The 72,089-nt window shown below is 38.7% G+C and overlaps 3 protein-coding genes across 6 annotated transcripts in view; 1 reads left to right on the top strand and 2 right to left on the bottom strand.

The window, feature by feature from the left end:
* The window catches only part of LOC119779932 (verrucotoxin subunit beta-like), an 8,729-nt gene extending 5,794 nt beyond the window's left edge, over positions 1–2,935 (bottom strand). The window contains exons 1-2 of the mRNA XM_038279790.1: positions 2,864–2,935; positions 2,284–2,385 (exon numbers count right to left, since the gene is read on the bottom strand). Of these exons, the coding sequence (XP_038135718.1) occupies positions 2,284–2,377 (94 nt within the window). The 5' untranslated portion in view covers positions 2,378–2,385; positions 2,864–2,935. The remainder of the gene's footprint in view (positions 1–2,283; positions 2,386–2,863) is intronic.
* Positions 2,936–5,604: 2,669 nt separating this feature from the next.
* Positions 5,605–11,982, top strand: LOC119779919. 2 transcript variants are annotated; one of them, XM_038279772.1, is made up of 3 exons: positions 5,605–5,673; positions 5,748–5,809; positions 9,252–11,982. In XM_038279772.1, the coding sequence occupies exon 3, from the start codon at positions 9,333–9,335 to the stop codon at positions 10,998–11,000; it is 1,668 nt and encodes a 555-aa protein (XP_038135700.1). In that variant the 5' UTR covers positions 5,605–5,673; positions 5,748–5,809; positions 9,252–9,332; the 3' UTR covers positions 11,001–11,982. The 2 variants fall into 2 exon arrangements, with proteins under 2 accessions (XP_038135700.1, XP_038135706.1); XM_038279778.1 differs by lacking the exons at positions 5,605–5,673; positions 5,748–5,809 and adding an exon at positions 5,892–5,943.
* Positions 11,983–20,949: 8,967 nt separating this feature from the next.
* On the bottom strand, positions 20,950–66,970 carry LOC119779898. 3 transcript variants are annotated; one of them, XM_038279747.1, is made up of 49 exons: positions 66,867–66,969; positions 59,615–59,667; positions 58,641–58,667; positions 58,440–58,508; positions 57,503–57,556; positions 54,897–54,977; positions 54,749–54,787; positions 54,603–54,656; positions 54,460–54,516; positions 50,895–50,972; positions 49,426–49,515; positions 48,572–48,643; positions 46,114–46,197; positions 44,927–44,995; positions 44,749–44,808; positions 44,517–44,579; positions 44,331–44,390; positions 44,181–44,249; positions 43,225–43,287; positions 42,635–42,706; positions 42,226–42,285; positions 42,038–42,091; positions 40,947–41,015; positions 40,255–40,317; positions 40,012–40,083; positions 39,623–39,682; positions 39,476–39,541; positions 39,334–39,393; positions 38,887–38,958; positions 36,382–36,441; positions 36,238–36,303; positions 36,096–36,155; positions 35,951–36,022; positions 35,807–35,872; positions 34,852–34,917; positions 34,682–34,735; positions 34,530–34,604; positions 34,361–34,432; positions 32,777–32,839; positions 32,450–32,515; positions 31,396–31,455; positions 28,964–29,035; positions 28,800–28,847; positions 28,618–28,680; positions 26,406–26,480; positions 25,507–25,546; positions 25,365–25,416; positions 24,741–25,155; positions 20,950–23,323 (listed from the first exon to the last, which is right to left on the bottom strand). In XM_038279747.1, exons 2-49 carry the CDS (start codon positions 59,660–59,662, stop codon positions 21,845–21,847), a joined length of 4,809 nt encoding a protein of 1,602 aa, XP_038135675.1. In that variant the 5' UTR covers positions 59,663–59,667; positions 66,867–66,969; the 3' UTR covers positions 20,950–21,844. The 3 variants fall into 3 exon arrangements, with proteins under 3 accessions (XP_038135675.1, XP_038135680.1, XP_038135687.1); XM_038279752.1 differs by lacking the exon at positions 57,503–57,556; XM_038279759.1 differs by lacking the exons at positions 36,096–36,155; positions 36,238–36,303; positions 36,382–36,441; positions 38,887–38,958 and having other exon boundaries at positions 66,867–66,970.
* Between the last annotated feature and the right edge of the window lie 5,119 nt (positions 66,971–72,089).

The following is a 72,089-nucleotide window of genomic DNA, read 5'->3' as shown; positions in this document are numbered from 1 at the left end:
AGCGAGGTGCGTGAGAACGCTAGGACCCTTTTTCCACCTGGATCCCCGTTCTTTTTCACCCTCATGTCCCTCCATTGTCATGTGTCAAGATCAAAATTGAGCATAAATCAAAAATACGATAAGCTGCGACCCAATGCTGTGGGAGTATAACCAGCCCTTTAAGCCCTGTTTACACTACACTCTGAAAACCAATCCGTGCTGAGCTTGGATCAGTTAACCATGCTGAGCTCGGTTCCTTAGGACCATTTACACACCACGCTAGCACGGTTCCTCGCCTCCTATTGGCAATATACGGTACTACTGCTCTCTAGAGTAAACAAGCAAACCTGGAAGTTGTTTTGTTATCATTGTGATATTTCATTGTTTGCGCAGAGTCAGGTGACAAATTGGTCCTTCGGAACTACAGACCCATCTCAGACTTCCCCTTCATCAGTAAGAGTATTAAAAAAGTTGTGTTTCATCAGTTAAATGCCTTCTTAACAATGACAAACTGCTTTGATGGCTTCCAATCAAGTTTCCGTGCCAACCACTGTTCAGAGACTGTCCTGATTAAGATGTTCAATGATATCTGTATAGATTCAGATGGTGGACAAACCACTGTGTTGATATTATTGGATCTCAGTGCAGGGTTTGATGATGCTGATCACTCGATTTTATTGAACATCTGGAAACCTGGATTGGCATTTCTGGTACAGCACTGGACTGGTTTAAATCCTATATGAAGGATAGGGAAATCTTTTGAACCTTGTTAATCAGTCTCTTTCCTCTGAAGGCGATCTAGAAAGCAGAATGCTGAAACTCCTGTAATATTGTGCTGAACATTTTGGACTCTGTCCTCTTGACATATCTTTTGTAGAATGGTAGATGTATCTTCTTAGCTTTATCTGTTCTCGTGCATGATTGTGCATGTGGGTTAGGAAATTATTACCCAACATGACATTATCACACTTTGTCACTAAAGCCTTACATATGGCCTATTTTAGAGAAACACAAAATTCACACTCTGTATATAGGAAACAGAAATTGGACCAGGAATAAAATCAAATGTGTCAAGAACTCAGCACTGATGCTGGTCTGATTCCTCACAAAGCACACATGCTCAGCTCCGCCTCATTCTCATTTCTATTCATCTAATCCACCTACACCTATGAGTATATAACCAGCCCTCAGACATCCGTGCCAGATTATTTTGAGCCATTGGTGAATGTATTCCAGCATTTTGATTCCTGACTTTTTGTCGGCTTGCCTGACCTGACCTGTCCCTGTTTCTGAGCCTGCCTGATCCCTGTCTAATGTGAGTGTCTGACTGTTCTGCCTGACCCTGATCTGTTTGTCTGCCTGCCCGTTGCCTAACCTGGAACTGTTTCTCGACCTTATCCTGGATTTCCCTCTGGTGCTTCATTAGACTTCTAACCACCTGGCTCAGAACCTGGACTTTGCTCCTGATTACGGATTTTGGTTTGTCCTCCTGTTCCTCCTGCCTACTATTGCTTCTGCGGTTCTGATCCTCTGCCTGACAGCAGAGTTATTCTCTGGAACTTCCTAACCAGTGAAACCAACATCAGCGCTACTGTCAAACTTAACTTAGTGGTTCTTCCCAAGACTGGAAATTAGAAAAAGTTAAGGACTACTATATTTGTGATTGATGCACATTGTAAAGCTAACTTGGTCACTAATCTTCTGTCTCCATATCCAGAGGTTCCTGCCCTAGTCACTAACAATGTTTTAAGCTTTTACACTGGTTGTCTGGTTTGAACACTGGGTCGATCTGGTCTTATCAATACAAAATGCACAGCAAAGTGCCCAAATCATGTCTGAATATATAAGACCAAGACTATGTTCACACAGCAGGCAAATGCAAAACAAATCTAAGCAATATACCCATATGCAACTCATATCTGTTTTTATTTTCTATTTTTTGCAAGTCTGACTCATCCAATTTATGGACAATTTGGACTTCAGCTACTTTACTTTCACATGTTTCTTAATAAATCAGAAACGTATCCAATAGTTTTGCAATCATAACAGGTATGAGGTCTACTCACTTCCATGCAGGATAGGCAGTCAATGACTGCTCAAATAAAAGGAATATTTGTGTACATTTTTCTTACCTGCCCCCATTCTGTGTTTATAATGTAGTCATGATAGCCCCAACTGCTAAACATTTCAGTAATAACGAAGATGCTGGCACCAACTATTACATTTATTTTTCAGCTTCTTAAAGATTTATTTGTTCCACTTTGATGTCAAACCTCATGGAAACAAAATAATGTTATTCTTTACCAGGAATAGGTATGTCTTGGCGGCGGTCATACAGCATCCCAAGGCTAAACGGTCTGCCAAGTGTGGCCATCTCTAACATCTTCTCAGAGCCCATCTTGTTATCTGGGTCAAAAAAGGTTCAGAGAAGAGTCAGAAAAAATCTGGAAACTACAAACTTTTAGGAATATCAAACAAAGCAGTATTACCACCACTACTACTAATAATAATAGTAATAATAATAATCATAAAGATAGATAACATTAAAAACACCATTAAGGAAGCGAGAAAAGAAGAAAAGAAATTATGAGGGTGGAAAGAACCAATGACATCAAAATAAGGTTGTCACTGTAAAAATCTATAAGAAAGAAAAATAGTTTTTATTACTGAACATATTTTTCATAATTTTTTGGCAACAATATGTACATGACATTAAAAGAAATATATATATATATGTGTGTTGTTTTTTTACAATTTTAAATTTAAATGTAATCTTTAAAACTACAAATCTGTCATTCTTCTCAAGAAGAAGAATAATAACTTGCAGCTGTATTTATCTTCTGTAGGGAAAAAATACAGAGTAAAAAAGTCTAGGTATACTTACTGCAGAAATGTTTCTGAGGTCTAAAAGAGCAGTTTCATTCTCATACTTATATTCTCAGTGAGGGAGACACACCTCCTCATGTTTATTCAGTTCTTGAAGGCAGATCTAAAGAAGAAACAGACCATTTCCCAGAAATGGTGTGACCATCAGGAGGATCTGAACAACAACCTACCAGTAATCTTTCATTATTATTACAATAAATGATGGATGTCTGTTATAAACTTAGTAAAATATGGACCAAAATGATGGTCTGGATAAATTTAAAATGTACTAACTAACACTAAGAGACAAAATACTTTTTCTTTGTAAATTCTGCCTTCGCCTGGATGGATTTGGCCAAAACGCTTTCCTTAAATATTAATATCACAAAAGTCTTTTGTCTAGCAGAGGATATATGGCAGATTTCATTGAGTAGGCAGCATAAAACTAATGAAAAATAAGCATAACATTGCAAAGAGCAAAGCATATAAAAAAGTAAAAAACAGCAAAGACATACTGAGATAAAAAGAATCAGTGAAAATAAAGTAAACTTTTTGGGTCACAGATATGAGTTTGCAGTTATTTTTATAGCATTATTGTGGTGATTTTATAATATGTGATGCTTATAAAATGCTTAACTTGCAGAATGAGGTTTACTTTAAAGGCTTTACAGTCACTGCTGATAACAGATAAGGCACCCACTCAGCACTTAGTAATCACACCCTGATTCATTTAAACATTTATGTTGTTCTGATAGTTTCTGTTATAGTAGATTAATCAAAGTACAGAGATCTTGGAAATGTAATTCATTGTGCCAGGGTGGGGAAATTCAGAAAAACTATACAATCTTTTAAAATTGCAAAAACCGGAGCATCTTAAGGTAGCAGGAAGTGAAAAATTGGTGTCTTGGCCAAACTACACAGCTATGAGAGAAAAACTACAACTTATTCACACCTGTTTGTGTTTGCAATAAATTTCACCAGTTTGTTTTTGGCCGCAGGTGGAGAAGAACATGTGCTGGCTAATGAAGTGAAGCAGCCATCAACTCTTTAGGGACACTAGGTTTGCATACCTCAGGGAAGAGGCCAGCAGTGCCAAAATATCTCTCTGAGAGCATGAAAGCATCCCTGGGATGAAGGAACAAACAGGCTGCCACAGAGAGCAGCTTGCATTTCCTCCATGATAGTTGCTGTAATGTGGATTCTCAGAAAAAGATCCTGCTTGTTTGGCTGTACAGCCTGCTCTGTGGCCTCTGCATGGGAAGTTAGCTAAATGTACGGTACCAGCTCCTTATTGTCCCCAATCTCACCTTGGATGTCAGCCTCTTTCAGAGTTTAAGACTCTTCTTAAAAACACATTTGCTGAGGCATTTTGTACATCCTGAGAGCTTCACCCTATTCTTGTGTTTTCAGTTTCTTTTCTGATTACTTTTAATCCTAATTACTTTAAAGGGAACGTTCGGTCAGCAAGGAATAATCAATGGGTCATTATCCATACCTAAAACTAATATATACCCAGTGATTTAATAAATTCAGCTTTAATTAGTAAAAAAAATAAAGACAATAATTTTCGTTGCAATCATATTTTGCCCAAATATAGTGACATCTCACTCCTGACATCTTCCGGCAGTGACGTCACGGTGCGGTAAGCCTTACTTTACTTGCAAAATCAATAGGAGCTACTAGACACATTGCAATCAACAACAATTAGTTTAGATTTCCAAGAGAAATATCAGCTGTGCTGCTGCCATCAACACCCTTGTTTATAGATGTTGGAGATCGGCCTGTTTTCCAGTGTAGTCCTGTTTCTCTGACTGTGACTAACTGGATGTGCTCTCTTCATCCTCTGACATGGGAGCTGGCTCGGAGCTCGTCTGCCTGGCTGTGTGTTTCCTGGATGGGGCCGCCTTTTACAGCTGCTTTTTGTGTCTCTGCTTCTGTCTCCTTGAACCCCAGTCGGCCTCGGCAGATGGCCGCTCACACTGAGCCTGGTTCTGCTGGAGGTTTCTTCCTGTTAAAAGGGAATTTTCCCTCTCCACTGTCACTACATGCATGCTTAGTGTGAGGGATTGCTTTCGAGTCAATGAGTCAATGCAATTAACTGGTTTTCCTTAGATAGAAACTGAATTAATTTGACTGCATGATCTGGTTGAACTGTAAAGTGCATTGAGATGACATGTGCTGTGAATTGGCGCTATATAAATAAACTTAATTGAATTGAATTTTCCTGTTCAATTATAATTCTATAAAATTTCTACAAAAGTCCAGAACTTCCTGTCTGAATCAATGTTGTTTGTATTCACAGGCTGAACCTTTGCCTGAGCAGATAGTGCAAGCATGCAGTAAATTTAAAGCAGAGCATTTTCATAGATATAAAAAATAGCTGAATGTGTATTAGAGTAGCAGTTTTTATTAATTAATGTAAGACACCAATGAATCAATGTTCTAAAAAGTAATTTCAATGAAAATCTTTCTATAGATTTCATGAGTTCTTAGTAGTGCTACAGGTTTTTTATGCCTTTTTAACATAATTACTACTAGCTTACAGTTCATGTGGTAATAAAACATGCAAAAAGCCCTTACTGTACAAGTTGATTGTTCACTAATTGTGGGCAATCTCAACGCTGTATGATATTCCAGAGTCCATGGACCCAGTTAAGTTGCCCCATAGTGAAAGTTTTAATCTGGTGCAATCTCCAACTTGGTCTCATTACTATTTAACCCTTTTTCCATATATGGACCCTTCTCCATATACGTATGTATATAAAATGAAGGCATGTTCTGCAAGCTCTATTTGAACTCCTCACTTTCTGTTGCACAGCAATCTGAGTGGTAGGTATCTTTACTGTGTTGAACATATTTGATTTATTTCTCTTGTTGAATCACGTCTCCACTAATGTTTTTAGAGAACTTATCCAGAGCCAAAAAAGAGAAATTAAACTAACGGACTAAGCTGCGCCAGGAAAAGGTTTGTACCAGTTTATCTTCATTTTCCCTTTATCAGCATTGTGAAAACATGTGCACAGTTGTCCATTTTCTTCCCTAAATATGTCCTGTGTAATGCCACTCAACCAGCCTTGATACTCTTACTTAAACTCTAAGTTAAAACAAAGCTGCTAACAAGCTGCTGAGATTTTTTCCCCTGTCCTTTACAATGAGACAGTCACTGTAATCATTTGGAAAGGTTTAAACCATGCTTAAATAGTATTTTATTTTCAGTTAATTGCTAGGTCCAACAGCTCAAATTTATAATTATATCTGCTATTTTGTTTCATAAAACGTCCCAAAAAACAGATTGAGGTATTTGAAGAGTAACACTTATGTGATCTCATTAAGACTGTAACTGGTCATTTGTTTTGGCAGATTTGAATGCTTTAATGCTATATTTCTCCACCATGAAAATACTGTACCTTACCAGGTGTCTTGATAAGTCCAGACAATATTTATTTAGACTATCCTGGAAAAAATACAGAAAACTGAGTGCATTGACATAAGAAATGAAAGGGTTTGCCCTTACCTGGAAGTCTTAACTGATTGTTTTTATTTGAAACTGTTCATATTATGTCATTCAAAAGATTCTTGTCCCAATAAAAACTGGAGGAATAACCAGAATACCTCTTAAAGTCGTAGGGAAGTCATATTTAAATGTCATATCATTCTGGCTTAAAGATGTATATCAATGTACTCTTTATCAGATTTTTTTTTTGTCCGAAAAGTTACAAAATTTAAAAAAAAAAAAAAAAAAACCTGTCTTAACATCTGTGGGGTTTTTTTGTTATCTTATGCAGGCCAGTTAGTTATACATCAGCCTGTACACCTAAATTCGGCCAATCATATATCAATGGTCATCTGTCAATTAATTGGTCATAGCTCTTGATTCATATGTGGCAGATAATATACGCAACGGTTGAAATAAGAAATAAGAATAATTTCCTTTCCCATTGAGTTCTGTCCCAGTGTTCACAGGTATGGACATCTGTGTCAGGCATAGAGCTAACAGAACTGGCAGCATTGCGAGGCAAGGGCTCAAACATGTATAGCTGTAAGCAAATGGCCTAACGACACAACAATAGGCCCGTAAGCAAAATTATCTGGGTGGGACCCATATGAAGTACAACACCCCCTGCCGCCACTGTCGCCTTCGCCGCTGCCATAGACAGCCGACCCAAAATGTGCCCCATACATACACACTTCATCATTTCATCATTCTTCACCTTCACTAGACATGGATATACTTTAGTATATTCTGCTGTAAAATTAGTCTTATCAGACTACCTTGAGTTTCATAGCTCACCTCCTAACCTACACCCCCTCCATTCATCACCTGGTAACAATCTTTACTCACTGCAGCAGCAGCAACGTCCTCCTCTCTCTCTCTTTGGTTCTTTGTAAGAACGTGTTTATCTTGGGAAGTATTTTCCGTTCTTCCAGCAGCTCTTCTATGCTTTTTCTTTTCCGGAATCCGCTTAAGTACCTCATTTTGGTATCCATTGTCGCTAACACATTGTACGTAACGGTTATGGTTTTAATCTACGCTCTGGATTACCCATAATTCCAAGTAGTATTGTAAAAATAAAATACTCAAATACATCGCTCTTTTAAAGGAATACTACACCCAAAACATGATTAGCCTTCATTTTCTACTCACCCCCATGCTGAACAACACTCTGGAGTACTTTTTTGATATCTCAAATGCATCTGTAGATCTGGGAGGCTTCTTGCTGTCTGCTGACATTCAAATAATGGAGGTCTATGGTGCCCGAGGCAGAAAGGTCCATAAAAGTCCACAAAAAACGTGTCAATATTCCTCCGTACTGCTCGTCCAATGTATTCCAAGTGTCCTGAGCGGGTAGCGTCCATAATTTACTCAAAACAAAGTCATTTAGAATGTTTTTAGAGCATAAACAGTAGTGTATAGGATTTCCTAAAAGCGCTTTCACGAGTCTACGGAAACCGCGGCAGACCAAACCAGATGAAAGTGCGCATTCAGCGTCTGCTCTGCCGAAAATGCAAGCGTAGAAGAAGAAATGTGCTGTTTACCTGTGCAAAGAAAGAAACAACGAAAGAAAAATGTCTGAGGACTTCAGTGTTGAGGAAGAGCATGAGTTCTTTGCCGAGCTGAATGCGCACTTTCATCTGGTTTGGTCTGCCGCGGTCTCCGTAGACTCGTGAACGCGCTTTTAGGAAATCCTATACACTACTGTTTATGCTCTAAAAACATTCTAAATGACTTTGTGTCGAGTAAATTATGGATGCTACCCACTCAGGACACTTGGAATACATTGGACGAGCAATATGGAGGAATATTGACACGTTTTTTGTGGACTTTTATGGACCTTTCTGCCTCGGGCACCATAGACCTCCATTATTTGAATGTCAGCAGACAGCAAGAAGCCTCCCAGATCTCCAGATGCATTTGAGATATCAAAAAAGTACTCCAGAGTGTTGTTCAGCATGGGGGTGAGTAGAAAATGAAGGCTAATCATGTTTTGGGTGTACTATTCCTTTAAGATCTTTATTGCAGTTTGAAACATATTATATGAGTGTATTTTTTTACCAACCGTCTAATGAACTATCCACAGTTATTAATATAGTAATTAAAAATACCACTGTCTGTTTTGCTATTGGTGTCGTGTCTAAACTGCTCACCATCATGTTGAAACCTGCCATGTGTTGGGGTATAAATAAGGTCCGGTGCGGTCAGTCACTTTAGTATCAGGTGGGTTTAAGAGGAATTTTTCACACCATTACATCTGCAAAGAGACGTCGTAGTCCACAATTGCGTAGGGGTCCAACTAGGTTTCAGTGACGGGGCCCCTAAGCAACTGCAGTCTCTGCTTACCGATAACTACGCCATTGGCTACGAAGCTTCAGCCTCTTCCAAGACTTTGTCCCCGCTTTCCACCTCTAAATAAAAAATGTATGACTTAGGAGACTCATCCACAACCTCCGACACAAAACTCTTCTCCTCTTGCATGTTTCCGCTGTCCATAGCGTTCCTTGACAGTGTCGTTTCTAAGTCACCAATTTAGTGCTACTTGGTCCCAATGGAATTTCCCACTGGGAACCTACTAGCACTAAGTTGCTAACTGGTTAGCAAGATGCTTCCGAGACACCAGCCAAAACCAAACTTACTTGCGAACTTTCCGCCACGACAATCCAGCCCCTTCATAAATGACCAATCTCATTCACTTTATTCACTCGCGTAAACTCGGGCACCACTCAGGAGAATTCGGAAATGCAACGGAACAGCCACTTCCCTACTACTTTAAAAATTATTATGCCATGTTAGAAAAAGTAGCATTGCTTTATGACTGTCTACTTTAAGAATGTTTGTAGCACTACATTTATATGCATGTATGTATTGAACTGTTAGAGTTTTAATTGTCTCTCTCTGGTTCTTCTTGCAGTATTGGCTGTGGAAAACAGCCCCACACTGAAAAACCTGTTTCCGTATTGTCTTCTTCTTGAAACTTTATCTGCAGCCCACCATGAACGACATTTATTCTGGAAAGCCCGAGAGCCCAAAAAGGCTTTCTGATGAACTAAAATCTGAGAGCAAATTAATAGAACATGCTGGACAAATGCAAGTTTATAGCATTCCTCTGAAAGAGCAGGAAGTCAAAATAAATGGGTGCAAGTTCTTCAGTTTTGGAGAACTCAGCAAAGTTGGTGGCATAAAGCAAAGTCGTACCATCCTGGTCCTTGGAGCCACGGGTGCTGGGAAGTCCACCCTCATCAATGGGATGATCAATCACATTCTAGGTGTGAAATGGGAAGACTCATATCGGTTTAAGTTGGTGGATGAAGATGACACGAAATCCCAAGCTCACAGTCAGACATCTGAGGTGGTTGTGTACAAACTAAACCACAGGGAGGGATTTGAGGTTCCCTTCTCTCTGACCATTATAGACACACCAGGCTTTGGAGACACCAGAGGCATAGACAGAGACAGGGAGATCACAGAGCAGCTGCATAACCTCTTTTCTGATAAGGATGGCGTCAGTGAAATTAATGCCGTGTGTTTTGTAGCTCAGGCGGCTTTAGCCCGTCTCACATCAACACAGAAATACGTCTTTGACTCCATCCTGTCAATCTTTGGTAAAGATGTAGCAGAAAACATCAGGGTCCTAGTGACCTTTGCAGATGGTCAGAAGCCACCAGTTCTATCTGGTATAACAGAATCAGGCGTCCCGTGTCCCAAAAGTAAAGATGGCCTGCCTGTTCACTTCAAGTTCAACAACTCTGCTCTGTTTGCTAACAATACAACCTCTGAAGCAGATGCTCAAAGTGAGGATGATGAAGAAAACTTTAATCAGATGTTTTGGAACATGGGAACGAAAAGCATGAAAAGGTTTTTTGCTGCTCTGAATCAGATAGAAACCAAAAGTTTGATTCTGACAAATGAGGTCCTGATAGAAAGAAAAGAGCTGGAGATTTCAGTTGAGAATCTGCAGGTTCAGGTTAACCTTGGTTTGGCCAAAATGGAGATGATCAGGGAGACAAGACACAAAATTAAAGACCACGAAGCAGACATAAGTAGGAATCAAAACTTTGAGGTAACCATACCCGTGAAAAGATATAAAAAGGTTGATATCTCTGGTTCTGGGAACTGCAGCACCAACTGTGGGAACTGTAATGTCACCTGTCATTCTCCTTGTACGATGAAGTCTGACAGAAAACGATGTTTTGTGATGGACAGGAGTGAAAAATGTACCACGTGTCCAATGAAATGCCACTACACACAACATTTGTATGAAGAGTACATCTGGAAATTAGTTGATGATTTCGAAACACAGACAGTAAAAGAGATGTTGGAAAACTACAACAAAGCCACTGGAGAGAAGATGACTGTTGAAGGTCTGCTGTCGGAACTAAAGGCTGAATACAATCTCATGCAGAAAGAAGTAGAAAACTTGATTGAAAAGTCAGCAACGTGTCTGAACAGACTGAAAGAGATAGCCCTGAAGCCCAATCCTCTCTCCACTCCAGAGTACATTGAGATGCTCATTGAAGGAGAGAAACAGGAGGCCAAACCAGGCTGGAAGCAACGGGTCGATTCACTGATGAAAATGAAGGATAAAGCAGAGTTCATGGCTAAAGTGGAGAAAGGAGAAAAACGTCTTCTTCAACAAGTGTCGCTTGACGTGACGTCTTAATTCAACAAACACGCCAGTACAGCCAGTAGAGTCCAACTACAGCTTGGATAACTTTGTTAATTATTCTGTCTGAAAACAGCATTGAAATCCTGTATTTAATCTTCCAACCTCAGTGTTGTATAAACACATTTTATGAAGCCAGAAATAATTTCAACAAAGAAATCTGTTTTAAATAACAATATGCAAAATGTCTCTGACTGAATGCTTAAAACTTATCTTTGCATTAAACTATTTTTAGCAGCACAGCAGCACCACAGGGGACGGTACTGTCTCCATTCCTTTCTACTCTGTACTCTCTGACTTCCAGTACCAGACAGATTCCTGTCATCTGCAGAAATACTCAGATGACACTGTAGTCATTGTGTGATTTAAAGATGGACAAGAAGCTGAGAAGTAGGGACAGAGCAGACTAGACTGTACCTTCTAAGGAAACTTAGGTCCTTCATCATTTGCAGTAAGATGCTGCATATCTTCTATAGGTCTGTTCTGGAGAATTTGATCTCTTCTTCCATCCAACAGTATTAGAGCTAATGACAGGAACCTCGAACAGGAACAAGAAACTAAATAACCTACTTTCTGAGCATTCCTGCTTGCTCTACTTGTAGTCACTGGCTTTTAGATATTCTGTCATCTTTCTGTTTCTCTGTTCAATAGGAAACTCATAAATTTAATCCTAACTGGCTTCCTCTTAATTGTTTGCATAGATCACTTTTTTATAACTCCATTTCTTTTTTCTGGCTAGCCTTTCATTTACACTGTTATGATGTTCTATCAAGGTGCTATATGATCAAAGGATCTATGGTATTTTTATCAATTATACGGAGAAGCAGCTTATAAAATATTTCTTGAATTTCAGTGTGAAGTTTCATGTATTTATGTCTTTTTTTTCTTTATCTTCCCCTGGTGTTTGTTGATGATTTCTTACTTGATTGAGGTGTTTTATTTTTGTTTTCATTCTATTTCTGCTATTCAATCAGTTAGTTTAAACCTCATATTGATTTGTAAATATATATATATATATATATATATATATATATATTGATGCAATATGTACAAAAGGGTTTTTGTGTCACATGATTCCCTTTTTTTAACTCCTGTTGTATGATAGAAGCAGCTCAGTTTTTATTGGCTGAACAAAATTAAGCAGTTAAATAAACATCTTTAAGACATATAACCGAGAAATGTTTTTTGTTTTAAACTGGGTGTTTATAGCTCTCTGGAACAGAGTTTTCATGTTCTCCCTGTGTATGTGTGAGTTCTCTCTGGGTACTCAGGCTTCCTGCCATAGTCCAAAAAAACAATTTGATTGATTGGTGGCTGTAAATAGCTTTGGAAATGTTAAGGTAAAATAGCCTTGGCTGGATTCGGCACATTTGGTAAAAGGTATTCCAAACTTGAAAAGTTGCAAACTTAACAAAGAAGACCTTTAAATTTCAAATAAGGAGTTGTATTTTTGGCAGACTGGGGTGGTGGTTCCCCTCCACAAGAAGGGGGACCGGAGGGTGTGTTCCAACTATCGGGGAATCACACTTCTCAGCCTCCCGGGAAAGGCCTATGCCAGGGTGCTGGAGAGGAGAGTCCGGCTGATTGTCGAACCTCGGCTGCAGGAGGAGCAGTGTGGTTTTCGTCCTGGCCGTGGAACGGTGGATCAGCTCTACACCCTCTGCAGGGTGCTTGAGGGTTCATGGGAGTTTGCCCAACATGTGTTTTGTGGACTTGGAGAAGGCATTCGACCGTGTCCCTCGTGCTGCCCTGTGGGGGGTGCTCCAGGAGTATGGAGTCGGGGGCCCTTTATTAGGGGCCATCCGTTCTCTGTACAAGCGGAGCAGGAGTCTGGTTCGCATTGCCGGCATTAAGTCGGACCTGTTCCCGGTGCATGTTGGACTCCGACAGGGCTGCCCTCTGTCACCGGTCCTGTTCATAACTTTTATGGACAGGATTTCTAGGTGCAGCCAAGGACCAGAGGGGGTCTGGTTCGGGGACCAGCGGATCTCGTCCCTGCTTTTTGCGGATGACGTAGTTCTGCTGGCTCCCTCCTGCCAAGACCTACAGTGTGCGCTGGGGCGGTTCGCAGCCGAGTGTGAAGCGGCCGGGATGAGAATCAGCTCCTCCAAATCCGAGGCCATGGTTCTCGACCGGAAAAAGGTGGCATGTCCCCTTCGGGTTGGAGGGGAGTCCTTGCCTCAAGTGGAGGAGTTCAAGTATCTTGGGGTCCTGTTCACGAGTGAGGGAAGAATGGAGCGGGAGATCGATAGACGGATCGGTGCGGCTGCTGCAATAATGCGGACGCTGCACCGGTCTGTCGTGGTGAAGAGAGAGCTGAGCGAAAAGGCAAAGCTCTCAATTTACCGTTCGGTCTACGTTCCACCTCACCTATGGTCATGAAATTTGGATCATGACAGAAAGAACGAGATCCCGGATACAAGCGGCTGAAATGAGCTTCCTCCGCAGGGTGGCTGGGCTCTCCCTTAGAGATAGGGTGAGGAGCTCGGTCATTCGGGAGAGGCTCAGTGTAGAGCCGGTTCTCCTCCACATCAAGAGGAGTCAGTTGAGGTGGCTCGGACATCTTCTTCGGATGCCCCTTGGACGCCTCCCTCGGGAGGTGTTCCAGGCATGTCCCACCGGGAGGAGGCCCAGGGGACGACCCAGGACACGCTGGAGAGACTATGTCTCTCGGCTGGCCTGGGAGCGCCTAGGGCTTCCCCCAACAGAGCTGGAGGAGGTGTCTGCGGAGAGGGAAGTCTGGGAGTCTCTGCTTAGTCTGCTGCCCCCGCGACCCGGTTCCGGATAAAGCGGGAGACGACGACGAGTACGAGTACGAGTTGTATTTTTTTTTTTTTTTTTTCTAGGATGAAAAAATAAGTTGTATAAAAATAAATATTTATATCAACCATTTAAATATGATACAAGAGCCTCTAAAAAAAGTAAAATCAAAATTCATGCAGTCTGGAAAAGTGTGGAATTTTTTTTAGTTTTTTTTTTTTTATACCTCCTTCAGCATGAAAACTATTATATTCAGATATATTAGACTTTTGGGTAATATTGATTTACTTTTTGTTGGGAGGTTGTGTTAGTCTGTCTGTTGATCTTTCATTGATTCATTGATTCATTGATTCATTCATTCATTCATTCATTTATTCAATCATTTATTCAATCATTTATTCATTCATGCATTCATTAATTTATTCATCCATCCATTCATCCATCCAGATATTTGTGGGGGGAAAAAAACAGAAAAGGGAAAAAAAGAACTGACAAAGCTTGAAAGTAAACCTTTGTTAATAATTTCTAAAACTGTAAAGATATAACCAGGAACCTGAGTAGGCCGCTTGAAATTGTTCTGTTGCAGGTAAGCCAGAAGCAGCTAACTAAACTGTATTTATATCGCTCCAATTCACAACACATTTTATCTCAAGCACTTTAGAGACAATTCAATCAGATCATAAAGTCAGATTGGTTCAAAGTTTCTTTTTCAGGAAAACCATCTGATTGCATCGATATAGTGCCTTAACAGAAATCCCTAATACTGAACATGCATGCAGCGACAGTGGAGAGGAAATACTCTCTTTTAACACTATTTTCAACAGAGCATATCTATCTATCCATCTATCTATCTATCTATCTATCTATCTATCTATTCATCCATCCATGCATCCATCCATTTTCCTTCGTGCTTATCCCAGATGGGTTTGTGAGGGGGGGTGGTGTTATCTCTAGGTGTCAATGGGCGAGAGGCTGGGTAAACCTTGGACAGGTTGCCTTGGCAACACAGAGGCAAATAAGACAAACAACCGGTCACAACTAAGGAGAATTTAGAGAAGCCAATTAACCTAACAGTCATGTTTTTGGACTGTGGGAGGAAGCAGTACTAGGAGGTAACCCACGCATGCACACAGGGAACACAACAAAAAAAACCTTCTTCCTGCAAGGCAGTAGTGCTACCCACTGCTCCACTGTGCAGCCCAACAGTGCCAGTAAGGGCATAATCCTGCAAGGCCTTCAAATGAGAATTTAAATCTATACTAAATAAGAAATTAATCAGACAACAAATCAGATAAAATAATATATGTTCAATTTCACAACTCATCATTTCACTCTCTCTCTCTCTCTCTCTCTCTGTACATCAGAATACAGAATTTAACCGGTAACCAGTTTATATTGGCCGTTTCTCAATATGCGTTCTCGTGTGCTCCTGTACTCGTGACACGTCATCAGCCTCAGCCCGAGTACCGTTCCAATTCTCAAGAACGCCAGATCGAGAACGCATCAAATCCCCGGATGTTGTTCTCACCCCGCCCTCTTTATCGAGCATGCATCAGAGCAGACTTGTGCGTTCTTCAGACTGACCGCTTCCCCAGAATGCCCCGCGGCCGCAGCTTGATTCCAGACAGCGCTCACAGTGTTAAGTTAAACATTCCCTTTTCTGCTGCTGTTGTTCTTCAAAAGTACGTTTTGAAATCGTTTGAGGCGATAACATTATACATTGAAGCCTCCCTGTGTGGCCTGTTTACAGAGTTAGTGCGAAATAAAAAAAAAAGTCCGACATTGAGCGGAGTGACCAGCAGACCTCCGAGGGTAACCGCAGCCAGGGCTAATGTTACCCCGTCTGTAGTGCACTTCTCTCGGTCTAGTTATGTGTGAACTACTGCTCGTTCAGATGGCGGTTTTTTGCGGTTCGGTTATTTTTTTAAATGTTTTTAAGCTTTAGAAATTAAAATTATTGTTTTCAAAATGTTTTGTGTAGGGAATAAATAGTTTTGACTGTTAAAGAAATGCTAAATAACGTTGCCTGTGATGACGTCACGAGTACGCTTCTGCTCCAATACACATACTTGCTTGCGTGCTCGTGTTCTCGTCAAGTCCGATCTTCCTGCGTTCTCGCCAAGAACGGACTTGACGAGAACGCGAGTACGTACTCGCGTTCTCGTGAATTGAGAAACGCCCATTGTGTCCACAGGATGGCAGCACATTTAACAAATCAAATCTAAAATGCAGATTGTTGCTCACTTAACTTTAAAATGTAAACATTTTTGCTGTAACTGACCAATCAGAGGACAGAAAATGCTGAGGTTAGGTTGGGCCTGCTAGCTGGCCATGTGGGGTAAATCTGAAATCTGATTGGTTGAAGAAAGCATTCCTCATTAATATTGTTATGGTAACATCAGCCAGCACTGCTGCTTCTGAAGGCCCTGGGCCGATTGGATTGACATAGCAACACACTGGTGTCAGGGCAAAAGATGTCTGACAAAACGTGTGAGGAACCAATCGTGTCAACTAAGAGTGAAACACCAACAACGCACCAACAAACCCAAGATAATGATGACACAAAAATGTTCTTTTTCATCACAACCTGTCCCTTTTGATAAAACAAAATAATAATACATAAAGAAGACAATAAAAAATAATAAAAATATATAAAAACAAGTAAAAAAAATAAAATAAATAATAAAAATACAAAAAACAAGAAAAAAAATAAACATTAAAAACGATTTTAAAAAAATCAAATAGAAATGTAGTAATAGATTAATTAATCAAAATTGGTAGTTCATTTAAAAAAGCGTGTGCATAGTTGCTGGCATCACTGCAGTCTAGTGTTCCAAACTCACCTGCTTCATTTCTCTGTGGTGTTGGTATGCTATAACTGTGCATCTGTGGGTTCTCTCCAGGTGCTCTGGCTTCCCCACAAAATTTTAAAACCTCCATGATAGGGTAGGATAGGTAAAGTTCCTTTTATAAATTTCCCTATGGTGCTAATGTCTTACTCTGAACCAATAACTCAGCTGCACAATATAAATCACAGTTCTATTAGAAGAGGGTGTCTGTGGATTAGTCTTTTGTTGTGTTATATTGTCAGGCATTACCTGGAAAAATGTGGGTTCTCTCCGGGTGCTCCGGCTTACCCTTAAGGCAAAAAGCTCTTTAAACTCCAAATGTTAATGATAGTATGATTTGGGAAAGGTAAGACAAGACAAGTAAGGCAAGGCTGTCATGAACTTGGCGCTGATGTCTGGACTGATTACTCATTTCCCACACTTGCTTGTCTCCGCTCAGTTCTCATTACTGCTTATCTGATCCTCCTGTTTCAGTCTCTACCTAACCAGCCTTGAGACCATTCATCGGTGCCATATTATTTGAGCCTATGGTGAGAGTTCTCTAGCGTACCTTTGTTTTCTGATTGCCTAATCCTTCCCTCCTACAACTGGACCTCTGAGTCTGCCTGTCCATGTTCTCAACTGTTTGCATGACCTGTCCTCGGACTCCTGCAGGATCTCTGCCTCTCTGAACCAAACCTAGAACTTTTTTCAGACTCTTCGTTCTGGATTTCCCTTTCGCACCTCTTCGGAACTCTGACCGATGGACTATTGTAATTCTTTACTATCAGAAAGTCCACAGACTGTAGTTATCCAAAATGCTGCAGCCAGAGTTCTGATGAAAATTAAACAGAGAGATCATATCTCTCCTATCCTGGCTTCTCTTCATTGGCTTCCTGTTAAACCCAGAATAGCATTTAAAATCCTCCTTCTCACATATAAAGCCTTAAATGGCCAAGCTCCATCTGATATCAGAGATATGATTGTTTCCTTATGTTCGCAACAGAGAACTTCGCTCTCAATCTGCAGGTTTACTAGTGGTTCCTAGAATTTCTAAAAGTAAAATGGGAGGCAGATCTTTTAGTTATCAGGCTCCTCTCCTGTGGAACCAACTACCAGTTTTAGTCCGTGAGGCAGACACCCTGTCTACTTTTAAGACTAGGCTTAAAACTTTCCTTTTTGATAAAGCTTATAGTTAGAGTGGCTCAGGTTATCCTGTGGTATATCTATAGTTATGCTGCTATAGGCTTAGACTGCTGGAGGATAAATGACCCATTTTTCATCATTCTGCTTCATTCTATCTCTATTCTCCCACTCTGCAGAATCTGTTAGTTCAATCTCTAAAGTTCTGCTCTCTCTACTTTTCCTCAGAGTAGCTTTGCCTCGTCTGTTCCTGTTTGGCTGTGACGCCATCCTAGAGGAGAAATATCAGCTGTGCTGCTTCCATCAACACCCTTGTTTATAGATGTTGGAGATCGGCCTGTTTTCCAGTGTGGTCCTGTTTCTCTGACCGTGACTGGATGTGCTCTCTTCGTCCTCTGACATGGGAGCTGGCTTGGAGCTCGTCTGCCTGGCTGTGTGTGTCCTGGACGGGGCCGCCTTTTACAGTTGCTTTTTGTATCTCTGCTTCTGTCTCCTTGAACCCCAGTCGGCCTCAGCAGATGGCCGCTCACACTGAGCCTGGTTCTGCTGGAGGTTTCTTCCTGTTAAAAGGGAGTTTTTCCTTTCCACTGTCGCTACAAGCATGCTTAGTGTGAGGGATTGTTGAAGAGTCAATGAGTCGATGCAATCAACTGGTTTTCCTTAGATAGAAAACTTTGAATCAATTTGACTGTATGATCTGGTTGAACTGTAAAGTGCCTTGAGATGACATGTGTTGTGAATTTGGCGCTATATAAATAAACTGAATTGAAATTGAACTTTGACACACACTTGCTGTTTCATAGCATCAGTAGCTTACTATGATTTCTAATAGATTACTGTCATTTATGGTAAAAAAAAAAAAATAGGAACGTCACATTGCATAGTCAGTATGACGTCCATGAAGTCTATAATAATGTAACATATTATACAAATCCATCAAAATAAAATTTGTGTTAATGGAGAATAATAGTACTTAAGCCATATATTACCCCGCACAAACACACACACACACACACTATCTCAGGATGTGTTAAAAGTGCTAAATTCATGATGTACTGTACATGTAATATACATGTATTGATTACATTGTGATGTAATTACTTTACAGGCAAGTTCATGCTGCTACTCCATAAAAGTGGGGAGTACCAAGATGGGAACAGGTGACAGTTTCCATTTTTTTGGTCTATCAGCAATCCAGTGAATAAAAAGAGATAAGTGGGTGTATCTATAGACGTTATATACTACTTATAAGACGCTGTCAGCAGCAAGGCTGACGTGCCCAAAGGGCGGCTATCTTAGATCGAACCACATTCATTCTGAGAGTTGCTGTCAGGGTGAACGGGAGGCACCTTAGCTCTCATTTTAATGACATGAAAGAAGAGTCAGATATAATATTATAATAATCTCTTATATGTTACAACCAGTTGAAATACCAAAACAAATTCTAAAATTAACTTTGAGTTAGATTACACATATTTATTCAGATTAAAAACTACTTAAGCTGAAGTCAAACTGAATGCAGTAAATATCGCAATAAATATTAATATGATAAACACAAAGTTTTATATTAATATAAGATTATGTATTACAAATATTTTATATTTATATAGTATATTATTATTATTCCGTATTTAAAAGAATTGCCCTTTGATAAATAGTATTATGATCTATAGTGGAAAATCTGAAAATCTGTACATATATGTATACATATAGTATATATATATATATATATATATATATATATATATATATATATATATATATATATATATATATATATATATATATATATACACATATTATTGGGATCTGGAGTTCTGCCACTTGTCTCCAGCAGAGGGCGTCCTGGGTCTCCTGAGCTGAGCCACCTGCACACCTGAGCCTCATCCTCTCATCAGGAGACCAACTACTTAAGCAGCGGCCAGACCTGTCTTCAGTGCCAGAGTGTTGCCAGTTATGGTTAGCAGAATCTGAGTCAAGCCTGCTGATCTGATACTCTGAAGAGTAATCTGATCCTAACCTGTTTTTGTCTTTTCTGCTTCCTAGACCTGCCTACCTGCCCTGACAGCCAAACCTGAAGAATCTCAAGCTGAGCCTGTTCCAGTTCTCAGGAGAGAACCTTGGCTGACCATTCAAAGTCTGAGCTCAAGTATGAAGTCAAACTCTGCCGCTGCTAGCTCTCTGCTGAACCCTCAAGCTCTGGACCCAACTGGTTCCCTCTCTCACTGCGTCAATCTGAATCTCTCCAGGTACAGATCAGTATCTGACTGTGTCAAGATTCCCCAGACCTCTGGCTAACCTAACTATCCCCTCTCTACAGAGAAACCCTTGTGAAGTCATCCCGGACCAGAATCAGTATCTGTGATGTATTCTGTGTGATTCATAATAAACTGTTGAACTTTTACCCCTGTCTCCGTGGTGTGTTCTGCATTTGGGTTTGACCCCCATACCCAACATGACACATATACATACACATATATATATATATATATATATATATATATATATATATATATATATATATATATATACACACACATATATGAATGACACACATTCACTAATTAAAGAACAAATGTTCACATAGGGATAAGTAATGATAAAAACAAAACATTGTTTGAAAAATTGTCTTGGAGGAAGATAGGACAAAAAGCCTTTAGTTAGAGACGATTACAACAAATTTTCCACTATAGATCATAATACTCATTATCAAAGAGCAATCCTTTAAAATACTGAATAATATACTATACAAATATATATTAGTGAAACAATTGTATAATATATTGTGTTTATCATATTAATATTGATTGCAAAATACATAAATCCATATTTCTCATCCAGTTTGACTCCAGTTTATATAGTAATTTAATCTGAATACATCTGTGTGATCTACCTGAAAGGTAATTTTAGAATTTGTTTTGGTCTTTCAACTTGTTGTGACACATAAAGAGATTATTTTGATATTATCTAACTGGTCTTTCATGTTATTGCCTCCCAATCATTCTGAGAGCAACTGTTTGAACTGTGGCCCTCTAGGCACGTCGGACAGCGCCCAATGAGACGTCTACGTATATTCTGTCTCTGGGTGTATCCATAATATCAGATATCAGAACCAGCAGTGAAGCCACTTTATTCAAGCCTATATTAATCATTCTGGCTCCCCCCAGTGGTAGTTAGGTGTCACAACAAGACAAAAAGTAAGAAAAATATAATTTTTTTTTTTATATTTTATTTGTTCAATAAGAAACCAGCGTCATAGAAAACCAAAACATTAAATACACAATCAACATAAAAAAGAAGAGATTGGCCATGATGCATGCATGGAGGAAATGATGCCTTGTTAAAGTGCACTGAGTGAAGAAAATTTGTAACATAGTTTTATCCACATGGGAGCTTTTTGTAGTACCTGGAAATAAAACAGCCGACAGTGAAATTATAAATATATACATAACAAAAAAAAAAACAAACTTCTAAGCATTATTTTTCAAACAAAAAGGCACTTAAATATTTCTGCCAGCTTTACCCCTATAGCAGCACCGAAGTCAAACAGTATCAGACACCATATTTTCCCCACAAATGTAAAAAGTTCTAAACATGGAATAATTAAAGAAATTATTATTTTTAGATTTGAAGCAGATTCTGTAACAGAACAATTAAATTACTATCTCTCTATATTATGAATTATGTATAAAAAAGTTTGGATATGAATAGTAGTTAAAATATAAAGTCCAGTTACTTCATTGTTTATAAAGGTCTATTTGCCACTTTTGTGTCTAAAGAGAGAAAACATGGAGAAAGTCTTTAGTTTTTGGCAAAAACTTCCATAGAAAATGATCTTAATTATTATAAGTTGTATTCATTATACTCGGTCAGCACAGTATTAACGGTAGTTTCTGTTGGGCAGTTTGGAGCTTTAGAGTTTACACTTTGGACGAAGGACGTCTTTAGAACCTTTTCTTGGTCTTTGAGCTGATTTTAAAACATATTTGGTCCCAAAGGTAGATTGTTTTTGCTCTTCCCCTCCAGACGACACTGTTTGCAGGATTTAACAGAGTGAAGCGGGATGTTTGATCATATCTGAGGAGAACTCTGAAGATTAACTGCTCAGTCTCAGATATTCAGCCCGTCGTGCTTTAGAGCATCGTATTTGGAGCGGGATCCTCTCCGGCTCTGGCCCTGCTCCCTTCCACCTGCCCTCCTCCTCTGACTCCCTCTCTCTTCTTGCTGCTCTCCTGCTGCGCTCTCAAACATTTTCCTGGCGCTCTCCACCCGGCTGCTGCTTTTCTCCTCTCCTCTCTCCCTGCGCTCGTCGTTTTCTCCTCTGTAGTGGCTCTTCTTGTCCTCCCCCACTGACTCCCCCTTGTGGCTCCGATGGGAGCCTTTCCTCTGGGAATGATCCCCTCGTTCCCCCTCATATTTCTCCTCTCCTCTCCTGCTCTTTTCCATCTCTGCTCTCCAGTCTTTCACTCCTCTCTCCTCCTCCCCTCTCCTCCTCCAGCTCTCCCTGTCTCCGTGGTGACTTCCTGTCTCCTCCTTCCTTTCTCCTTTCTCGCTCCTGTTGCTGTGCCTCCTTCCAGACTCAGACTTCCTCTCTTCCTCCTCCTCGCTATTCCTTCTCCTCTCAGTTTTCTTCTGGGATGTCTCCCGCTCTGCATGCGGAGTTTGGGAAGTTTTCTCTTTTTCTGAATGACTTGCTTTGATCTTTGCTTCTTTCTCCTTTTCAGGCCGTTTCTTGTTTTCCGGCATCTCATTTGTTTCTTTAGACTTTTTCTCTGCTTTTTTTTCTTTCCCAGCTGTAGTCTGATTCTCTGCCTCTTTCTCTTTCTTGCTTCCTTTCTCAAATTGTTCTTTTATAGCTTCTTTCACCGTTTTCAAACCGGACTCATTACCCTTTTTCTTCTCTGATTTGGACTCTGACATTTTCTCATCTTTTTCCTTTTCCTCCATTTCTCCTGTTTCCTTCATGTTCTTCTCCTCCTTTTTCTCCTTCTTTATTTTAAAGATGTCCAACGCCGTCTCTTTGCTCTTCTTCGGCTCCACCTCCTCCTTCTTGTCCTCCTTCTTGTTCAGCTTCTCCTCCAGGAAGTCGATCTCCTGCTCCAGCTCTGCCAGCTTCTTCGGGTCGGACTCCAACTCGTCCTCCACCTCTACCTCCACCTCCTCGATCTCCTCGTACTCCTCCACTTCGATGCCGTCCATGGTCTTCTGCAGCTGCGTCTTCACCTTGTTCAGCTCCAGCAGGCCATCCTGAAGGTCCTTGCACACCTGCCTGATCTTACCAGCGAACTTTGTTTTGGCGCCCTTGCGGAGCTCGTGGGAGTCTTTGGCGAGGAAGAAAACGTCCAGAGCCAGGAAGAGGGCGGACATGACCCCCGTGGTGACGCTGATGGCCTGGGCGGCTTTAGCGGCGCCGCCGGCGGCGCCTAGAACCTGCACAGTGCTGATGAGCTTATCGGTGTTGATCATCAGGGCTTTTCCGGCTCGGCCTCCCTCTTTCATCACGTGCTTAATGTTGTGGTTCAGGGCCTTTTTGGCGGCGCTTTCAGAGTATTTCTCAAAATCCCACTCCTCCAGGGTGTTCATCCCTTCCTGTAATCAATGGGAACAAAACCAGACTATCAGTGATGGAAAGTTTTATTCAACTTCTACTGCTGAATGTTTGGGTAGATCATGCGCTATTCTGTAAATATCTATACATCATTTTATGCTTGGTTGGATGCAGTATACATTTTATGAACGTTTTAGTTACAATACAGTTTAATCCAATTTAAAAGGATGTTATGTTATCCGTTTTTAGGACGCCGAGTCGCGTAACCATCAGCCATCATGACCATAATTTGATTAATCCAATTTTTTCTGCCTCAAGTTTCATGATAAAAATGACAAATGAGAGACATTAGTTTTAAAAACTAGCTTTGTCTTCAACCTTCTGCTCTTAATTTAAAGTAAAATGAAATTCAAGTGATGAGAAATAAAGAAATATAACCACCTTTCACAAGAAAACAAAAAAGTTAACAAAGTAAATGTTTTCAGCTGGTGGCATCCAGGGGGGGGATTTACCATTAGGCAGTTGCCTAGGGCCCCATAAGACTCTGTTTAAATGTATAGTTAATAAAACTATTCCTTATTTGTGCATATTAATTATGTTTTTGATAAAAAATCCTTTGGCTAAAATGCCATCAGAACGCTTATAATATTAAGTGTGTCTCAGCCCCCCCCCTTCAGTGTCCTCCATATTGGATCAGTCCATTTGCTGCACATGTTCAGAAAAGTCCAAACAGACAGCAGCAAACCATTTGAAAACAGTGACTTTTCAGACCCCTCTAGTACTTTTATTTTTAAAAAGTGCCTAGCGCGAAATCTAGAGACTTTTTTCTGCTGCTGGAGACTTTGGCAACAACATATAAAAGCAGCGAACTCTGCTCTCCAGAGCAAGTAGATTGGTAACTCCCCCTCCCGTCAGCTATTAGACATCTAAAAAGCAAAAAGGGATGAAATGATGTCACTCTGAGCAGTGGAAGGAAAAAGAGAGCATTGATGGAAAAATCCAATATTTATAAAAAAAATGAAATCTTCATAAAGACAAAATCCTATGAATCAATAAAAAAATCAACCAATGGTCCTGAGCAGTGGGATAAAGGGTAGATGGGGTTTTTCATTTACGGAGGTTGTCGCTCCTAAGCGCAGCTATTCCTAAACTCAGACTTTTTACTCTGCTTCTTTACTGTCTGGTAATTGTAAATAACATTATTTTTTAATAAAAAAACAGCTAAAAATGAGAGGATCCAATAAAGTGATCAGTTTGGTAACCATGGAGATCTGTGGTATATGCTGGTTCATAGCAACAACTGCTGTGAACTAATTTCCCTTTAAATCAGATGGATTTCCTGGTGAACATCTAAAATGTTCTCGATCTTTTCTCTGAACGTCTTTTAGCAGCTTTCAGAACAGAACCCGTTCTTCCGTATAGAAATAGTTTCTGTTGCTCCTGGTGTTACTTCCTCACCTGAACAAACTCCATGCACTTCCTGATGTCCTGTATCTCCTCCTGGTAGCCCTGGATCATCTTCTCCACCTTCTTACGGTCCATGTTGGAATGCACCGTGTCGGTGATGTTGGCGGTGGCCGACGTGATGCTTCCGGCCGTCGCCACGCCGATCCCCACGGCTGTGACGATGATGGAGGCCCCGAACGTGAACGGCGCCAGAATGAGCCCAGTAATGGTGGCCACGCTGCCCGCCACGCTGGCCACGCCTCCACCCACAGCTGCCGACACCGTCTTCTTGTGGAACTCGTCTGCGGCGTCGGCCACGGCGAGTAGTTCCAGGATGCGCTGCTGCAAGGACGCCCCCCGCTGGTTGAACAGATATACGAAGACCCGAGCTGCCATGTAGACTCGGTCCGCTGCCTGCTCCATCGCCCTGCAGAGAAACACAGAAGACAGTTAAACAGGATTTATGGCTAACAGAGTTTAGACATCAAGCCTGCTCAATAAAAAACTAAAAGATGGATGGGACAACAAATAACTCACAAAACAACTGAAAGGAACTAGAACTCTCAGGAGATTAAACCATCTACCAGTTCCTGCTATGAGTTCCCTTTGGGAAAGTCCTTTAAATTAATTCCTTACATTTGCTCATCCTCCTCCTGGAAGTTTGATGTCTCGTTCCACTCAGTCCAACCTGGAAAAACCAGCAGCACAAAATTAAACGCTCAGAAAGTATATTTCTATTTAGTTAAAGATTTAAATCAACAACTGTTTGAAAAGCGACCTTTCACTGAGTTCCACCACTCCATCAACTCGTTGTTCTCCTGAAAACACATCATTCATTTAATCAAGAGACAAATGCTAATTAAACTTTCCTTTTTCTAAAGTCGTAGGGAAGTCATATTTAAATGTCAAATCATTCTGGCTTAAAAAATGTTTATATAATTGTACTGTTTATCAGACTATATTGTCCCAAATGTGAGAAAAGTTCTATGTAAAGGGGTCATAGAATGCAAAACCGAATTTACATTGTTGTAGATAATTAACGATAGTCGACCAAAATCCTGAACGGTTTTGAAATTCCCCAAGGATATTTTATTTAGGTATGAAAAGTAGGACATGTCCGAGAAAAAGAGGATGTCTGGTCACCCTACCATATCAACAATACGATGTTTCAGTGACTGAGTGCTTGTTGCTATGATGCGTCTTTGCTCAGCAGCTTCGCTTGTTGTAAACCAACCAATCAGCGCACAGCTCATCTTAATATTCATGATCATACCATAAAAGGAAGAAAACCTGTCATTTCATTCTGGGGCTTTTAACCAGGCTTGCATTGGGGCTCATAGAACAGCAAATATGCCATGTTCAGCTCAGCCAATGTTACACACCCTATTCAGAGACCTTAAGAACCAGCAACAAATATCCTATATGATTATTCTATGATGTCTTTAAAAAAAAAAATCCTGTCTTAAAAAAAATATTTCCGTTGCTTTTTTTTCCGTTGCAAGGCGCTTCCAAGACACCAGCCACGATCAAACTTGCTTGCGAACCTTCAGCCACAACAATCCCGCCCCCTTGATAATACACACTCATGTAAAGTCGGAACCACTAAGGAGAATTCGGATCTGCAACGGTTGGAACAGCCGCTTCCCTACAACTTTAACAATCTTATTTCAAACCCACCTGCTCCTCCTGGGCTTGAGTTTCTTCAGCTGGATAAGCGGCCATCTCCACAGGCTCCATCAACACCGTGCTCTCCTGAAACCAAACAGAAAAAGCAGCTGTTTGATTCTCTTCTCTTAATCAGAAAGCATGGTTAATTTTCAGTGCTTAAAATGAGAGAATTTTAGTAACAAATGGTGCGATAATATGATTTTATTCTTGTAAAGGTGACATCATTTACAGATGACTGCAGGGCTGATCAGCTCCTTACTGGATCCATTCAGATTTCTTACTTTGAACCTGAGATAGACTAAAGCTTCTGTAGCTTCTGGCAAAAACAAAATGCTGCAGGAAATGAAAACCAGCAAAAAACTGTTAAAGGTTTTCAGTCCTCTAACCTGCATTCTGTAGCCAGAACATTTCTAATGAAATCTCTGTGGAAAAGCGGCCTCTTTAAAGGAAAGGTCCGGTCGGTTCAGAATACAAACTTCTGAATCACATTATTACATACTGTTCAATAAATGATAAGTGTTTTTGATCAAGAGTAATTTAATATGACTGTGCTTTTAGTGAAAGCATCCATGTTTGTCAAAGAACACTACTGCCACCTTGTCACGTCACAGTGCGGTATCGGCCGTATCTGGTGTTTGTCACAACACGCTATTATCCAAGTCATCTTGAAAACATTCTTCTTTGAAATATTGGCTTCATATTACGTGTTTTTTCTCTGGCCAGAAGTTTGAAGGAAAATCCTGCCTCTTCAAGTTGGCAACTTGAGGAGGATCAGGAATCGGGAAGGTTGTTTTCTTTCCACTTTTACCCGATTTATTCCAACATCCAACTGCCATAAATGTGGGCATTGTCAGTTTCACTATAGCTCTGGTGAATTGCAATGGTGAGGTCCTCTGGAAATCTTCAATAATTGTTGTTGCAGATGTTTCTAGTAGTTCCCATTGATTTTGCTTGTAAAGCGGGTAGAATGGCGCTAGACTTACCGCACCGTGACGTCACTGCTGGAAGATGTCAGGAGTGAGGCGTACTTTTTTTCATTTATTAATGACTTAGACTTCTTTATTTGTCATTTTGTATGCACAGAGTGCATATAGAACGAAATTGCGTTGCATACAGCTTATGAACATTGCATTGATATTTCAAATGAGATGGAATACATTTCCGGATTGTTACACACGAGTTATACAAATAGTGCAGCAGTGGTCAAAGTGTAAACAGTGCAGTGGATAAAAACAGTGTGCAAATTGCAATGGTTCAGTGCAAAAGCAATGGTTCAGTGCAAATGGAATAATAACTAACACAATCAGATAAACACAAATCAAAAGAACATTTTACCAAATAAAAAAAAAATAAAAAATCGCCATCAGAGCCAGCGGTTCTTCACGCACAGCTATGGAGAGAGAGGGCTGTTGCAGACGGGTTAACGTTAGACCTGGCTACCGTTAGCCTCGAAAGTCCTCTGAAAATTTTTTGTTTAATTACGCATTAAATTGGTAAATTGTCCCTATAGTGATGCTTAAAAGTATAATGTTCTCACCTCAAATGATCTTAAAACATACTTTTATTGAATAACGGCAACAGAGGAGAGAACTTTAAAATTAATACTCTGAGCTCTGTGGGCGCTCCATTGAAAGCTGACGCAGTGCATGCTGGGACAGCTGTCAATCTCAAGAACGGAAAAGTCTGCTCTGATGCATGTTGGGTAAAGATGGAGGGGCGAGAACAACATCCAGGGAGTTTGTCCGTTCTCTGTCTGCTGTTCTTGTGAATTGGAACGATAGTAGGGCTCAGGCTGATTGATGACGTTTCACGAGCACACGAGAATGCACAGGTACACAGATTGAGAAACGGCCATTGAATGCGCCCAATTTTTTTTTTTTTTTTTTTTACTGATTAACGCAAAATTCATTAAATCACTGCGAACACATTAGTTTTAGGTTTAGATAATGATCCATTGATTATTCCTTGCTGACCAGACTTTCCTTTAAAGTAACTGTAACTCCTTCTGCATCAGAAGGAAGCTTATTAAAACCATAACAAGGATCAAGGAGTCTATATACCAGTTTAAAAACTTCTTAATTCGAATTCCTTGAATTATTTTAAAATGTTGTTCATTTAACATTTTATTAAAAGAAGGTTTAGAGATTCTGAATCCAGGTTTAATCCCCAGAAAAATAACAAGATAAATGATTTATTAGTAAATGTAGAAACTCTTTCTAACCTGCGAGGTGTTCAGCTCCTCCAACTCAACGCTCTCCTCAATCAAAGGCATCTTACTGGAGTTCTGTACAGTTAGAAATGCGACATGTTCAGTCATGCAGTCAGATGTTCTGTGTTTCTGTTTGTTTCTTATGAAAACTCTCATATATCAACGGCATAAATCTCCCACAAAGCAGCAAATACCTCTTTGGACATTTTGGGAAGAGTTTTCTTGATTCGGAAAGACACAACCTGACAAACGTAAAGAAGAAAACAGAGATTACACGATAAACCCTGAACCAAAGCACACTAAGGATGAACTTTTAACGCCATTTGTAATCGTTAAAGGTAATGTTTGCAGAACTTGCCCTTCTTTTCTTCTTTATGGTTCTTTTGCGACTCAGCCCACGTCCTGTAGGTGGCGCAGTGTCTTCGCCATCCTGCAAAACAATATATTTAAAAAAAGCTTCATTAGGAAAAGTTTAGCAACTTGCTCACATTACTGTTCCTTTTTGATTAATTAAAGGTCTTTATTTACGTAGTTCAAAATAATTTTTAATCACTTAAATAATGTTCATAATGATTGTAGGTTTAGAAATACTTATAGTTGTTTATAGAACCAGACAGAAAACCATCTTTACAGTTGAAGGTAAAGAACCATTTTATTCTGACTCCAGTTTTAAAAACTCTTTGTTTTCATTTCTAACATGAAATCCCAAGCTAGGTTTCTACTGACCATCAAATGGTGGAAATGGCAATTATGAAAAATAAACTTGCGTCATTTTTGTTTTGTTTTTTAGCTAAATTGAACTTGGGTTTTTTTCCGCTTCGCTTCTTTTTCCGCATAACATCACATAATCAACAATCAGATGTAACTATCGACAATAAAGATGAAGATGACAGGTTATATCAATGGGAGAATGATGCCAGCATGTTTTTTATGTTGTTGTTTTATTTACACGATGTTCACAACTTTCTTCTGGAAAAGAAAAGTTGGAGCCTGATTTTCAAAGAAAGGACCAACAGAGTCAGTGAAAACAGTTTAGAAACAATCAGATAAATACGCATGTGAAGCTAATTTTTTTTATTTATTATTTTTTTCAAGCAAATCTCTCACAGCAGAGCACCAATAAACCATTATTATTCTCTTGCAGCTGCAAACTTGTCTGTTATAGTTATAGTGTATTATAGTCACAGGAAAACACTGCTCCATTATGGCTCCGCCTACTGTTCTGTGATTGGTTCAGTCTGTTTTAGACTGGAGAGCCTTCCAGGTCTGATTTCCTGCACCTTTTAGACTAAGTTCACACTGAAGTGATCCAGCCTGAAATGATCCAAATCCAATTTTTTTGCCCTTATCTGATCTTTCATGACAGTCTGAACAACACAGATCTAATTATTTCCAATGCGACCCAGGTCACTTGGCTATGTGGTCCTGAATCCGATAAGTATCTGATCTTTTCAAATGTGAAAAGATTAGATATGTATCAGATCAGAATGTGGACGCATTCATCCAACCCGAACGTCATCAATACTCAAAGGTCACTATTCTGCATCTTCAGACCTAAAAGCATGAAAAAAAAACAATGGTGGATGATAATGTGGGGATCAGTCTTTCTTTTTGAACTTCTTGAAAATACTCAATTGTCAACGAACTGAAAAGAAGCCAGAACAAAAAACAAAATAAAAAAGATTGCAAGATGCTCTCCAGCACGACCATCCATGTATACTTCCCTAAAATACAGAGCACGCCCCCTACTTATGATGTCATTGCATGCTCTAATGCACATGCTCAACAGTTAAGATGTATGAATGCGGTTCACACGGCAGATCACATACAAGCTGCGTATATTTGGAAATGTGAACAACCACGCAAAATTGAATTTCATTATTTAAAAAAAATAAAATCTGAATTGCTCCCTTAATGCATCTCTGCCAAACAGTGATGCAGCCAATTGATTCAGGTGAGGAAGCAGAGACATTTCTAAAATGTGCAGAAGATCAGAGCTAGACGGCCACATTTAGGGAAGAAACACAGATACTATCTACCTTCATAGTTCACTATTTAAAAACATATTCTAAGTTAACTAACCTATAAATGAACTAGTTCAAGTTCATTTGGTAAATTAAGCCACAATCCTTCAATAGAACCTCATATTTCACCCTTTAAATGTGTGATCATAATATATAGAAAGAAATGGAAAATATTTAGCCAAATCACACAAACTTCAGAAACATTCAGGAACATTCAGTTTCTGCTGAAAAGATCTGGATCAAAATAATTTCCTCCGTTCCTCATTCAGTAGCTGATATTTCCCCAGATAGCATGGATGCTTTCACTCGATGTGTCGCTTTAAATTTGAAGTGGACGTGGCTGACGTACAAACTTGTTAGTTAAGTCCCAGTGAGCACAGTTTGCACAAAATTGGAGGGGTTTTTTTGTCCCAGTCTTCCTCTGTTAGTTCATAACAAAGCGCTCTGCTAAACTGGCATCAGAAACACCAGCAGATGAGTCTGAATCACACAAACTAGTACTAGCAGTAGACACGCCGCTCTGTCATGCTGCTTGCCTTGATTAGTGCCATAAAACCTGATGTTATCCAATGAATGATGTCCTTTCAATAGAACGCGAATGTGAGCTGTGTGTGTGTTAATCATTATTCCCTCGTTCACGTTCAGTACTTCCAAACTGATCTGATTAGTTCACCGTTCACCAAAAATATGAACTATTCATTAAAGGCATCCATGCACAGTACTGGATGTGGTAGATGTGCATCAGAGGCGTTTTCAATGTTTGTACCTGCTGCTCCAGATTTTTGGGCGTCCGTCTGAACATCCCAGAAAACCCGCCTCTTTTCTCCTGTTTAAAAAAAACAACAAAACACATGAAGCATTGAATTTGAATTATAAGACCGAAGAAATTAAAGGAATAGTACACCCAAAACATGATTAGCCTTCATTTTCTACTCACCCCCATGCTGAACAACACTCTGGAGTACTTTTTTGATATCTCAAATGCATCTGGAGATCTGGGAGGCTTCTTGCTGTCTGCTGACATTCAAATAATGGAGGTCTATGGCGCCCGAGGCAGAAAGGTCCATAAAAGTCCACAAAAAACGTGTCAATATTCCTCCATACTGCTCGTCCAATGTATTCCAAGTGTCCTGAGTGGGTAGCATCCAGAATTTACTCGAAACGAAGTCATTTAGAATGTTTTTAGAGCATAAACAGTAGTGTATAGTATTTCCTGAAAGCGCGTTCACGGCGCTACGGAAGCCGGCAGACCAAACCAGCGCATTCAGCTCGGCAAAGAACTCATGCTCTTCCTCAACACTGAAGTCCTCAGACATTTTTCTTTCGTTGTTTCTTTCTTTGCACAGGTAAACAGCACATTTCTTCTTCTACGCTTGCATTATCGGAAGAGCAGACGCTGAATGCGCACTTTCATCTGGTTTGGTCTGCCGACTTCCGTAGCGTCGTGAACGCGCATGTGCGCGCTTTCAGGAAATCCTATACACTACTGTTTGGGCTCTAAAAACATTCTAAATGACTTCGTTTCGAGTAAATTCTGGATGCTACCCACTCAGGACACTTGGAATACATTGGACGAGCAGTACGGAGGAATATTGACACGTTTTTTGTGGACTTTTCTGTCTCGGGCGCCATAGACCTCCATTATTTGAATGTCAGCAGACAGCAAGAAGCCTCCCAGATCTCCAGATGCATTTGAGATATCAAAAAAGTACTCCAGAGTGTTGTTCAGCATGGGGGTGAGAAGAAAATGAAGGCTAATCATGTTTTGGGTGTACTATTCCTTTAAGACACTAAACTATAGTAAAATCTATGGGACATACCTTAGTGGAGGTTTCAGAAAGATTATCTGTACTGGCTGACAGATCATTCAGAGAGGAGGCGTCCTCCTTTGAAAACAGATTTAATGCAACCATTTAAAATGATTAATAGGCAGCAACATTAAAGACAAACATAAAGTTTATACCTTAACATTTTGGATTATACAGTTAAGGAACTATTATAAAATATACTTTTCATTAAAAAAAGGACGAAAAACAGGTGGATTCAGGTTTAAATAGATCAAATCTGTGTTTTGCTTCAAGAATTGATCAGACATGTTTGCTATCGGCATATTATGGAAGGTTTCAGTCCATTAGGGTGGATCTCACCTTCCCTGCCTCTGTGAGGCTGTCCCAGCTCGCTGACAGCTCCTTAGAGTCACTCAGGGGATCCTGAGAAAAAAAACAAAAAAGAATTTCAACAGTGATTCTTCACACCTCCACACTTTTATAGTCGCCATACTAACTACAATTTGGATAGACTTTTTCTCTCAAAGGTCAGTAGAAACAGTCACAGAAAAAAGGACGACAAAACAGCCAAATAAACCTGATGATAACAGTAAAGATGTTAGTTTTAGCTTTTTACAACAAAAATTGGCAGAAATTTGCTGACTGATGAGATTCTTCAAAGAAACACCAGAAAGGATAAACTATATAAATTTGCTGGATCTATTTTCTTTTTCAGCTTAAGGCAACATTTCTGCAGAACAGAGGATCTATGTAGAAGAAGACAGCAGGCGATGAAAGAGGAAAGAATCAGAAATGAATACGTTGAATATCAGACTTAAACTGCTCCTAAATGTTTTCACAGTATTTTGAGTGAAAAATAAAGTAAATAATCTTAGAGTGTGATCTTCAGATGACGTCTTAAAACAGGTGCAAAGCAGAGCAGATCTTCATAGAAGGTACAAAGTGATTAGCAGACAGCATGTATGAACCTTCTCTTTTTTTTGCATGTGTGCAGATCTTCATTTAATGAGCAAAACACGCAAACGATTGGGTGGAGGATACGCACATGGAAACATCCAGGTGCAAAGCGACTTTCCAAATCGGAAGTTAAAAATTTTTAGTACTTCTGAAAGTGAAGCAAACATTTCTGCAGTCATGTTGCCACAAAGGAGGTTTTTTTGTAGAATGTCAGACAATGAAAGAGATTTTATGCACATGTAAAGTCAGTTGGAATGTCAAAAATAATATTATGGTAGACCATCATTATGTGAATAAACCAAAACAAACAAAAAGAGAAATAATGAATGTTAAAATACTGTAGCTAACTTATTTAATAAATAGTTTAAAAGACACAGAGGTGCATCTCTTTCAACTCAACAAAGCACGAAGCGTGTTTATGTTTTATCTGTTGCTCCTGCTGTAGCTCACATTAAACCTGATAGGGTTTTATGATGCTTCCTTTTTTATATTTAACTTTATTTTATGTTTTTCCTTTGTTTCCATGTAAAGTGCTCAGTAGATATCAATATTTATCATTATTATTTTTGGGGGGATGTCTGGCCTAGTGGTTAGAGCAGTGCGCTTGTGCTCTGGGAAGGTTGCAGTTCCCAGTTAGATCCCAACAGCCTCCACTCTGGGTCCCTGAGCAAGACCCCCACACTGCTCCCTGGGCGCCGCACAATGGCAGCTAACTGCTCCCCATAGGGATGGGTTAAATGCAGAGAGTTAATTTTTCCAGTGTGAGATCAATAAAGTTCAATTACCATTACTTTATTTGATGGCTTCTATGAAACTGCCTGTTTATTTTAATGAGCAGAACCAAACTGGTTTTAAAGTCTTAACCTCTGTGCAGGAGTCTTTGTAAATCACCTACTTATCACAGATGATAAAAACACTTCATATTGAATTTAGCGCCCCCTATTCTGATTCTTTGGAGCTCTTCAGTGTATTTAGTGCTTTTCTGACCTGAGTCACAGCAGAGCGTGGAGAAGGTTTGGGCGACTTCTTAAAGATCCCTGCAAATCCTCCAGTTTTCTCCTGCAAAAAAATAATCCAATCAATAATACGTCACATCTTTATGTAAAAATAAAACACAAACAAAGGAGCCCATCTCTAAATGGAACACAATATGCACCTTTGTTGCGTTTGCCTGCAGCAGATCTTCAGAGCTGCCAGATAATGTCATGTCGTCGCCAGTGGCATGTGACCCCTAAAGACAAAACAGACGATAGAAGCTGAACAAAATGAGCAGAAACAGAAAAATATTCCATAAAGCTTTTACTCTACCTCATCTGCAGACTTTGGAGTTTTCTTAAACATACCACTGAAGATGTTTTTATCCTAAAAAAAGAAACGGAAGCTATTTTTTTTTCTTTAAAAAGAAATAAGCAGTAGACCTTAAGTAAGTGTACATTAAGAGCAGGTGGTCGTCTGGGTGGATTTACAAAACTACTGACCTCATCCAACAGGTTGTCAAAGCTCGAAGATCTTTTAAATATTCCAGCCAGGCCTCCTTTTTTTTCCTGAAAACACAAATATGATTTCCTTCGATTCATTTGATGAAAACAGAAACATTATAAATGTTTATTACTCGATTCTAAATCCTGTTGTGTAAAAACACTTCTGTAGAAGTTAAGAGTATCAACGTTTTACTCAAGTAAAAGTGTAAAAGTACCATTTTTAAAAAAAAACTAAAGTATAAAATCAATGCAGGAAAAAATGGAAAGCTGCTTCACTGCTCTATCCTATTAAAGGAATCTTTTTTTCTATATTTCTGGATGATAACTTCCTTAATTTTCTTAGTTTTATAATTAATGGTAACATTGTGAAATTTAACTTTCATCTTGTAACGACTATTTATTTGTAACGTAGCAAACAAGAGTCCATCCACAAAGAAATTAATTTTCTGGAGGATTTGGATGTTTTTATTTTTTCAAAGACCAACAGCCCATAATGAAAACGAGCTAATCTAGGACAAGACCTTATCACCTTTGTAACATTCAAAGAATATGTGTATTTTGATGAGAAAATTTCATTTCAATATATTAACAAGAATCGCCCACTTAAACTAACATATTAATAAATATAACAAAAGTGTTTCTAAAATAAATTCACTGAAAACACTCACTGAGTTAAAAACACAATTTTTTTTTGTCACAGCATAACCTAAAACACATTGATGCTGATTTAGGTTAAACCCCCAACTAAATGTACAGAATGACTAATTCATATATGTCATTAGTCGGGGTTGTGACAAAGCTGCACGCATTGTTTTCTTATTATCTGATTGTGAAAATAGTTTGCAGCTCATTTGTGGGAAGAGATTTCAGTTCAGGTTTCTATGATAAAAATCAACCACTGCTCAGATGGTAACTCAGAGGAGAAGTAGGGTTTTTTATGCAATAAAGAAACCTTTGAGCTGGTGGTTTCGGTCAGGTTCTCACTGCTGGCAGATAACGGTCTTTCAGTGTCGGCTTCCTGCATTTAGAGGCAAAAAGAGTTAAAATAAAAGAAAGCAAAGGAAACAGGACTTTAACTCTGATGCAGCAACGGTACCGTGTCTCCTTTAGCCTCCTCTGATGCTGGTTTGGGGGTTTTCTTAAACATGTTGCTGAAAATATTTTTCTCCTGCAAATATGGAGATAATGTCAGAAAATTTTGCTGATATGAGTGAAGTAAAGCTTTCCTCCATCATACAGACCTTGTTATTCTCAGCCAGGTCTTCCCTGCTGGCTGACAGCTCTGTCTGAGCCTCTCTGTCCTGAAACAGAAAGTCAGCTTTACATCTGAAAGCTGCGGTAAAATGTGAAGATGTGTCTACATGCTGGGCAGCAGCTGCTTACTGGGGTCTCAGTCTTCTCTCCTTTGGGCGTCTTTTTGAGGAATCCACTAAACAAACCTCCTTTCTCCTATGGAAATGTCAAAGGAAGGAGTTGAAGATAAACCGAGAGGAAATTTTGGAACATTTGGGGTTTTTCCTCACTGACCGGTTTGTTGTCACATAAATTCTCATTGCTGGCAGAGACATCAGGATCAGAGCCTACATCCTGGAAACACACCAACCACTGTTAGACTTTTAGCCACAAGGAAGGAAGGAAGGAAGGAAGGAAGGAAGGAAGGAAGGAAGGAAGGAAGGAAGGAAGGAAGGAAGGAAGGAAGGAAGGAAGGAAGGAAGGAAGGAAGGAAGGAAGGAAGGAAGGAAGGAAGGAGACAAAAAGAAAAAAATCAGAAAGAGTAAGAAAAATGAATAAAAGTCTAAAAATGTTCATTACAAACCCACTGCTAACATTCCTGAGAAGGTCTGAGCTAAAATATGATTCCTGGAGGGAAGGAAGGAAAGAGCAACAGATGGAGGAATAGAAAACTGATGGATAAATGGAGAGATGGAGGGAAATTGGTAACAGAATATAGAAAATTGACAAACAGGGAGTTAGATAAACAGATCGGTTCACTTTGAAATGATGGATACACATAAGGATGCATAGTGGAAATCTAAAATTGTAGAGAATAGAATGATAAGTGGTTGTCAGAGAATTAATAGAAGAGGAAAGGTAGAAGGTTACATTTCAGACGGGGTGTTGAGTTTGCTGACAAAGCTTTTTTTCGTGGCGATAATGAGACAGTAACGAAATAAACGTGGCTTCTAGGCGACCAGATAATGACTAGCTGTGCCTGAAATTTCTTTATTGAGATGAAGACTAAACAAAAATGTTGATGATGATTCTTTGGGCGAACAGAATCAATGACATTGTAGCCGCATCCTGTGCTGATCTGGCCCCGCCCTCCACCACCTGATAGTGGCCCCAGCTTGATAAAAGACTGGGTGATCAGACATCATGGAGGTTCCTGTGGATGTACTTTAAATATGATCCAACCAAAAGAAATTAAAATGTATTTTAAAGACACACAATGTTTTTTTTTTTATGTCAGTGGGAAATGACTATAAGTTTGGACATATGAGGAAAACGTAACGAGAATGAGAGAAGGAGACTGAAAGAGGCAGAACTGCATGAATGGAGAATGATGATGTTGATGATGAGGAGGAGGAGGAGGCGGAGATGATCTGATTAAATGATCAATTGGTAAATGGCCTGTACTTATATAGCGCTTTTTCATGTCAGGAGTCTTAACCAAAGCTCTTTACGCTACATTCAGTCATTCACCCGTTCACTCACACACTGATGGTGGTAAGCTTCATTATAGCTACAGCTGCCCTGGGGCTCACTGACAGAAGCGGGTCTGCCGTACACTGGCGCCACCGGGCCCTCTGACCACCATCAGTAGACAGTGGAGGTGAAATGTCTTGCCCAAGGACACAACGACACTGAAAGCTGGAACCGGGGCTTGAACCAACAACCCTTGAATTTCAGAGCAAACTCCTACAACCAACGTCACCGTCGCCCCTTCATTAATTCTTCTGCTCTATCAGACTGTAGCTCCATAGAATTTTATTCTATATTTTCTAATACATAAAGTACTTTTTGGTATTTTATTAGATGAGGAAACAAGTCAAATCATTAAAAAAACAAATGACATCGATGCTTAAGAAATATATTCATATGCATGTTTTTTTTAATATGATGCGCATATTTGTTTTGTATTCACTTGTTGGCATGTATAGGAATGGAACTATATAAGTAGACAGAAAATATAAGCCAACAATTATAAATAGGACTAAAACCTTTTTGAGTTTTCAGCAACTAAAACTTGAAAAATATCTTCATATATGGAATGACAAAACTGTGAGAAAAACTATTGAGCATTTTCATCCAAAAGGCTAAAATGAAAACGCAGAAGGCCTCAAAAATCAACAGTGGAAGGATGTCGTCTGGCCAGACTGACTTAGACATATCGGCCTGGAAAGGAGCTGATAGGATCAGGGCGGCACTAACAGACTCATTGGAAACAGATTAGAACCAATTAGTTATCTAAGCATTTGATGCAACAATAAGAGAAGCTTTCATAGCAGCCAGTTGTTTAGATTTTAAAGATTTACCCCAATAATTGGGAATATAATAAAGGCCATCATTAAAAAAAATAAACCTCCATTGCAGCTCTATTCCTGCAGAGAAGCGCTGTGTATCGAATAAACATGGTCTAAGTCAGTGTGGCGGGAAGAATTGATGGATGGATGGACAAAGGGAAAGACGGATAAAAGAATGAGCCAATAGAAAAGAGACAACTGCTCATACTTTTTCAGACCTGTATTATTCATAAATGTTAACGTTTAACTTTTCTACACCCAGCAATGAGCTACAACCAAGCACAAAGGTGGCTTTTTAGTTATTTTATTTAAAAAAGGCTAAAATGTCAAAAGGAAAATGTTACAAATAGGTTGAAAAGGTCCTTCAATTATTCTGTAAATATCCTTTAATTGTTTCTTTTTTATATAATTGATTTATGTTAGTTTGAAAAATGAAAAACTGACACTTTTGTAAAATTTAAGACTTAAACAACCTAAAGATCTATATGTGGATATTTTTTTATATTACCTCCTCAGACTGAGCAGATTCTTCAAATTTAGGGGTTTTCCTGAATATTCCGCTGAATATTCCTCCTTTTTCCTAATAACAACAAAAAATAATAATTAAACAAAACTTGCAATAGGAGGCTGTTTCAATGGAAACCATTCCTCCTTCATTCACCTGCAGATGATACAGATACAATATTCATATAAAGATCTATTAGGGTTTGCTGCACAGAATCGGGAAGACCAAATATTGGGAAAACTTTGCACACCTTTAAAATTCCCAAAAGCCCTTAATGAGTGATGTGAAGATAAAAACATTCCTAACAACAACTTTAACAATTAAATGAAGAGAATAGAAAACTATGGAGCCTTTAATGTTTGGTCTAGGATGAGGATATTAATTTCAAAAACAACTGCAGGTAAAAGTTGCTGATATGTGTGAAGTAAAACTTTCCTCCATCATACAGACCTTGTTATTCTCAGCCAGGTCTTCCCTGCTGGCTGACAGCTCTGTCTGAGCCTCTCTGTCCTGAAACAGAAAGTCAGCTTTACATCTGAAAGCTGCGGTAAAATGTGAAGATGTGTCTACATGCTGGGCAGCAGCTGCTTACTGGGGTCTCAGTCTTCTCTCCTTTGGGCGTCTTTTTGAGGAATCCACTAAACAAACCTCCTTTCTCCTATGGAAATGTCAAAATAAGGAGTTGAAGATAAACCGAGAGGAAATTTTGGAACATTTGGGGAAGTTTTTCCTCACTGACCGGTTTGTTGTCACATAAATTCTCATTGCTGGCAGAGACATCAGGATCAGAGCCTACATCCTGGAAACACACCAACCACTGTTAGACTTTTAGCCACAAGGAAGGAAGGAAGGAAGGAAGGAAGGAAGGAAGGAAGGAAGGAAGGAAGGAAGGAAGGAAGGAAGGAAGGAAGGAAGGAAGGAAGGAAGGAAGGAAGGAAGGAAGGAAGGAACGAAAAAAAGAAGAGAAAAAATAAATAAAGGTAATTTTTAATTCTTTACAAACAGAGCTTTAAGAAAAAATTATATTTAGTTTTCACTGTTGAAACAGCAGCAGTAAACTGCAGACCTGCTTTAAAAATCGAATGAATGATTAATTAGTCAGATTGGTGGTTTTTATCTGAGGGTTACCTCCTCAGGCTGAGCAGCTCCAGCCGCTTTAGGCGTCTTCTTAAACATTCCTCCAAATATTCTCCCTTTTTCCTGCAACATGTTTTTGAACAGCACAGAAAACAAAACCATAAATTACAAACATAGGAGTGTTTCACCATCACTGAATGCCTGGGCTGTGAGTTAATGTTGGTGGGAGAGATGGGAACGCTCTCTGGGAAAACCAATAGAACATTAGAACAACTATCAGGATTTACTGCTCACCTTACTGGGGTTTTCATTTGGATCTTCGCTGCTTGATAGGTCACCATCTTGTGTCTTTTTCTCCTGAAAAATAATAAGACCAATAAGAAAATTCATGTTGCAGCACAAGTTCAGAATCAGTTGCTTGATGCTTTTTTCCTGATAGATTATAAATTATGTTACTCTGTAACATCAGCCTATTAGTTTTGTTCTAATCAAATGTCTGTTCAGATCTAAAACCAGATATTAATAAAACATTTTTCTCCTATACAAGAAGAAGCTGGTGCTGCAACATCAAATAAACTATAAGCTTTACAAACTTTAGAAAAATTTAGAAGAACTTAAAATGCAGGCAGACTCCAGCAAAACACTTTACCATTACATTTGCTGTATAAGTTATGATTAACAAATCTTAATTATTTTTAATCCTCTGTTTTTCTCGTCACCTTTCTAGATCGTTTGTTTCTGTGTCACTGAACTGTCCTCCATAAACCTGCAATGGAGGAAGTCCACCCGAAGCGGCAAAACGAGTTTCTAATCTCAGCATCGTCATTCTGCACATCTAACTGAACTTTACTAAGTTTACTTCAATTTATTGCATATTGTTTTCAAACCATATCAGAAGTTTAAATTATAGCTAAACACATCCAATGAAACCCATAAAAGAGTCTCAAATGTTTGTTATATCCATAATTCATGATGCATTCACTGACCTTTCTGCTAGCAGCCTCAGACAGACTGTCGCTGCTCCCTGAAACTTCTTTGTGTGCCGTCAGATTCTCCTGCATCACAAATACAGGATTCATTTACAGATGTGCTGCTCAACATAACATATCCAAAATTATTAGCTAAACTGTTGTTATTCAGACTTATTGTTTGCACATACATGACAAATCATTTCAATGGTGACATATTATATCCTGCTCCTTTTTATGACGTCAATATATGGCAACTCCACTTGGACAAACTTTATTGCACCCGTTTCTTACAGATCAAATCTCTTTTTGATTCTCAACATACTATTACCCATGTTTGCCATTAGATTACTAAAGTAGTCGAAAGTAGAAAACAATCACTGTCAGTTTTGAAGGAAAGTGCTGCGCTCTAAGAAACTGAGCTCTGCCATTTACTAGGTGACATAAAAAGAATAAAAATAAGCTGAGACTTTTTTAAGGATCTGAGAGCAGAGGACTAATGGGAGATCTTAAAATGACTTCCGTAGAAATTTTAGACAAATGAAACAGTAATTATACTTGTAGAAATTAACCTTTTCTTTATTGACACGAATTTAAAAGTAGTGCAGCTTAATATGGCTAACTGACCAAGCTAAAAAATGCTAACCTGTTAGCTACAGCTAGCCACAGCGCCACCCAGTTACTTTGTTCACCATCAACGGATTTTTTTCAGTTTTGTTATCGATCAGATAAAACTTCATCGGTCATTAGAGACGTTAACAATATAAACGCTCCCGACTCGGCACACTGACGCTGCGGGATGTTATTATCGTTGTCCTGGCAACCACAATGTTTTACATCAAGTGGCAACGTTCAGCCAATCATGTAGAGTAACGTCAGTGGTATGTGCAAGGCCAGAGCAGATGTGGTATCTACACCGTCACAGATATATTTATAGTCCCCACACTGCAGAGCAATATTATATCGGGTAGCAGAAAATCAAGACATATTGCCAAATTGATTTATTCCCCCACCCCAGTCAGGATCCAGAAACAAATACGAAAAAGGAGGGACTTCTGTCTGAATAGACTGTGCACATAAATACTGCACTCGTTCGAGGGGAACGTTACCTTTGTAGTGGACTTTGGGGTCTTTCTTAGGAGTCCAAAAAAGCCGCCTTTCTCCTTAAGAGAAATGAGATGTGTTATTTTTTTCCAGTTACCTACAAACATATCCTCCTCAGGCAACATGAGTTCAGGCATGTTTCTGCTCTGTGACTCATGCCGTTTGATCTGTCAGATCTGCCATAAAGACTAACCTTGTTCTCTGACAGGCTGTCGTTGCTGGCAGAGAGCTCGCCATTCAAAGGTTCTTCGCCCTGAACCGTTAAAAAATGTTATGGAACCGGTTTACACCTGAGAGAACATAGCTGACACCATGTAGGAAAAAAGGCTGAGGAATTTACTGAAACATCTCAACATGTACGGCTGGAACAAGTCAGCACCAAATTTCTACAAACAAAACTGATTATTTTTACCTAGTTAGGTTTTAATGTCAAGTTATTTTCTGTCCGACTATAAGTCAGACAGAAAGTAGTGTGTGTTGTAAAACAAGCAAATATTGACGTTTCTGGATCGTCTTTAAACACATCACAACAATCAGAAAAACAATGACTTGAGAAAATCTTTCCACATTTTAGATTGAAAATAAATAAATAAATATCTTACTTCTTCCAACTGCGACCCTTCAGATGGTTTTGGAGATCTTCTAAACATCCCACTTAACACATTTCCCTTTTCCTGATTAAAACACATATTCCATCAGATTTGCTAGATCTAAAATTTATTTAACAAACATAGCAGGTAAACACAGGTGTATATGTGATAAATCAAAGCAGATTTATTTCTAACCTAACAGCTTCCTTATACATAAAACTGATATGGGTCAAGTATTTTTTTTTCCTCTACCAAAAAACAAAAAACAAACTTCAGCCTCTTGGTAACATTACAAAAAATATATATATATATAAATATATTTTTGTCACTTCACAAAAAGTAATTTCTGTATAAGCAGGCAATTCACAGAGTTTTATAACCGATAAGTTATAACATATCTATTACTATAAATAATCGAATTGTTAAGTAGAATAATTTGGGTTTTTTATTAGCTTTAAATGGAATTAACTGCATTTTCTGACTAAACAATTTTCAGTTTTGATAGAAATCCCTGAAATAAGACAATCCAACAGAATTATAATTTATTGAGATGCATCTGCAGATCCCTGTGAAACTGTTCAATGGGATCTATTTTCTCTTACTTTGACGTTTTCAGACAGATTCTCACTGCTGGCTGATAAGTCAGACTGCTGAACTTCGTTTTCCTGAAACACAAGCAGATTAAATGATCAAAAACAAAATCACTTCATTGACTGATGACTTAGCAAACAAATCAAACAAACAAAACATCAAAACGTTCAAACTTGATCCAGACATGAACAAATCTAAGCTTGTTGGAAAACATTAAGAAAAATTATTCATAAAACTCATTTAAAGGCTTATCTTAAGATTTGAAACAAGAATGATCGATTCTTTAATCTCTAACTTTGTTGTTACCCACATCATTCTAAGTAGGCTTTAAAAATGGAAGTTATTTTATACTGATTTGCACATAGATGCAAGCTTTACTTTATACTATTACTTATATTTTATATTTTTTTTCCTTTAAGCTTAAAGAAACAAACTAGTCAAAAAATAAAAAAACAAACAACTCTTTAAAATAAACTCTGAGCTCTAATTTAACCTATTATCCTCATGTAGTTTTACATGCTTACTTTAATATTACATCAATTTAAATCAGGTCTGAAACAATTAATCGGATTAATCCATTATCGAAATAATGGTAAACTAATTTAGTAATCAAATAATCATTAACTGGAGTATAGAGACTGTAAAATATGCGTTTAGCTGACAGAGCAGTAATTCTAGGAAAACTGTAAAAAAATATATATAAACATTTTGCATTTAGATAAAAAAAAGACGCTTTTGTCTTTCAGTATGCTCCATCCAGAACTGCTCAAGTGGGAAAGTTTTAGTTTCACCTGGTTTAATTTAGTAAAAAACATTCTTTAAGTGACCTTTTTTATCAGGTTATCAATAGGATTTATCGAAAAAAAAAAAATCGACAGATTAGTTAGTAAGCTCTAAATTTAATTATAAGAAGAAAAAAAAACATACTGGTAAAAGCTCTCATGGTTTCATCGCTCTATAAAATTACCTGCTCTTGTTTCCCTTCTCCAGTTATCTTTGGTGATTTGCGGAGGATCTCGTTGAAAAACCCTTTGTCCTGTTGATAGTGTGGTGTAATTAATTAAAGACCATTAGTGGATTTAATGCTGATCATAGTTCAGGGTTAATCAAAGCTTACCTTTGTCTCAGTCAGATTGTCATTACTGCCTGAAAGATCCCCGGATAGAGACCGTTGGTCCTGAGACACCGTGAACAAGTTTAGTTTGATCATCAAACTACTTCAGCTAAACTATAAGGCTCCATTAAACTGTTTGGCAAACCTGCTGCTAATAAACGAGGCTTTAACTGTAGTAAGAATTCCTACCTGATCGGTTTCAGCTGGCTTTGGGGATTTCCTGAATATCCCGCTGAAAATTCCTCCTTTTTCCTAAATTATCACAGGTGCAAAAATTTAGCAACATCAGGTATAATTTTAGTTCAATTTGGATCAAAGTGGTTTTTAAATCTGTTGCTGATCTGTGAAAGGCCGTCTACAGGTAATAATGAAAGATTTGTCTGCTGTAAATGCAGATTATCTGCCAGAATAATCTGCTCACCTTGTTGTCAGACAGACTGTCGCTGCTTGCAGACAGCTCCCCGCTATTACTCAGATTCTCCTAAAAATATAAAATGATGGACAAGGACTACACTTAAATATATATTTCCCTTTTTTTTTTTTTTTTTTTTTTTTAGTTTCTTTTCATTCGCCCAGAAGATTTAAAAGCAATAACTCACCTGAATGGATGACTCATCGCCCGCTTTGCTAGACTTCTTCAAGATGCCAGAAAAGAATCCACCTTTTTCCTACAATGAAATAGAATTTTGTAAAATATCATGAAAACAGGAACCTGTGATGCAACATCTAACAACACAATGAGATACTGACTGAGATCAGCACCCATTCTAGCAGCTCAATACACCTAGTGTGGGAATCACAGGCGGTTAGTGATAAAACAAACAAGCTAAATATGGAACTTGACAATACTGAGCCAGTTCTTAGTTAAAAAGAATGAGTTCAAAGTTCAGTTCACACAGACGAAAATGAACTGGTATACGTTCATAGTTCACTTTTTCAAAAATGAACAAAGTTCACAATCCTACAAATGAACTACCGTAATTTTCGGACTATAAGCCGCACCTGAATATAAGCCGCAGAAGCTAAATTGCATGATTTGTACATATACAAGCCGCACCGGACTATAAGCCGCAGGTTTTTTATGTTTACACACAAACTGTCTTGCGCTCGCAATGTCCGTCTTTCTCGCTGTCGTTCTTGTGTGTTGAAGCAAATGTGACGTCAACATGGTGGATGGTAAAATCCATAGATTTAGGTATTACCCTAGTGGCCGTTAGCTGTGAACGTCCATAGATAAGCCACATTGCCATGCGGCTTATAGTCTGAAAATTACGGTAGTTAAAGTTCATTTGGTCCTACAATCCTACAACAGAACCTCATATTTCACCATTTAAATGTATGATCATAATATATAGAAAGAAATGAAAAATACTCGATGCAGTCCAGGTAGGCCAGATGTGCAGTGAAGCTTTTATTTAGCCAAATCACACACTGCTTCTAATATTTGGCTCCTCCTCTTCTTCATTATATCAATAAGTGTGTGTGGTCCCTTTGCATCAAGTTTAAAACATAAAAGCTTAAACTTAAACAAAATGAGCTCCAATTCCAATGTTTATATAAATCAAATTAACTTAGTCATATTTCGGTTCTTTCAGGTGAATTTCACTACTTTATTTTTTTACTGTCAGCTGAAAACATTTGTGTAAGTTTCTCTTTCATTTAGCATTTATTGTTATACATCCTGGGTTGTCCTTAAAGAACAGTACCGCATCTGTGCATACATGAGCATCCTGGGCTTGCTGTAAACCAGCAAAGCTCTATAATGTTTTTAAACATATAAACTTACACGGTTTGGTTCAGAGGTTTTCTCTTCATCTTCTTCTTCTGCTTCTTTCTCCACATCCTCTGACTCCATGTCAGCTTTACTGTCCTGCAACCACATGACAAGCCAGACAAGATGATAGGAAACAGAAACATTTAGGAATAATGAAGGTTCCTACATGGTTTGGTTAAAATTCTATTTATACACTTAAAGTTTAAACATCAAATTTGACCAAATTTGAAAATTTTTGCAGCTAAAAAAAATGTCCCTTTCCTCACTATATTAGAAGAACCGTCACTTCTAAATATAAGGCCTCAGCATTTATTACGCCCTTCTCTCTATTTCCAAAGTGACTTTTCAATATTCTTGTTTAAAAATGTGAAAATAAAAGGAAGACAATAGATTTCAAGAGGTATAAAAAAAAGACATTACAACTCTGAGGAGTGTAATACAGAACTAAGACTTTCTGTTTTTAAGGTTGAACATCGGCCCATTTCTCCTGTAGCTTTTACTTTTTAATTTATTTATAGATGTTTAGAGTTTCTTCAGTAATGCATACAATGCATAAGACTTCATGCTTTTCTATTTCTTTTTCCAAGACTAAAGGAAAAAAAAAGTTTTGTTTTTTGCTTCTCTTCCTCTCTCTGAAGACAGGTGGATAGGGGATGGGGAAGAGTAGAGCTTTTTCCTAACATTTTAATAGTGCTTTTAAAAAAGGCATTAAAATGATTATGCATTTATTTACACCTTAACCTGAATAGCCCTAGATGCAAAGGTGTTTTTGTTAACCTTACAGGTGCCAGGCTGTTTTTGAATCATCAGGGAACCAATGGAGAGAGGGTCACTTTTTTGTTTTCATAGGGATGCGGCTGTTCCAACTGTTGCATTTCCAAATTCTCCTGAGTGGTGCACGACTTTACACTAGTGGATAAAGTGAATGTGATTGGTCGTTTATCAAGAGGGCGGGATTGTTGTGGTGGAAGGTTCGCAAGCAAGTTTAGTTGTGGCCGGTTTGTTGGAAGCATCTTGCTAACCAGTTAGCAACTTAGTGCTAGTAGGTTCCCAATGGGAAATTCCTATTGGGACCAAGTAGCACTAAATTGGTGACTTAGAAACACTGTCAAGGAACGCTATGGACAGAGGAAACATGCAAGAGGAGGAGAGTTTTGTGTCAGAGGTCGTGGATGAGTCTCCTCTGTCATAATTTTTTTATTTAGAGGAGGAAAGCGGGGATGAAGATGTTGTGGAAGAGGACGCCAGGGCGGCAGAAGCTTGGTTTGGTGTATAAGGCTTACAGCCGTACATGTTTGAGCCCTTGCCTCGCAACACTGCCAGTTCTGTTAGCTCTACGCCTGCTGAAGACACAGACGTTCATCCCCGTGAACACTGGGACGGAACCCAATGGGAAAGGAAATGATTCTTATTTCAACCGTTGCGTATATTAGCTGCGACATATGAATCAAGATGCTATGACCGAAAAAATTAGATTGACAGATGACCGTTGATATATGATTGGCTGAATTTAGGTGTACAGGCTGACGTATAACTAACTGGCCTGCGTAAGAAAAAAAAAAAAAAAAACAGATTTTGAGACAGGATTTTTTTTAAATAGACATTTTCTAACTTTTGGAACAATATCGACTGATAAAGAGTAAATTTATATACATGTTTAAGCCAGAATGATTTGACATTTAATTCAACTTCCCTACAACTTTAACAACTATTTTTCTATTGGTTCTTTAATAATAGGCTTCACTCATTTTCATTTTTAAAATGTTGTTATTATGATTAGGTACTATGCTGAATTTCTTTTGGTGCCTCCCTGGGACTTAATGCCAAAGGTACAGAGTGTAACTCGTTACATTGAATTGGGCTCTTATAGACTGACTCAAAACTGGAGTTTTATTTTCTTAGTTAAACTTCTATACATTAAAATTATGGAATAATGCATAAAAATACTACTCATGTTTTTGTTACATATTTTTATAGCATTTTTGTCCACCTAAAGCACTTAATATATGTCTTAAAATCCATGAGTAAAGTTTGGTATTCATCAGCAATTTTCCTACAAAGTTTCTCAGTACTTACAATTTTTAAAATGAATAATTCATTTGTACAGAAGAAACACTTGGAATTATGACCTTATGCATATTTGTAATGAGATCAGCAGGACTGTTTCACTGTTAACATTTTCTCCAAGTGTGATTAAATGATCAGTTTTTAAATGCAGACCAAAGATTCCTGCATCATTTAAAAAAATGTGAAATCTCTCATAAATCCAGTGAATGAGCTGTACTAATCATTCCAGGCTTCCAGGAATCACTGGTTTGGAGCCATGTTTTAGTGTTTCTTTAAATGTTGCAGATGCGCAGCTGCATTTAGATATATCTATAAGAACAAAATCAAACAAATACAAACAATGGCTGCATGTCATGTCAGTGAATTATGTAATTTTTAAGAAAAGCCAGAGAGTTCATGTCACCTTCAGAGCAGGAGAGGAGGATCGCTCTTTGGGCGTCTTTCGAAACATACCAGAGAGTATGCCTCCTTTGTCCTGAAAACACAGAATATAAAGGTTTAACCATGCATTAGGATCATGACTAATATGCCCTTCATTGTTTATATTTAATGTATGTTCAGAAAATAATGTGTTAAAGTCAGTATTTTTACCTCCCCAACAGAAGAAGGGGAGCCTGTGGCTGTGTTCGAACGTCCACCTTAACCCCTAAATCTCTCAATCACTATATAAAGTGAGGACTATATAGTGGACTTTATAGTGAACTCAGTTAACTGACTGTTCTACTTTTTGCTCCCTGTTGGTCAGGTAACTCCGCCTCCCCGCACAGTGCCTGCTCCATCTTTGTTATTTGTCGCCGCTGTCGGGTAGCCATAGGCGACAGCGGGCCATAGTGACCGCAAATCCCATGACGCTTTGTGAGGAGAGGTCCTCGCAAAGCATTCTGGGATATATCTGCTAGTCTAGTGACCATGGATGATCACTACTTTTCAAGGTGCATTGTGGGAAACTTCGAGTCCACTACTTTTTCATCCACTAGATGTTTGGACACTCATCTAAAACTGTGTAACCACTATATAGGGCCCGGTATAGCGAACCCAGTTAACTGAGTTCAATATAAAGTGCACTATATTATACATTAAAAGGGATATAGGGTCCTATATAGTGGTTAAGACGGACATTAGGACACAACCTGTAAGTTTTTCCAGCCACTTGTTTATAATAAGTTTAATTTCTCCCCCATTTCTGTTAGTTCCAAGTTATGATCTAAATAAAAAAGCACAAGCTGAACTGATCTGTGAGACATTGTTGAAGTATACCTGTTTATGTTCTGCATTGTGTTGCTCCTTGTTTTTCTTCCCCAGTTGTTCCTTCTGTGAACTGGGATCAGGACTGGGCTCTCTGCTGGTCTGAGAAGAGTCAACACCACAGTCAGTGTTGTTGTTCCACTCCAACACTCACTGTGCAGCGATTTTCTAGATTGTTAATTTACACTTAAAAACAGGGGGAATTTCAAATTAGATTAAAATGGAAATAGAGGTTAATTTATTGACACATTAAATACATATATTAAGGCACCAATGTTTATAGGCAAATTATAAAAAACATACTGCCAAAAACAAAATGGATCCTTGGATCTGTGGATTTAAACTAAATGCTGCATTTATGCCAGGAAGGTGCTTTTGTGAGCAGGTCTCTGCTCCCTAAGGGGATTGGTTAAATTTAGAGAGTGAATTTCATTTCACTGTACTTGTGACAGTGTAATTACAATAAAACGCTGGAAAAATAAAATAAAATAAATGAGAAGAGGAGATACTGCGAGAGCAGCACAGCAGCCACCAAACCAAAGAAACTCTAAATCTGCCTTTTTTTATTTAGGGGATAAGTCTACTGGTCCTAAACAGTCAGAATTGTTTTAGTTCCAACTCGCTGAGGTATGCTCACAAAGAGCTTTTCTTTTCCACTGAAATTAGCGGGTTAACCTGGGTTTCTCAAACACGGGTCGACCCGCTAACTATCGGCATTTGGTTCCCTTCACATTTGCAAAAAAAAGCTGCATGTCTTGTGACATCATCACGCTGGGTTAGCGCTGATTATGTCACCAGTGCGCCTGAAATCAAGGAAGCGAACAATGGAGACCAACATGTAAGGAAGCAAGGGCGAAATAACCAGAGCTGTGCCATGTTTACTGAATTTAAACAGAATTTAGATCAGAAGCGAATGGCGCGGTGTGTTGATGTCCTTATGTTGTGTTCAATGGTGTCCCGTAATTCAGCGGGTCAGCTGGCGGTATTCCCACAGCATGCTGATCGGAGCCAAGGCTATTTTAATGCGGGTCGCCTGCTGAGTCGATTGACCTGATTGGACAGATGAGCTGTTCCCACGGCCACTAAAAGCCGATGGTTCCCGGGTTTAAACTGTTTTTTTTGAGTCAGTGTGAAAGGCTTTAAATGTTTGGAATATTTTTCTCAAAGAAATGCCGCTTTCTGTTTTGCCTGTTGGGTATTTGGGAAAAGTCTCAGATAAAATGCATTACTTAATGATGGAGTCAGTAATTGGAAAAAAAGACACTGAGGAAATTTCAGAAATGGAGAGAATGTATGTTAACAACAGTGAAACTGATCCTGCCTGGCCAGGCAGCTCTCTGGGTGCTCAGCACCTCTAAACCTCTGATCCTAGAATGGCTCCTGGTCAGGACCTGAACTGCAGGCCTGTCATTACTCCTTCAGACCTCCCTGCTAAACAAAGCCACATGTCACAAAGCGACTGATGACACAGACATGCATACCGGTTTGTTGCTGGGAACCTGTTTGATTGGGCCACCGTCTGATTTCTCCTCTGGATCAAGGTCGTCAGTCATGTAGCTCTGAGGAGAAAAAATACCAGAACATCAGGTTATTAACATTGTCTACAATCGTTTTTTGGTTGATATAGTAGTCCCAACTATTTAACTATTTAATCAGCAAGTTTAAAGAGATATTATATAAAAAGGTGGAGCAGAAAAGTTATTTTTGGTTGTTCATAACCAAGCCTATATAATTAAAATATTCAAATTGGATCAAATTCAGTTTATTTAAACAGGAAGTCATCATGATGTGTCATCCTAAGGCACTTTACAGGGTTAATTTAATCATATTATAAGGTTTATATCCAAGCAGATTGCTCCAATCACTGACTTGCAGAATTCACTCCTCATGTCTGAGCCGTGAGAAAGCATTCTGCCACGACCGATAACCGGACAGTTTTTCCAACATATCCTGAAACGGCTGACTCAGCAACTGCATGTCTGATCTCACTGCTACTGTATGATGCAGTCATGTACACAGAGACGCACCCACAGCTGTTGGTCATGGGAAACCGGTTCCAGGCATCAAACAATGACGTTTCCAATAACAAAAAGCTTGATGTTACAACACTGTCAAAAAGGATCTAAACCGTATCTATTGTCTTTATATTTCATTTCCAAAAACAACTTAGAACCATATCATTCTTTTTCCAGGTTATGTACAAGAAAAGGTGATTAATTCCCTAAAGTTAAAAATAACATAATATAAATAGGAGGAAAATCATTTAAATTCTGAAGACAAAGTCCACTAAAGAAAAGCAGAAATAGTTTGAATGGCAGGAAAGGCAAACATCAGTCCCTTTCAGTGGCAGACGGTGTAACTATATGTTCCTAGGCCTTCAGTGGTTCTTTACTTCTCAACCCCTTGACATCTGAATTTTTATACACCTATGTATGAGTGTTAGCCTGGTGGTTAGAGCAGTTCGCTTGTGCTCTGAGAAGGTTGCAAGTACCCAGTTTGATCCCCACAGCCTCCACTCTAGTTTCCTGAGCAAAACCCTTAACCCCACACTGCTCCCTGGGCGCCACACAAAGGCAGCCCACTGCTTCCCAAGGGGATGAGTCAAAATGCAGAGAACGAATTTCCCCATTTTTGGGACATTAAAGGCATTTACTTTTTATATTTGCATCTTTGGAACGACGGGTGTCAAAGGGTTAATATCACCACTTCCACATTTCAATAAAAGAAACCACCAATAGTAATCAAACATTGAATGTAACAAGCGCAGGTATAACTGAGACAAAGATAAGTGTGAGGATGAACACAGAGATTAATTAGGAAAGAAGTCCAAAGGTGATCCTCTACTTTATAACCAAAGCACATTTACATCATCAGTAGCCGTTCAGATTCAATACGAATCTAATTACCCAATAAAACAGAGCATAAAGCAAGAAAATAAAATATAATCGCACTCCCCAGAGATGCTGATGATTTTGAAACAAAATCCATCCTGTCTTTGTGCAGGAAGTCTTAGTATCTTCTTTTACTATCAGTCACTGAGGACAGACAAAATGCAAATTGTTGCTCGCTTAACTTTAAACTGTAAACATTTTGCTCTAAAGGACCAATCAGAGGACAGAAAATGCTGAGGTAAGGACGGGCCCGCTAGACGGCCCTGAGGGGTAAATCTGAAATCTGATTGGTTGAAAGAACCGTTCCTGACTAATATTGTTACGGTAACATCAGCTGGCACTGCTGATGCTGAAGGCCATGGACAGATTGGATTGAGATTAGGGCTGCAACTAACGATTATTTTAAAAATCGATGAATCGGCCGATTATTTTTTCGAATAATCGATGAATCGGACAAAAAATATTTTTTATATTAACCTCTTTATTCCAAAATAAACATTTTAGACAGAACAAAAAAGCACACAAGTACAGGTTGCTCATTAACTGTCCTGGTGCAATATGAAAAATAAATGTTTGTGTTAAAACTACGCAAACTTACATGAGAAATGTAGCTGTACATCCACAAAATATAGGCTACTTTGTTTCGTAAAGTGCAAAAAAAGACATTTTTGTTTTTAAAAGCCCCTAAGGCGTTCAAACAATAGGCCCTTCCCATTTCCACAAATGAGTTTTTTTTAGACTAGAAGAGTTCTGCCTTTTAAGATAGGAAAGTATAACAGTTAAAGTTGCTACTTGAGAAAATACTTAACCATAGAGATAAAAATGATTGATTCAAATTATAAATTGTATTTAGAATAAAAATGAGAGAACTAGGGGTGCTAAAAAACACATCCTCCAAAGACAGATATTTACATGGGAATGTGGCATATAATTAATTGACATATTACTGATCTTGCTTGATTTTATTCTGCTTTACTTCCATAAATTGCAGGATCTTCTTTACTTTATCTTTGCCAGAAGATTTAAACTTTAAAAGCCTTGCCCTCATAATTTGCGAGTTAATTTATTTATAAAGTAAATGTAAACGCTGCTTAAGCTAATTCAAATGAAATAAAAGTAAAATAAGTAGCCAACCTTATCACTGTCTGTAACCTACTAACACGGTAAGGAAAGCATCAGATGAGCTACCTGAGAAACTAACGTTACGTTTCCCCACTTTAAAATGAAACAAACATGGTGGTTCAGTGCCATGTTAATTTGTTTTGACAAAAGTTGCATGTTACGACTTTTTTCACTTTACAAAGCACAGGCTATTTTGATTATTGTGATCAATTTGCGCCGTCAATCCCGGCGCGTGTGCGCTTCATTTGCAGTCTGGACGCTGAGGGTAAACATCCTGCGGCTCTGACTGCAGCGCTGAGAGGGACTCCTGCGAGAGCGGGAGAACGGGGTTGGGATGGGGGAGGCGCCCCACGGCAGAGTAGGAACGATACATGCTTTCACGTAAGAGTCTCTAAAAGCCGCCAGTGACACCGTAAAAAGTCACCAGATTTGTCGCTTTTTTGAAAAATAGTCGGTGGAGGGGTCTGAAAAGTCGCTGAGTTGGCAACACTGCAACAGCGGCGCTGACTCGCTCTGCCGTATTTTTTTTTCTTCCCCCGTTTCAGTCAAGTGGATGTGATGACGGCGGCGGCGGATGACGCATTAATCCTGCGACACAACTAATCGATGATGAAATTCGTTGCCAACGCTTTTAAAAGTCGATTTTTATCGATTTTATCGATTCGTTGTTGCAGCCCTGATTGAGATAGCAACATATTAAGGCTGAAATCTGATTGGATAAAAAATATAGTAACCCCATAAATTTAACACAAGCAGCACAGCCAAGAGAAATGCTACAAAATTAAGAGAACGGATTGTTTGGAATAAATTATACAGTTTGAAAGAAGAACATTAAAGCTTTAGGTTGTGAATGTAGGTTAGTTTCTGATTGTAGGCCAGCAGAGACTCTAACCACCCAACACTGGTCTCTTTCACACATATGGGGCCACATTCCAATGCAGAAATGTCTTCAGACTATTTTATAATATTACAATTGGATTAACCAATATCCTCTATCCGTTTCTCAGACAGGAGAGCAGTGAGCTTTGCTTACAGTAAATGTTGGCAGTTTCTCTTTTTGGCTCCGTCGAAATATTCCAGTCAGACCAGCCTGAAGAGCGCACATAAAGACAGACATTATAAATGCTGCTTATAAAACCGTGTGGGAACATTTGGTTTGCTGCTGCAGGTAAATACCTTGAAATCTATTTCAACTGCTGGAACCTGTGGTTGGTCAGTTTCTTTGGAAGTCTGGGTGAAATAAGGCAGAAATGTACTATAAAAACAAACAGGGTGCATTTTGGGATTTGATTTGAGATTGTCTCTGTGATGTAAGTCTGTACTTTTTTGACCTCGCCGTGTCTGGGTGCTGCTTTTGGTTCCTGTATAAACAAGGAGGATAAATAAAAAAATGCTAAATCATGTTTATTTAAAAAGGTAGCTATAAACACCATTGCTGTGATATTCTGAGGCTGCCCTTTGAGGAAATACCTTTTCTGCTCGTCTCGGCGGCGCAACAGGACCTTCAGATGGTTTTAGTTTAGGTTGTGGTTGCTGGATGTCACCATTCAGCTGATCAAGCAATAAATACACAGAAAAACAATCAGATACAGTAAAGCTTAATGTTAATCACTTTTCAAGATATATCTTTTTAAGCGGCTCATATAATTACATCGCAATTAAATGTACCATATCAAATGATATTACAGTGCCCTGTCTGGCGATGTGGCAATAAGAATTATTGTCTTGATACAAAAGAAAAGGGCCCAAAAGATTTTACTTTCAAAAGTGAAGCAGTATGGTTTTCGCCAGGGTGTTCTCCTTGATTTATGCATTTAAATAGCTTTATTATAAATCATACAGGGAGTATTACAGATTTTATGGACACCGTAATGTAAGCAGAACAGGAAAGGAAAAACAGGAATAAAAAGGAGAAAAGATGAATGAAAGAAGAGATAAAAAGGAAGAAAATGATAAAAAAATCTTCAGTCTGCTTCATCACCTGCAAAGAGATGTAAAAAGAACAGCACAACCAACAGATATAGTATAAAAGATACAATGAAGTAACACCTTGGTACTATCGCTGAAGTATGTAGTATTATTTAATCTGACATGTATACTGTGGTAGCTGAAGATAAGAATATGGGATTCCTGTATGAAAGTGAATCTCTAAGTACCCGAAGCCAAGCACCTGTTTGTGAAAGCACACTTGTGCATGTAAAGTTTAATCCAAAGGCAAAATGCTCAATAGTGGTTGTGAAATTCAAATTATTCTCTCTGATTTTATGATTATATTGAGGCTATAACGTCCGATAAATAAAAAAACACGATATGCCCATTTACTGTTCAGTTAGTTTCAGAATCAAGTTTATCGCCAAGTATGTTTGCACTTACAAGGAATTTGACTTGTTGAATGTGCAGACAAATTCAATATTTATTCAGAATACAGAATCTATAGCTATATACAATATAAAACATACAATATACAATATATAGTATATAGCTATAGACTTTAGGCTGTGCGTTAATGTAATGCAGGAGGCCTGGAGATGCTACGTTGGTGTAGCTTCTAGGTCCTGAACGGGGAGGGTTAGTGTAATGGGGGTTTCTGGGCCTTGTTGATAAGGCTGGTAGCAGATGGGAAGAAATTGTTCTTGTGGTGTGAGGTTTTGGTCCTGATGGACGGCAGCCTCCTCCCAGAGGGAAGTGATTGAAATTATTTGTGGCTGGGGTGCGAGGGATCAGCCACAATCTTGTATATATATTTGATGTCCAATATTTCATTATTGTCTTTTGAAAGGAGCGTGAATTAATATTAGGTAACTTTAGGAACATTTTCACTGTAAAAACCATTTACAAAAAAATGTCAATTTTTGTTTGAAAGAGTTTAAGGCCTCTAACTCAGGCGGTTGCTTCTGGTACCAATCAACCAGACCGTGATCAGTTAGCTTGAAAGGTCTGTTCCGATTCAATCAAAAGCTTTTATATTTAAATGACTTGTTGGTTTTAGAGTCCAGTTTTGCTTCAGCTTAAATATTTCATATATGTCCTCAAACTTTATTGTACCTCTTATACTATATCCATTAGTTGTGCTGTTCTTTTTACATCTCTTCGCAGGTGATGAAGCAGACTGAAGATGTTATCTGCCTTTAAATCTCCTCTTTCTTTCATCTTTTCTCCTTTTTCCTGTTTTTCCTTTCCTGTTCTGCTTACATTGCAGTGTCCATATAATCTTTAATAGTCCCTGCATGAATTATAATAAAGCTACTTACATGCATAAATCAAGCGGAACACTATGGCGATAGCCGTACTGCTCCACTTGTGTCTTATTGCCACACTGCTAGACAGGAGGCTGTTAAAAGAACATTTACACAAAAATGTTCTTTTTTTTTTAATAAGAGTTTAGGGCCTCTAATTCAGGTGGTTGCTTCTGGTACCAATCAACCAGACCGTGATCAGTTAGCTTGAAAGATCTGTTCTGATTCAACCAAAAGCTTTTTATAATTAAATGACTGGTTGGTTTTAGAGTCCGGTTTTGCTTCAGCTTAAATATGTAACATATGGCCTCATATTTTACCCCAGTCTGTGATATACTGCAGACCAAGAGATGTATGAATCTGAGCTCAATAGGTCTTGTAGCACTAAGCAACTCTAAACCAATGACATCTCTACCGCCATCCTTCACAGTTGGAAATTTGAAAGCTTTACAGTTTGCATCCAGACTCATTAGCTGCTGTGTTATTATTTTCTAAAGACTAAAGCAGCTCTTTTAATCTCACCTAGAGCCAAACCTAGTAAAAGTCAGCTATGATAGTTTCATAATGATACAACTCTTTGATGTTTCATTTATATTTCTCAACAAAAATCCCATTAATTTTCACTTTACTTCAGTGTTTATTATCCATTTATACTGTTTGGCATTTGTAGTATTTGAATTGGTAGATATCCCTATGTCTATATCTGTGGAGGGTGTCCCATTTTTTCACATAACTGCACATACGGAGAATTAAATAATTAAATAAGTCATTCATTATTCTAAACATTTATTTCAGTGAATACATCAACTTCTTCATGTGAAATAATTGTTGAAGTAATACCTTCATGTTTAATGCTGCAGTTTTTTTCATCCTGTACTGTGTTTGGGACAGCTCCTGCAGAGAATCAATCAGTTAAAGAACCTTAATTAACCTTATTCTACGTTCACACTGCAAACAGCAGAGGCAGCAGAAGCAGCTAGTTCACATGCAAAGTCAATGGAAGATGCGCATCAAGGTGCAGCAAAAGGTCCAGCAGCGCATCTGAGCAGCTGGAGCAGCGCCTCACAAGCTTCTGAGCATCTGAGCGTATGACATGCTTCAGACACAGCAGCTGCTGGAGTTGGAAACATTTTATTTTTGCTGCTTGGCGCGCCACATCAACCAATCAGAGAGGCTGATCAGGTTTGCTTTTATAATCCTGGTGCTTGCAGTTTGGATTATGTACGTGAAAAACTCCTTCCAGCCGCCGCGAACAGTAGCGGAAAACTGCGAAGAGGCGACTGGGCCAGAGGCTGCCATTGGACGGGATTCCCAGTGACAGATCAGCGCCAGTGTACATGGGTCTGACAGAGAAATAATATTTGAAGGCAGGATGGTAACCCTCATGAACCGTCTGCACAGATGAAGTTTTCAGGTGGACTTTCTCAATTAAAAACAAAATAAAACTAATTTTTACCCACTTATAACAGCATTTATAGCTGCCATCGTTACAGGCAGAGAAACGATATAGTTCCGCCCAACGCGCATCAGAACCACTTTTCAACCATGCAGCTAGAGCAGCAAAGATCGTTTTAAAACTAAACTTGTGCAAGCATAAAAAATTAAGTAGTATGCACGTTTTTGCTGCTTCTGCTACTTGCAGTGTGAACGTAGCATCAGGCTAAACGGCTTTAGGAGTTTAAAGAACTAGGATAAATCAGGAGTTACATTAGAGAGAAGCATGAACACACTGCTCTAACTAACAGTCCATAAAGGCAGAGACTGATGGGATACTCACGGCGTCTGAAGGGCGAGGAGGGATCAAAGGAACCGGCCTCACATCTTTCTCTGCCTCATTTCTTTTTACCTGTGAGTGAAGTTTCAACATCCTTGAATTTATTTTGGAGCCCATTTAGGTTCAGCCTAAAAGCACTCAAGTGAGCAAACACATAACTGGCCTAATAAAAACTTAAAGAGAGACTGGGGTTTATGACGCTACCTCAGTGGGCTTTGGAGGAGGTTTGGGCTGCAGAAAAAAAAAAAACAGGATTAAATGAGTTAGGAGGGATTAATAAGAGCAGTTTACACACATATGTACATATATGTGAAAAGTAGCATGACAAAAAAAGAGAGAAAAAATTAGCTGTTTTTTTTTTAAAGGCATACAGGAACATACAAGCCTCTGGGAATGCGGAACATCCCTAAACCTGTCTGTTTAGTTTGGGTTATTTTACTTTAGTCAGCTCCGATTCGTTAGTCTCAGCGTGAGGTGACCCTTAGAGGGAGCAGTACTGAGGGGAGCTTGCTTTATTGTGTGAGAATGAATCCCTGCTCCGATACAATAGAAGTTACCATTCGTCAACATGCTTTAGAATCCACCAAACAAATTAAAAAAAGTAAAAAATATATATTTTAAAGCTAGTAAAATAGTTTTCGTTTCTTTTAATAATATTTATGCACATATGATCGATGCTAATAAGTAGCAGAAGTAAAACATGTAAGAGAAGATTTTGTTCAATTTTCTTGAGTTAAAATTCCACAAAGATTAGAGATGCAATCTTTTGTTTGACAATAATAATTTAATTGTAATTATTATTCTACAAGCTTTGCCTTTTTCATTTACATAAATGATAAAAAAGGGATTCATTTAATGCAAATAGTTTTGGCTTTTTTGTGTATATTCTACTTTGTAGCATGTATTAGATGGAAATGTTTTTTTGCAAAAACAATCAAATTAAATTGGTTTTTTTTCTAAGAAAATTGATCACTTAGATTAACCCCATTGTTAAATATGAGCTGATGAATGAAAAAAAAAAACATCATCAGTAGCAGTTCCAAATTTAGGGCCACAATAATGTAACTGTAAAAATGTTTATTAAATCAAGTCATGCTGGAAAGTATTTCCACCCTGCCCAAAAATGACTTAAGAGAACCGGAAATGTCTTATAAATTATTTAAGTAAATTATTCTCACCGGTTTTGGCTTCTTTTTTATCACTGGCTTCATCATACAGGCCTCCATCTTTCCTGCAGAATGATACAAAAAGTTGATGAGGAAGCATGTGAGTTGTTATGATCTGTAAAAGGAGAATTGCTTCTCTGATCTAAAAAAAAAAAAAAAAAAAAAGTACCTGCTAATTTTAATTATTTCATTTCATCCTTCTGTCATCATTAAGTGATATAAACTCTGATGTCAGGCAAACCAGCTAAAGGTTTTGTGCGTCAACATGTGAACAGACCCAGTTTGAACTGCTAACTTAAATGAACTCAAAACCAAAACGATGCCTGATAGCTTCAGTCATAATAATCCAGTTAGCCTTTTAAGCCTCACTGATGTTCTTCCTCCTCTGGGATGTTTGTACCTGCTGTGGAAAAAGCCCATGAGAGAAGTTCCTTTCACCTTTAGTCATCTGATGAGGAAGATGCAGCAAAACAAACCAGCATGTGGCTGATGGCTTTGGAACGGCACACATCTAAATTTTTTAAAGAAGAAGGACACGGATCGATCCGATAACCATCAAAAACTATTACTCTTTCTTTTCCATGTGATTACGATAACACCGACGTCATAAGCTAACCATAAAAAAAGCAGCTCAGGCATCCAGAAGGAGCTGATCGGTGACAGACCCATTTAGAACCAAACATGTCATTATATCAGTATCTTTAATTTGGGTTTTATTGAAACACTTTTAACCAAAAAAAATAATTAAAAAAAGGCCCCAGAGGGAATTCAGCAGCATTTTCAGAATAAAGCTGCAAAGAATGGCTGTTTGAATCATTATTAAAAACTAGATAAATTAAAATGAAGCCTAAGTGGAAGTTCAACGGAATAAACTGATTACTCCAACACCAGCTTTGAACCACACCTCCCTGAAAGCCAATCAGCATCCAGGGTTCATCTTAAAATGTTTCCAAAACTCGGTCTGCTACCTACAGTAAAAGCGCAGACAGTGGTCGCGCTACGCTGGACTTCGATTCAGATGACCCCGTTTCAACCCACCTCCAGCTCCTCCTCCACCATCGTAGCTAAAGCTTCATTAAAGTTTTATTCCTCCCGGAATCGTACTGCGTTTCCTGTCTCATTTCAACTACCCTGAAGACCGCCATGATAAGCCTGGTTCTGGTTTATTCCCAACAGGGAGGTTTTTCTCTCCACTGTCGCTTCATGCTTGCTCATCATGGACAGGTTCTGTCATCCTGTGTTATCCAAGCTGGACTTCCATCTTCCAGGTCCCCGAATGAAGCTCTAGCATCAGCTCATGCAGTCCACTGGATCTCCCCATAAAGCTCAGCAGACTGTCTCGCTAACCAGCAGTCTACAGACTGACCAACTCAATCTATCTGAATTGGCACTATATAAATAAACTGAGTTGAATTGAATTGAATATCTCCACTCCACCACCAGTTTCAGGCCTGGGGCCCTATTCTTTACTCCTGTTCATGCATATCAAACAAAATTCAGCGTTAAAGTTTCCTGCCGAGGTCTGAGCGCCAAAAACTAAAGTAATTGTATCAATACATTTTTTCTAATTGTTTTTTTCTTTCCGTGAGTTTTTTTCAGATTGAAATAGTGTTAAAGTTGAATACTAAAAACTATTTAAAAAAATTTACAGGGAAAAAAAAAAAAACTTTCCAGGTACCTACATATTTTCCAAATTCTAAAATTCTTAACTTTTCCATTCAAGGGATTTTTAAGCATTGAGTCTTTTGTCAGGCGTTCTAAAAAACAACTAATCAAATCAACGATGAATTTAGGGCAGACGTGGATTTAATCTATGAAAGAAGGATGAAAAAAAAAAGGACAGACAAGAATAACACATTTAGAGTTTCCAAGCATGACAACCATGTGAAAGACCTCTCTTAAAAAAATCTAGCATCTGATCTCTGTTCTTTAGCTGATAGATTTGGATGCTTTTGTAGTTTTATTCTGAAACCTCGCCAAAAGTGGAGAGTCTCTGCTTTCAAAGTCCGATTGGATTTCAAATGCAATTCATTCTCCAGCCCTGGTTCTTAATGTACTCGATACTAAGAAGAATAAAGTAAGTCCCAAACGCTCTCATTCCAGCCCTTAAGGTGGAGGTAATACACGGTTTGTCGCCACACAGGAGGGAAGGGAGAGTTGGAGCTTAATTGCACAAAGGGTTGGGGAATTACAGGGTATATTCTGCTTCTCGGCCATAGAAAGCTGGAGAGAGGCATCAGCACCCCTCATGACCCCAGTTTGGATAAGGCGTGACAGAAAATGGATGAATGGATGGTTGGGTAACATATGAAGATTTTTAAAATCTATAAATGATTACAAAAGTGAAATGAAACCAAACCGTTTATATCGACATGCTCTACATGGTATTAAAGTCATACCAGTTCTCTATCTAACCTCCCTCCCTATTATCATATATTTAGATATGCACCTGCAGGTTATTTTTCAGCCATTTCTCATTTATGTCTGCAGCTGTTTAGTCATAAATGACCCCGTGTAACATTTATGACAAAGCTTTCATTCAAAGGTGGGGTTTTTTATGATTACTTTTTGGAAAAGAAAAAAGTCCAAATATATATCAAAAATAAATATCAAGATAATATTTTTGGTCCATATGTGCTCTCTTCATCCTCTGACATGGGAGCTGGCTCAGAGCTGCCTGGCTGTGTGTTTCCTGGACGGGGCCGCCTTTTACAGCTGTTTTTTTGTATCTCTTCTGTCTCCTTGAACCCCAGTCGGCCTCAGCAGATGGCCGCTCACACTGAGCCTGGTTCTGCTGGAGGTTTCTTCCTGTTAAAAGGGAGTTTTTCCTCTCCACTGTCGCTACAAGCATGCTTAGTGTGAGGGATTGTATTTGAGTCAATGAGTCGATGCAATCAGCTGGTTTTCCTTAGATAGAAAACTTTGTATCAATTTGACTGGATGATCTGGTTGAACTGTAAAGTGCCTTGAGATGACAGGCGTTGTGAATTTTGGCGCTATATAAATAAACTGAATTGAATTGAATGTGTTGTGAATGTGTGCTATATAAATGAACTGCATTGAACTAAATGATCAATATCTTCTGATTGACATATAGGGCACATGCTTCTTTTTTTATCAATACATTTCGTTTTGATAGCTGGGAAAAATGTCACAATATATGGTGATATTACAATATTGAGATAGTATTGAATTATGACTCTAGTTTCGTGACACGTATCGTATAACACTCACGCCAATACTCACCCCTGCTATCTATCTAATGCCAAATTAAACCTTCTGAGGGTGCAGCACATGTTGGCTTTGCTAAAATTTTCAGCATCTTTCTACACAGAGGCACGTAGCACTAGTGAAAATCTGAGCCCAGATCAGATCATCTGTATAACGGTAAAGGTCTGGATCTGCTCTGTGTCCAGCAGTCTGCACAGGTACCAGATGTCATCCTGAGGAAAGTGGTCATTCTCATGCAGGTCATTTTTGGGAATAAGTCAAATATATGCATGGAATTGTAACAAAAGATGCACGTGTTTTTTTTTCTGTCTTTATGGGCTGAATTTATGGGACGACTCCTTTGCTTCTTTACCTGCTTCTTTGCCATTTTTCTAATCCTCTCAACAAAGTGATAGTCAATCAAACTTAGAATGACGCCCATTTGCAAAAAAAGACTGAACCGTGACAACATCCACATAGAAAATGAGAAAGTATAGGCTTCCATAATGTTGGTAAAACAGTAATTGATTAAATAACTATATACATTACTGGCTTTTAATGCAGGTTGGTAAAAAAAAAGCATAAACAGGCAGATAGAAAAACTGATTGGTGTGACGCCGACTGAGCAGATAAGGAAACAAGCTGTTAGCCTGGTCCGGAGCAGGATAGCTGCACAGAATAAATCACCATGGTAACCTTCCACTGCTCTTGGGAAACGGTTGTAATCGTTCTCATGCATGGGTTTTGTGGTGTTGAATTATCCTGAGGGATGTTTGCATTGTTAATTGAAAATCAGGGAGACCTCAGGATGAAGCTAATAAAAACATAAACAGTCAAAGCTTAATGCTGGGAAATCTGGAAAATCCCAGCTTACTCCTTTATCTTGGTTTTATGAAATAGGTCTCTGGAGATAGCATAGCATCCCAGATTATTATTTGGATAGTTTGCCTCTTCGGTCCTCCTCCAGACTTCCAAATATACCTTTAACTTTGGACCTGTGGTCTTTTCTCCTTAACCTAGAGGGACATTACTGACATGGTCTCTAGTTCAGGACAGGATTTGTTGTCCAAAGAGACTCTTTATTCAGCTTTTTAGATGGTTAACGGCTTGATTTTGGACAACAAACCTCTAAACCAGGGGTCATCAATTAAAAATCAGCGGGGTCCGAATAAAGAAAATCAACAAGTAAAGGTTCGGAGACATTTTTAATTATAATTTGTTACTTCAAACAGAATTTAATACTGAAATAAAATGAGGTTTTTATGCATTTATGTAATACATTGCTTTTTTAAATAAAAAGCATAGAAAATGTTTCCATTTCCATTTTAAAATCTAAAGCATTTTTTGAAGTAGAGAACAACAATTGTTAAGTTTGGTATAAAGACAATTTCCTGATTCAAATATTTTATAAAACACCTGAACTGACCATTTGTTTATTTTTTTTCCTTTCTTTTTTCTGTCTTAATGAGAGCAGTGGGATTTAAACCTGCAAGGCTTTAAACCTGGGTTTGAATAGATACAAAGCCATTCAAGTCATATTTTTCTTTTTTAATTTTTACCATACTGATGATTAAAAGATTAAGCTTATAGAACTTTTAAATAGATAACACACTGTTTTTTTCGGCTTGACCTAAGGTTTCCAGGCTGCAAACATTTAACATTTAACCTCTGCCTTGTTTCGTTGTTTTTTTATGGAGCTTAGGCTGAAGTAGGGCTGGACGATATAGAAAAAAAGCTTATCGATAAAAAAAAATGCAGATTGATCGATATCGATAACTATTGAAAAGATTTTAAACCATATTTTATGTGCAGCTCTGCCTGGACTTTTTATAATACTGCTAAATGATTTAATTTTAATAAAAAACACAAACACAGACTTCCAATTAAATATTTACTTAACCAACTTTTTTAACCTTAACAGAATTGTTTTAAAGAAAAATAACTTAAGAGACCTGAGTTATGTTATTAAATACTGACAAAGAATACTGCTGGCACCTCGTTATGGTTCAGCTTAGTTTCCTGCTTTAACCTGAGTTATTACTTTGAAGTTTCTGGCCCCTCAGCATTTTTCTCTCAATTGTTAGAACTACTTGGGAAACTGCCCAGAACTGAAAATATATATATATATTTTCCCGAACTTCCTGAAGATTCCTCGGAGGAGAGCCACGCCGGGGCCTACACAGCTCGTACTCCTGCGGGTTGTGTTATCAGACTTGGTTTTCACTGGTTCCCTACACATTTTACAGATGACTGTGGTTTGTTTTTTGTCCAACTTGCCATGACCGAAATACTGCCAAACTGGCGAACTACAAAAACCCTTCTTTGGAACAATTTCCTCCGCCTCTCCTTGCTGCGACATCTTCATGTGCTCTGTGTTGTGGTTTGAGAGGGCGGCGCTTTGTGACGGCGTGCCTGGGTCCGCGATTGTGATTGGTTGGGAGGAAGTAGTGACTAGCATAAACCTACATGCTAGGCTACAATGAGAAGGAAGGAAAACTCTGTTTCTTTATCGAACTTTTATCGACCCTCTTTTTTTCTATTGCGCCACACGTCTATCGATCGATATATATCGTTATTGACCAGCCCTAGGCTGAAGTTCAACTGCATCCACCAGCGACACAGCCAATCAGCTTTGAACCACACCTCTATGAAAGCCAATCGGCATCCAAAGCTCATCTTAAAAGGCCCTTCAATCCACAACTTGTCTGCTGCTGGTTACGCTGTGTGACTTCATTCAGATGACCCTGTTTCAACCCACCTCCAGCCCCTCCTCCACCATCGTAGCTAAAACTTCATCAGGGTGTCATTCCTCCTGGACTCTTACTGTATTCTGCGTCTCATTTCAATCGGTCCAGCAGATGACCGCCATGTTGAGTCTGGTTCTACCACAGGTTTCCTTCCAATGGGGAATTTTTTCTCTCCACTGTCGCACCATGCTTGCTCACCATAGACAGGTTCTCTCAGCCTGTATTATCCAACTGGACTTCCATCTTCCAGGTCCCTGAGTGGAGCTCTAGTTTCAGCTCACGCCATCCACTGGATCTCCCCATAAAGCTCAGCATACCATCTCACTGACCAGTAGTCTACAGATGACTAATTTTATCTATCTCCACTCCACCACCAGTTTCAGGCCTGGGGGGGGGTTGGGGGGGGGGGGTCAGAGGTCTAAGTGCCAAGGACAAAGTGATTCTATCAATACATTTCTTCTAATTCTCTTCTCTCTGAAGATAAATTCTGCCTTCATCTGTAGTGGATTAGAGATATACAGTTAAGTTCATCAGTGGGCCAATTCAATTCAGTTTGTTTGAGGTAGATATTTAATGATGCTGAAAATAACAATCTGATTGTAAATTCATTTATGACACTTTATAATAATAAATAAGTGCTATAAAATATTTGCTTGCATTAATTATCTGTTTTTGTTTTTTTGTTTTTTGGTGCCCTATTGTGCCCCTGTATTGTATTGGGTCAGATGACGCCCCTGGTTTATGACGTATAAGGATAACAGGCTGCTGAGCAGAGGGAATACTTTGCACTATGCCTGCATGTTAACAGAAATCTATTTAATTGCTAATCTCAATAACATCATCTGTTTTTTTAGTATCATCTAAAACACAAATAAATAAATAAAGTGAATTAAAAACTTCAACAATGGAAAGGAGAGAAGAGGGAAGATTATCAGGGATGCTGACAAACGTTTCCACCACATTGTTTTGGAAAGAAAATATAAACGATCCAAAAACATTAAAGTTTATAATCCATCTAACAGGAACTGTCCTGCAAATAGTTGTTAAACTGGTGAAGTATCCCTATCTCTGCCATTTAAACCAACAACATTTAACCAGCTAAACAAGTCGCTATAAATTATCTAATACTGCTGTTGGGGATCCTGTCTCCACTGTGTTAGATCGAGCTTTGTAAATAACCGGTGGACTTTTTTAAATCCCCAAAAAGCAGACTGTCACTTCACTGACGCGCCGGAGTTTACAAACATTAACAGTTATAAAATGGAGGAAATGAGCAGTTAAATGAAGGCTGAACAGTTTAAACCTACCGGAGATCTCAGAGACTCTTCTCCTCCGACTTCAACAGTGATTGAGATTTAAGAGTTTAAAAAAAAAAAGTATCGATGTCTTATTCACAGTCAGCAGAATCCCAGGAGTTTTTAAACTTGGCCCCTCCCCGCTCCGCAGCCTCTGCCCTAACGGTGCGTTCAGGGGCGCCCCAAAAAGCACGCAAAAAACATATTCACTTTTTACTTATTTATTTATACATTTCTCTCCAGTGCTTTCATCTATTATTTATCCTGTATTTTTTAATTTATCAATTTTAGATTAAAAATTTTTTGGCTCAGTATTTATGTACGTTTTATTTCTCCTGTGCAGGAAAACAGTAGCAGAGCCAATAACTATTGCCTTGCAGAGAGAAAGTTTCAGATTAAAGGTAAAGCAAACATTAAACATACATGTAATGTAGCTAATATGATTTCGCTGACTATATTTAGTCACAAAAGAAGGAATTAACCTTCTGATAATTCTATCAATTCAGTTAGTATGAACATGTTCATCCTAAAATTGCCTGAATTATCCGACAGTACTAGGCCTAATTGGTCAGTCTTTCAGTGTTGCCCTGTTTTGAGATGGGTCTCGTTGAAGACAGAGGATGTACCTGTCACCCTGCAGCTATGCTTTGATAAGCAAATATAGATGCTAGTTGGATTGATGTTTTAGCACTCTGCAGAGAATCAGATATTTGACCAGACACAGTGCTAATCTTAAAAGGTTTATTTTGACTGGCAAGTTGAACGATCTGGTAGCAGGCTGGAAGAGCAGAAGATTGCTGTATGGGCTGGTAGCAGGCTGGAACAGCAGAAGATTGCTGTATGGGCTGGTAGCAGGCTGGAAGAGCAGAAGATTGCTGAACGGGCTGGTAGAAGGCTGGAAAGGCAGAAGATTGCTGAACAGGCTGGTAGCAGGTCGGAAATGCAGAAAATAGCTAAACAGGCCTGCAGCAGGCTGGAAGAGCAGAAGATTGGTGAATGGGTCTGTGGCAGGTTTATTAACATGGAAAATGACAGAACAGACTGATGAATGACTGAAAAGGCAAGTTGCAGGCTTGAACAGGCTGGTGACAAGCAGAGGATGTCCAGGTGGTGACCAGAGTCAGAAACCAATGAGATCCAGTGAGTGCAGAGTGAATATAGAGACACAGGAAGGCAAGCGGTGCACACAAACCCTGGAACTAACCTCAGGCAGAAGGCAGTGTAGCAGAGACTGAGAGAAAGAGTCAGGTATAAATCGGCATGTTAAGCAGGGAGAAATAAGGGTGATTAGAAGAGAGACGGGTGCATCTGCTCACTTTATTTAAAAGAACGGAGTAGAGGAGAGTGTCAGGCAGCAGGCCATCCCAGAAATACATCCAAAATAGAGGCATGCTGTGTGATACACATACAGAAGGACAATAAGATAAAAACACAGTTATTTTTTGTCCTTTATTTTGTTTATTCTAAAAAATCTGTTGAAGAATATTTTGTTCACTGCAATTTTAAGTCAATAAAAATATCTTATTAGCAAACAGGCTATATTCTTAAAGTTTTACTCCTTCAAATCTAAATAATTAACTCATTCATGTATATATATTGCATAAGCCTAGATGGCCATTCGTATGTCTGCTTGTAGTTCTCCTTCTATGAGAAAAATTCAAAGACTAAATAAAGGATTATTGCCTGCAATTTCCACCATTATGCTAAATGTTTTATTTATCTAATTACTTTTTTATGAATGCAATCAATTTATTCATTTTGAGAGTCAGGACAGACACTATGTAAACTTAACTATAATTGCTGAATGTGGATATTATGTATAAATATAAAAAGCAATCCACACCAAAGTCTCAATCAATACAGGATAGTAATTCAGCTCCCCATTCATCTCCATTTTTCATGTGCTCTACCTGTTAGTGTCATGATCTCATGTTTCCTAAGCTGTGTTTACCTCAATGTCAGGTAATCCACAGATTCTGACACCACCCAAAGGTGACTTTTCCACTGAAACAAAGCATCTTTAAACAAACCCATGCACGCCCTCAGGGCTTCTGACACAGAATGATCTCTGTGGAATCGCCTGTTGCATAAGGCAAACACTCCCTGATCAACAAAAAGAGCCCAATAAATACTTCCAGGTTCTCGGTTTCCTTCTGGATGAAAAGAAGACCTGACATCTTTTGTCTGCTCCTTGGTTTCTGGCAGTGAATTCACCTGAGAGAAGGGCGGGGTCAATCTGCAGCTACCTGTGTCTGTGTGTGACTCACAAGTTTCACAACAATCATGATGTTAGCATGTCAACAGATCTTAACCAGTGATGAGAGCTGATCTTAAAATAGAAAAAGGAGTAAAAGGAGCAGAAGTCCTGGAGTTCAAATGCTGGATAACCAGTCTGAGAGTGGAAAGTCACTGGATGCGTGTTCCCACTGAATATTACATGAGGAATTCTCAGCAGATCACATGGCCACTGGTGGAAGTCCTCTGAATAACATTCATTTCACAGCGACATTAAGAGATTCCTGCCTAAATATTGTAATTATTCCATAGGATTGTTAGATCTGTGCCAGGTTCCAATGTCTTCATGCACTGCTGGGTTTGACATAGCAGTAAAATTTGAAACCCGAATATCTTGTTTCTCCACATCTCAACCGGTCGTTATTCGCACCTTTAGCAGCGACATGGAATTACTGCTACTTGTTTAACTAAATCTCTGCTGAAGTAAATGCAGAGCCTCATGAGATAAAGCAACGCACCGACTTCAGTTTACTTCAATATCAGAAGGGGCTTTCATGTAGCGTTACTTTCTGGATAAAATATGTGAAAAAAGGATAGAAAATGCTTATTTCGAATTAAAGTATAAAGATTAAATTGCTGCCTAATCATTGGCTATGACAAGTTTATCACTGACATGGATATTATAATAGTTTTGGCCTTTAATACTGCAATGAATTATCCATGGTCCTTGGTCAAATTAGACCTAAAAAAAAACAAAAAAAACAAAGGCTTAAAGAAAAACACAAGTACCCACATACGGTATAAACCTGGCTAAATCAGGTTTAGCAAGTTGCAGAGAAACCAAACAAGTCTTTAACATAGTTTTGATTGCAGATTTAGCCACTCTTCTTTGAACTACATTTAAGCTGGTTGTTGCTGGCAAAGATCTGGTTTTTCCAACATACCATTAAGTGGTTAGAGGTACTATCTAAATGCATGCGTTAAGCATTACACATTTGATGGTTTGTTGCAATCGTTGTGCTGTCGGACATAGAGGTGGTTCTAGACCAGGGGTAACCAATTAAAAATCAACGGGGTCTGAATACAGAAAATCAACCAGTAAAGGTCCAGAGACATTTTTAATTATAATCTGTTAAACAGAACTTGACAATGAAATAAAAAGGTTTTAATGCATCTATGTTATACATTAGATTTTTAATAAAAAATATTTTAAAAAATCTTAAGTGTTTTTTGAAGTAGAGAACAATCGTTCAGTTTGGTACATAGAAAATTTCCTGATTCACATATTTTTTTACACCTGAACGGAGCTTTTGTTTTTGTTTTTGTTTTTCTTAATGTTGGCAGTGGGGTTCATGCTGCCCTGCAAGGCTTTAAACCTGGGTTTGAATGGAGACAAAGCCATTCTAAAGCACATATCAAGGAGCTCATTTTGAGCCTGGATCCATATTTATTTTTGATTCTGTTCATGGTGGAGAATCCTGCTTCAAAGCAGCAGGTTGAGCCAAACATCCTCTAAATGTGCAGGGTCATCTTTGAGCACCATTTCACTTTTCTTTCACCAGTTCACCGCAGTTCCTCCAGCAGTCCACACTGTCTCTGCTCTTTTCTCGTCTTCTTCTTTCCCATCGCCCGGCTTGCCACAGGTTTGCCTGCTGTGTCTAAAAGTAGCAGCAGCAGCAACCCAGACTGACTGCAGATCATTGGCTAATTTGGATCATGTGCAGCCTGGTGCCGGATAATCCGGAGGGCTTTACCACACAAACAGGAGAAGCGGGGCAAGTGAATTTAGACACTGTCGTCGGACAACATGCAGTCATTTATAAATGTACAGAGCCAGGTGCAGTTTCAGAGCTTCAGGTTGCAAACCCCTAGATGAAAACTGATTTATTTCAGTAGAAATGGAACAAATAATGAATCATATTTCTTTGCCTTGGACAAACGTCATTTTTTTTGTCAATGATAAATTGACTAAAAAAATGACGTTTGTCCAAGACACCAAAGAGTTGCAGTTTGTGTGCCAATGAATATAAGAGTATTGTTCATTTAGTACAGGGTCAGCACTAGTTCTACAGGACCCCATTAGCTTTCATCTAGAAACATCCAAGATTGGGAGACCTTTCTGTGTACAAGGGACCTCAAGCCAAAACTAGTTATATGGTGGAAATTACCGTAAGAAAGAGGAGGAATACCTGCAAAAGCTTCAACTTTACACTAAACAATGGTTAAAACTTTGATACAGTCAGGGTTTCCAACAGGACAGGGATACCAAAAACACATCAAAACTGACATCTGAACAGAAAAACTAAGCAAAGACCAAACCCCTAACTAATACGTACAAAGTTAAACATTTCTTCATGTCTTGGTATGGAAAAAAACAGACATGCTTATTAAAATTGTATTTTTTTTCCTGCCCCTTCCTGTAAAATAACCATTAAAGGTTTACGTACAAGAAAACATGGAGGGGCCCATTTAAGCACTCTGTGGTGCTCAATGAAACTGGAAGATTTACAGTCAGATACAATCAGTTGTTACTTTCTTAATCAAAATTTATTTAAAATGGACAGTTTATTGCACATAAAATTAATCATATAGTCTTAAAAGAACTAAGATCAATAAATAAACATTTGCTTCCGACAAACAGCAGCAGATACTAGAGCACAAACAGAACCTAAGGTATACCCTTAACTCTGCAGTAACAGTTCAAAGGAAAATATCACCATTTACTGTCTGTTTAGTTTAAATGATCCAAGTTAAAATTCTTCAATGAACAGATTTAAAACGGCTCTTAAAGATGGATTCTTCCTATTAAAATGCACAAAGGCTGAACAGGCTTGAAGTAGGTAAATGGAAACAATCACTGATTGGGATCTTGGCTAGTTTGGATTTTGTAAAAAGTTAGGACCTTTAAGGGTTAGCTGAGATAAAAAAACAAATATACATCTGCTTTCGTTTGCTGATAACAGACACAGTAGCATAAGTTACAAAGAAAAAAAGAGGGGA

The sequence above is a fragment of the Cyprinodon tularosa genome, unplaced genomic scaffold (assembly GCF_016077235.1).
Source record: "Cyprinodon tularosa strain WSP-4 unplaced genomic scaffold, ASM1607723v1 ctg102, whole genome shotgun sequence".
NCBI lineage: Eukaryota > Metazoa > Chordata > Actinopteri > Cyprinodontiformes > Cyprinodontidae > Cyprinodon > Cyprinodon tularosa.
This window is presented reverse-complemented; position numbering and strand designations above follow the sequence as displayed.

Excerpts from the sequence above, each read along its gene's own strand:
- LOC119779919 (XM_038279772.1), top strand. The coding sequence starts at position 9,333 with ATGAACGACATTTATTCTGGAAAGCCCGAGAGCCCAAAAAGGCTTTCT.
- LOC119779898 (XM_038279747.1), bottom strand. The coding sequence starts at position 59,662 with ATGGAGGCCTGTATGATGAAGCCAGTGATAAAAAAGAAGCCAAAACCG. Across the intron at positions 38,959-39,333 it reads ACCTGGCTGAGAATAACAAG|GAAAAAGGAGGAATATTCAG; the intron begins GTCTGTATGATG and ends TGTTGTTATTAG. Across the intron at positions 32,840-34,360 it reads CACGCTCTGCTGTGACTCAG|GATCCCCTGAGTGACTCTAA; the intron begins GTCAGAAAAGCA and ends TTTTTTTCTCAG.